This window comes from Aotus nancymaae, unplaced genomic scaffold (genome assembly GCF_030222135.1).
Source record: "Aotus nancymaae isolate 86718 unplaced genomic scaffold, 86718_ANA_hifiasm-v0.15.2.pri h1tg000014l, whole genome shotgun sequence".
NCBI classification, from domain to species: domain Eukaryota; kingdom Metazoa; phylum Chordata; class Mammalia; order Primates; family Aotidae; genus Aotus; species Aotus nancymaae.
In genome coordinates, this window is record NW_026988425.1 from 41,942,353 (window position 1) to 42,011,003 (window position 68,651).

The following is a 68,651-nucleotide window of genomic DNA, read 5'->3' on the forward strand; positions in this document are numbered from 1 at the left end:
ATTCCTACTAGTAAGCCCTGTTTTAGCTGCGCAGATATTGAAGTCTTTTAGAAATCTGCGTACCAGTGAATGCGATTTATTTAGGTTTAGCCATGACCGGTTGAGCAGTATCAAGTGCCGCCTTAGCTATGCTGGTGGGGTTTTTTGTTTGTTTTTTTGAGACGGAGTCTCGCTCTATCGCCCAGGCTGGAGTGCAGTGGCCTGATCTCTGCTCACTGCAACCCGCCTCCCGGGTTCAAGCGATTCTCCTGCCTCAGCCTCATGAGTAGCTGGGACTACAGGCGCGCTCCACCACGCCCGGCTAATTTTTGTATTTTTAGTAGAGATGGGGTTTCACCATGTTGGTCAGGCTGGTCTCGAACTCCTAACTTTGGGGTCCGCCCGCCTCAGCCTCTCAAAGTGCTGGGATTACAGGCGTGAGCCAGCGAGCCAGGCCTATGCAGAAAATGCTGGCAAACGCGATTTCCGGTTAACCAAGCTCCGTTTGGCAATACCGAGTCCTACCGAAGGCAACTTTTTTCTCCTGTGGACCAAGTCGGTATATACCAGCTACTATGATGTTTTAGTCGTAAACAGGTTTAACCGTGACTGGGTTTTCGGGTGTTTTGTTGGTTTTTGCTGTTGTTTTTGTTTTTCTTTCGTTTTTGTTTTTGTCGTAGGAAATGTAGATTTCGGTGTAAGATGTACGGGTTTAGAACTGACAGATATCCTAATCATAGAATTGCATCATTTAGCAATATTTGTAATTTCTTCTTTGTAGGGTAGGTTCTCTGTAATTTTAGCTTATTTTCAAATTACCTTTTTTCGTTTGCTCTCAGAACGATGTTACTAGTGTTTTGCTTTGCCTTTTTACTTGCATTTTAGAATGTATTATTTTTAAATTTTATTTTAATTTAAATGTGTATTTTTTATACTAATTTTGAATGTCACAGCTTCGTGCTCCTTGACTTGAATTCTCTCAGGATCCGGGGAGCCGAGCTCGGTCCAGCCTTGCTGTTGTCAGGTCCCGCTCTCTGTCTAGTGGCTCCGCTTCTATGCGGAGCTGGCAGTTTTGCAGCAGCGCTTTTGTCAGTAGTGCCCACTCGGCGTTTTCTCAGTTGCTGCACGGTTCTTAGCGCCCAGCGTGACGTTTCCCGAACGCGGAGCCTCTAATAACCGAGCGAGTTAGAAGGAATGCGCCACGAACTGAGTTCCAAATTAAGAGTCATTTATTAATTAGCCGGAGACCGAGAGACGGCTAATGCTCAAAGTTTTCTCGGCCTCGAGGAAGGGGCTTGATTTCCCTTCATATCTTTTTTTTTCTTTTTTTTTTTTTTTTTGAGACGAAGTTTCACTCTTGTTACCCAGGCTGGAGTGCAATGGCACGATCTCGGCTCACCGCAACCTCCGCCTCCTGGGTTCAAGCAATTCTCCTGCCTCAGCCTCCCAAGTAGCTGGGACTACAGGCGTACGCCACCACGCCCAGCTAAATTTTTTTGTATTTTTAGTTGAGACAGGGTTTCACCATGTTGACCAGTGTGGTCTCGATCTCTTGACCTCGTGATCCACCCGCCTCGGCCTCCCAAAGTGCTGGGATTATAGACGTGAGCCACCGTGCCCGGCCCGTCCCTTCATATCTTGATTTAGGTAGGGGAGGGGGTACCTAGCTGAAGCGGAATTTTACAGAAGCAGAACAGGCAAGTTAGCTAGTAACCAGGGGGAAAGAGGTTCCCTGGATTGTTGGTTTCCAAGGGTATTCCAAACAATCACCAAGGGGAGGCGGGGTTCAAAGAGAGTTACACACAATAGCAGGTGTGCTTGCCAAGCGGGATGTAGTTACATTGGTTATTCGGTAAGATAAGCATAGAGTCATTGTGACATAAATACAACGTCAGTGTGGCCCAGTTATGCACCCAAAGGGGCTGTAGTAGGGAGGGGGAAAATACGTTGGAATTTACAGCTCAGACGGAGTCATGATGCTAGCCCAGGGTACGTTATTCCAAGCCAGTAAGTTCTCCATGCCGTCCTTTTCTTGGTCCTTGCACCGTTAGTATCGCTTAGGAACTTCCTAAACCCTGTTTTACGATGCAGAAGGGTGATTGCACTGAGCCTCTTTACCAACTATACTTCCATAATGCCGTTAACTCGCACCTTTTGTCATAACACATTAAAACGTGTTAAAATATATTAGACAGATTAAGCACATTAAAATGTCACAACACATTTAAACAGAGTCGGTTCATTCCTCCAGACAGGATGTTCGGGGTGGAAGCAACCCTCCTAAGAGCCCGCAGTTTGTTTCTAGCAGCACCATTATGGTGCCTAAACAGATAATTGGTTGGTAACACCACCGATGGCCGCTGGGTGCCAGCGCTTGCTGAGTCCCAGCGCCGCCAGATTCTTGTTAGCGAGGTCCAGAATTGTGCAGAGCCCTAGAGGACAGTTTTCCTGTGGCAGTAGTGCTCATTTTCCGGACACAGATTGTTCTTGGTCCCTGAAGGCTCTTTAATCCCTGCGTTCTGTAAGGTTTGCTTAGTGACCATTTCATTTTGGTTTCTTTCTTTCTTTCTCTTTTTTTAAGATGAGGTTTCACCATGTTGGTCAGGCTGGTCTTGAACCCCTGGCCTCAGGTGATCCACCCACCTCGGCCTCCCAAAGTGCTAGGATTACAGGCGTGAGCCACCGAGCCCAGCCAAAAGTTTTTTTGTCAGAGATTAAGTTGGTCAACACATATATTCTGCACTTTTAAGAATTTTTTATCCATTTTGTGTTTGTTTTTGTTTTTGTTTTTAGATGGAATCTTGCTTTGTCGCCCAGGCTGGAGTCCAGTAGCTCAATCTCAACTCACTGCAACCTCTACCTCCCTGGTTCAAGTGATTCTCCTACCTCAGCCTCCCAAGTAGCTGGTATAACAGCCTGCCACCACGCCCAGCTAATTTTTGTATTTTCAGTAGAGGCAGGGTTTCACCATGTTGGCCAGGCTGGTCTTGAACTCCTGACCTCAGGAGATCTACCCGCCTCAGCCTCCAAAAGTGCTGGGATTACAGGCGTGAGCCACCATTAAATTGTTCTATGAAACAAAAAAACTTCACTTATGACCCAGGGCACACTCTTCCTATGTCTAATTAATTCAAGCACCTTTTTCATTTGCAGGTTATATAAAGGGTCTCCCCATGGGGAAAAGCAATCACACATCCTTTTTTGTCTTTTGGTAACTGAGCTAAGATCTCACCACTGCAATGCCGCCTAGAAAACGGAGCAAGACCTTGTCTCAAAAAAAAAAAAAAAAGAATCTGAAGGTGGAATTACCATCAAGAGAGAAGATTCTAAGAATAGAACAGCTTTATTAGGGGCTAGGCATGGTGGCTTACATCTGTAATCCAAGCACTTTTAGAGGCTGAGGCAGGAGGATCACTTGAGTCCAGAAATTCAAGACCAGCCCAGTCAACATAGTGAAATACAATCTCTACCAAAAAAAGAAAACTTTTAATTATCGGGGTGTGGTGGTTCAGGCCTGTATCCCCAGCCACTCAGAAGGCTGAAGCAACAGGATTGCTTGAGCCTAGGAGTTCTAGGCTGAAGTGAGCTATGATGGTACCACAGCATTCTAGTCTGAGCTACATAGTGAGACCTTGGCTCGAAAATTAAAAAAAAAAAAAAAAAGTTTATTACAGCTATGGACAGAGAGAAAACAAATAACGGCTTTCAGTGACCCATGTGGGAGGTATCTAGATTACAACAATCTTCTAGTCTTCTGCCCAAGATGGCCTGCTGGCCTCCAGGTAAAGCTGAAATGACTAGATAAAGATGAAAGTTTTGATTTAGTTTTTATTTAATTATTTATGATACAGTGCCCACATATATGATATTGACTCCATAAATTATGAGGTTGGCCAAAGATGTAGTCAAAGCATTTTTAAGGGAGCTCTAACTGATTATGCTTGACCTTGACTGTGTGTTTCTACATTTTCTCCCTGAGTATATCAGATTAGTTGACCCCTATTTCAGCTAACCTCTTTATTCTCTAAGTCATGACACATGAATTCTTCCAAGATACAATAAAAAATAAAAATGTAAAAGCAAAATACTATAGGCAATTTTTTTTTTTTTTTGAGACGGAGCTTCGCTCTTGTTACCCAGGCTGGAGGGCAATGGCGCGATCTCGGCTCACCGCAACCTCCGCCTCCTGGGTTCAAGCAATTCTCCTGCCTCAGCCTCCCAAGTAGCTGGGACTACAGGCGCGCGCCACCATGTCCAGCTAATTTTTGTATTTTTAGTAGAGACGGGGTTTCACCTTGTTGACCAGGATGGTCTTGATCTCTTGACCTCGTGATCCACCCGCCTCGGCCTCCCAAAGTGCTGGGATTATAGGCGTGAGCCACCGCGCCCAGCCTATAGGCAATTTTTAAACCCATTTCCCCTGTACCCAAAGAATACTAGTGGGTGGCACATCCAGCTGCAGCATTTACCCCGAGATCATTTGAGGATTATTTGTTGTTGTTGTTGTTCAGATCATTTAGTATCTGTTTTCTGCTTTCTGTTTAACCAGACTGTCCCAACGCATCAGTCCTATTTTGATGTAATTCCCTGAAAAGCCTTTGAGGGTAAATTTAGGAATATAATCTGTTATCTCAGCTTAAAAAATACAGCTGCAAGCACCACCAGCTGTGGTTCAAGATGGTCAGGGGAGACCTATGTTAATTCTAGCTGAATAATTATAAGCTTGCTTGGCTCAGAGTACACTGAAGTTTATACACTGAACTAAACTGTATTATTGGTGCAGTTAATTAGCAATCAAGCGGGAACAGGAGGCCTAAGGTAAAGACCATCTGAGAGCGCAGTAACACCAGGGAACACCGAGGGGTGGTTGCAGAGCAGGCAATACTGCTCTGGTCCCACAAATGCCTTCTCAACGTGGAGACTGCGTGAGGGTCTCCTAAAGAAGGCCTGTGCAAAGATCTCTGAGAAGGGAGGTAACTCTGCTCTCAAGATCCAGGAGGGTCTTTGCAGATGGGAGCTGGCAAGGAGGAGAAAAGCCTTGCAGGGCAGAGATCATGGAATGACTCAGGCTCTGCCTAGGTTCTCGGAATTTGGAGTGATTTTAATTGCTCTGTGTCCTCAGTGCTTGGGAGATAAAAGCCCCTGGATGCACTGGGTGAGGTCAGACTGGGTGGTTCCTCATCCACTATACTTCTGATGCAGCCGCACCCTGATAACAATTGGTGATAAACTCAGGATACTAGTTTAGCACATCTTAGAAGGATCTCAAGTGCTGTTAAATGCTCAGAGCACTAGTTTAGCATGTCTTAGAAGGATCTCAAGTGCTCTCCCCCTCATCTTACCTACTCCTTCACCCTCCTCTTCCACGACTATAAGATCAATAAAAGTGTCTGGAGCCCAGAGCTTGGGGCCAATGCGGTTCCCATGCTTGCGCTGGTCCCCTGGACCCAGGCTGTAAATTCTGTTCTTGTGTCTCTGTCTTTATTTCCTTTTCTCAATCCCTTGTCACTGCTGGGACTAACGTCACCCACGTACAGGGTTGGGGCTGGTATCCAACAGCATCCTAAGCAAACAAAACCACAAAAAGCACAAGGCATCACATAACCCAACTTCAAACCATTCTGTAAGGATGCCATTATCCTAAGCAAATTAATGCAGAAACAAATGTTGCATGTTCTCACTTAAAAGTGGGAGCTAAACCTGGTGCACAGGAACATAAAGATGACAACAATAAATCACTGGGGACTTCAAAAGGAAGGAGGGAGGGAGATAAGGGGGTAGAGGCTGAAAACTTCCTCCTGGGGACTTAGTTCACTCTCTGGGTGAGAGGATCAACAGAAGCCTCAGTATCACACAGTATACCCTTGTTACAAACATACACGTGTAGCCCCGACTCTCAAATTGAAATGTTAACATGAGTCAGCATAACACAGAATAATAATATAATAAAATACCAAAAAAATGATCTTTTGGTTAAAAAAAGGTTGGCAACTACCCTGGCCTGCTCCTCAGTAACACCGTGATCCTTTAGGCATCTGACAAGCATTGCTCTGGGGCAGAAAGGGATCCAGTCTGCCCTAGTACTAGCAACACATTTGGGGGCAATAATGAACTTTCTAACTAGGGTCCCCCCAAAAGCTTTCTCTCCACAAGAAACGTACTATTTTTTTTCTTTTCAATTGCTAAAGCAAACTATTTAACGGGAAAACTTCATCACAGATGATAGCACTTTATGTTTAACTCAGTTCCAAATCTTGACGTAATTTGCTCCTAAGATTAAGGTTCCCACCCACCTCCCTCCAATCAAGTTTGAAGCACCTATGAGGCCAGAAAAGTATAAAAACGCAAAAGATGTTGACTTCTGAGTCCCAGATACCGGTATCAGCTGGTGAAAGGGCGCGATGGAGTTGCTGTCGTCCTTCGGAGTTTGGCAGGCCCAGGATTCCGCCAAGGAGGCGGCGGGCCCAGATGCCTCCAGCCCTGAACCCAGTACATTCGATGTCCTGGATGCTCCCTTCCTGTCCTTACCATTGAGAGCCCTCCTGGGAAGGCGTAGAGTTCCACTGCGCCCTGCTTTCCGCTCCTAGTGTGCTTCGCTGAAACTGCCGGCAAAAAGAAGTCTTTCCCAAGTCTCAGACCACCTTCAGGCGGGGCACAGGGTCGCCCGCTCTGAATTCGGCGCTGGCAACCCGCGAGGAACCACAGGCACGCTCGGGAGAGCGGGAGGATGCAGAGGGGCCCAACCGACGCCCGCCCCCGCAGCATCCTCCGCAACTCGCCACTCGCTCGGTGGACAGACTACTGGAGCCAGAGACGTCCGTCTGAGGAGACCTTTCAGAGTGTCAGCCTACTACTGTTCCCTGAAGCCACGAATAGAAGTTCCAAGACTGCTGGCTCCAGATTTGCTTGTGCTTGGGGACAGACGCCCTAAGACTGTGTCCACCGCCCGCCTTTGGAGTCCTGAGCCCCGAGATTTTCGCTGAGACTTTCCATTGGATGATCCTCTTGTGAAAAAACAAATTGTTACAGTAACACCCGAGTTATCTCAAATGCGATGGAAGAAGTTTTGCTTTGAGATCACTTTGTGCTTTTTTCTTTCCCCTTCTTAATAAAATTGTATACAAATGTGAAATTCCTGTTGCCTGTGTTCCTGCTGATGTTGGGTAAGGATGAGGCTCAGGGGCGGGGTGGCTGGGTGCTGGTGCCAGTGCTATCACGGGGACCCTTGGTCCCCTAGAATTGCTGGTTGCCGGACAAACGAAAAATACAAAAAGTAGTGTGTCTTATGCAGAGATTGGAGGGAACTGTCGGCCAGAGGTCCTGCATGGCAGGTGACTCACAGGCTGGGTCTACAGGAAATCAGGTGAACAGGCAGCAGACCTGAGAACTCCCTGCAGGAAATTCTGTTCCAAGGCCCTGGAATTTTTCCCTGTGAAGCTTTGCACCCTTCTATCTTGAGACCTTGCTAAACTCACTCCTGAGTTCTGAAAGTTTGCTTTTAGATTCTTCAAGATTTTCTACATAGGCTCATGTTCTGCGAGTATGGATAGTTTCATTTTTTCACCTCCAATGTATATGCATTTTAACTCCTTTTCTCACCTTATTGAACTGGCAAACAATTCAAGTACCTTGTTGAATAGAAATGGTTGGAGTGAATATCTTGGCCTTTTTCCTGATTTCATGGGGAAAGCATTGAGTCTGTCAGTATTACATAAAATTTAGCTATAAGTTTTTGTAGATATTCTTTGTTCAGTTGAGGAAATTCCCTCTATTCCCACATTGCTGACAGTTGGCTTTAAATTTTAAATCATGAATGGGTATACATTTTCTTAAATGCTTTTTGTGCATCATTTGATAGGATTATACAGTGTTTCTCATCTAGCCTATCAATAGGGTGAATTATATTGATTATTAAACCAGCCTTTCATGTGGCATAAACCTTACTTGGGCATGGTATTGCTTGTTTTGTTTTTTGTTTTTTGTCTTTTGAGACAGATTTTCGCTCTTATTACCCAGGCTGGAGTGCAATGCCGCGATCTCGGCTCACCGCAACCTCCGCCTCCTGGGTTCAGGCAATTCTCCCGCCTCAGCCTCCCGAGTAGGTGGGACTACAGGTGTGTGCCACCATGCCCAGCTAATTTTTGTATTTTTAGTAGAGAAGGGGTTTCACCATGTTGACCAGGATGGTCTTGATCTCTTGACCTCGTGATCCACCCGCCTTGGCCTCCCAAAGTACTGGGATTATAGGCATGAGCCACCACGCCCGGCCAGTATTGTTTTTTAACATACATTTCTGATTGCTATTTGTTAGTATTTTGGTGAGGATTTCTTCATCTATGTTTAGGTGCAATATTGGCCAGTTTTCTATTAGTGTACTGTGTTTGTCAGGAACATCCTGACCTCATAAAAGAAGTTGGGAAGTATTCCATATTCTTTTATCTTCTAGAATAAATTGTGTAGAATTCATCTTATTTATTCTTTGACTATTAGGTAAAATTAGTCAGTGAAATTGTATGGACCTCTTGGTTTGTTTTTTGGAAGACTTTTGGCCATGTATTCAATGTCTTTAATAATTTTGAAAATTCACAGATTTTTTTTATACGGGTTGGGTAGACTGTGGATCTTGCAGGATTGATCCATTTTATCTAATTTGTTACATTTATGCAAACAGAGTTGTTTTCAGACCATTTTAAAAAATTACCCTTGTGGGCCTGGCGGGGTTGCTCATACCTGTAATCCCAGCACTTTGAGAGGCTGAGGTGGGTGGATAACTTGAGGCCCAGAGTTTTGAGGCCCAGAGTTCAAGCCTGGCCAACATAGCAATAACCCATCTCTACTAAAAATACAAGAAAATTAGCCAGACATGGTGGTGCACACCTGTAATTCTAGCTACTCAAGAAGCTGAATCACAAGAATCACTGGAACCCGGGAGGTGGAGGTTGCAATGAGCCAAGATCATGCCACTGCACTCCAGCCTGGGTGACAGAGCAAGACCCTGTTCCAAAAAAAAAAAAAAAAGTTACCATCGTGAATACACTGATCAGCATAAAGACACAGCTAGCTAACTTGCCTCTCTAGATCTCTTCAGTCAGCTCTGTGGTACAACAAGTAGCTTAAATGGGCTGGGCACTGTGGCTCACGCCTGTAATCCTAGCACTTTGGGAGGCCAAGGTGGGTGGATCACCTGAGGTAAGGAGTTCAAGACCAGCCTGGCCATAATAGTGAAACCCCATCTTAAATTAAAAAAAAAAAAAAAAAAAAAAAAAAAAAAAAAAAAAAAGAAGTAACCTAAATGGGCTGCACTGGAGAGCTGCTTTCGCCCCCAGGTTTCCGATTGAGTTTATGCACTGAAAGACACCAGTTGTTCAGAGAAACGGAGTAGTAATATATTACCTTGTTTTGTTCCCCCTGTGCCTCAGGGTACTGAATTTTTTTTATCTAAAATCAAAAATAGGCTGGCTATGGTGGTTCATGCCAGAAATCACAGCACTTTGTGAGGCCAAGGCAAGAAGATCACTTGAGGCCAAGAGCTCAAAACCAGCTTGGTTAATAGAGTGAGATCCTGTCTCCACAAAAAATTTAAAAGTTAGCCAGGCATGGTTGTTCGTACCTGTGGTCCCAGGGCTTGGGAGGCTGAGGAGGGAAGATTGGGTGAGCCTGGTGGTTGAGGCTGCGGTGAACTATGCTTGTGCCACTGCACTCCAGCCTGGGTGACAGTGAGACCGTCTCTCAAAAAAAAAAAAAAAAAAAAAAAAAGCCAGAAATACTGAGGAGTGACCCTCTCCTTTCTTGCTTTCTCTAACACCACTCACTTTCTTGCCCCTACTGAGATAGAAATAGTAAAGCTTTCTCTGGTGCCAGGTCAGGCTCCCTACCTTTTGTTTCCTTTAACCTGTTTATATGTGCTCATTGTAAGTAGTCAGTTACTATATTAAACCCTTCTCAGCTAGCCCTTTAGAGTGTGCATCTGTTTTATGCAGCAATGTTAATGATACAGGTTCCACAGGAAAGTATAAAATTACTCCAAAATACATAGCAAAGCAAAATATTTCATTCTGGAGCATTTCAGAGGAGTTTGGACAAAGAAAGATGATACACCAGAGCAAACAGATTGGGTGTCTGCCAAAGCAAAAGAAAAGGACAGTGACATAATATGGAAGCTGAAGAAATATGTCTGCTCTACACAGCGCTAGTGAGAGGTTGAGGATTGTGTGAATAGGAAAATGAAAGTGTGGAATGAAAGTTTCATTGTGCAGGATTCACTGGAAAGTAAAAATTGGGGATAAAGAAGATACAGTTCTTACACTTTTATTTAACAATAATTTAAAATTTACAAGAAAAATGCAAGAATGAACCACACAAATTCAGCATACCTTTTATCTACAGTCCCCATTTTTAATAATATACCACATTTGGCTATCCTCCTGTGTCTAAAGAATTTGGGAAAATATTATATAACCCATGTCCAGTATACTTTAAGATTTAGTGTATATTTCCTAAGAACAGGGATATTTTCTTTTTGTTTTTTTTTTTTTTAAGACAGGGTTTCACCATGTTGGTCAGGCTGGTCTTGAACTCCCAACCTCAGATGATCCACCCGCCTTGGCCTCCAAAGTGCTTGGATTACAGGCGTGAGCCACCACACCCGGCCACAACAGGGATATTTTCTTACATAAGTACAGTAATCAAATTTAGGAAATTTAACTTTACTATGATACATGTACATAATTTAAAGTCTATACTCCATTTTTGCCAGTCTTCCTAATAATGCAATTTACAGCATGTATACTACTCCAGTTCATGTCCCAGTCCAGATTCAAGTATTACCTTTAGTTATCATATACTTTTATTTTCCTTTAATATGGAGATCGCTCCACCAGCGTAGAGACCCCTCCGTGTCTCTGCCATGACGGAGTTAGAGCCCGGACATATTCTCCCCACGCTGAGGGCAGTCGAGCTGAGGAAAAAAGAAGGAAGCGATAGAGGCCTGAGTTTGCAGAAGCCTATTCTTGATCCACTGAGCTAATGGCATGTCTGGGTGAGGCCTGCGTGACTATCTATGAGACTATTGTCTCTTGAAGTTCCCATTCTGGGCTGGTTTTATGACTCTGTCTACCTGCATTCACTAAATCCCATGATCACTCACATGTTACTAGAAAAATGCTACCCCCTCAAATTGTCACTCGCCTTGATGTTATTTACTGTAACTGTAGTCATTGATAAGAGGATAAGAATCTTAATAGGATTAGAATCTTTTGTTTGTTTTGGGTTTAGTGATCTTTAGGTTAACCTGTGTGCTACCCCCATACTTACTTTGTAATTTTCTGTTCCCTCCTGATAAAACTTTTGTAATGGGACCTACGTCAGTCACTGTATGAAAAAACGTATATAAGCTCCTGTGCACAAAGAATAAATCGCTGATCTGAGCACAGCTCTTATCAGACCTCCAGATCCATTTTTCTATCTCTCTTTTCTTCCGCGCACTCTCTCTTCCAGGTATTAGGACCCTCTTGCTGGTCAAGAGATCCCTGGCAGATGTGCCGATCTCACGGACCCCAACACTTTAACATATGGAACAGTTCCTTACTCTTTCATGGCTTTCCATTTTGAAGAAAACTGGCAAATTATTTCATTAAATAGCCCTCAATTTGGGTTTTTCTAATTCAGCCTCATGATCAGACTCAGATAATGCATCACCTGTTGTAGATTGCCACAGAAGTTATGTTGTGTAATTTCAAGGCATCACATTCACAAGTATGACATTATCTTGCTGCTCACTGGTGATGTTAACTTTGATCATCCCAGAAAGATTTTTGATGTCTCCACTAAAAAGCTACTATTTCCTCCCTCTCAACTAATAAGCAATCCAAGAAAAGTTAATTTGAGATCCTGCCACAGTGGTCAGGTGGGACCACGGAGCCCCAGGCTTCAGGCTTGTATGACTGATTCCGTCTTCCATGTACACGACCACTGGACCTACATCAGCAGCCCTGGGCAGGGCTCAGTCAGCGATCTTGCGTTTCTTGTGTGTGCCAATGCTTCGCTAACCACAGCAGCCCCAGCACCAGCATGACTGAGACCCAACACAAGTCAGGAAGCATGAAGTTGCACTCAAAAATCAGTAGAGGAAACAGATAACATTTAAAACAAAATAAAGTAAATGCATAACTAAACTTCTAAAATGCTAATAGAAAACAATGCAAACTGAATACATTGCTCCACAGCAAAATGCACCAAAAGAACATTTAAAATGCAAAGCATACAGAGAATTAACCATAAAATAGAAACGTTACATACGGAGAATTAACCATAAAACAGAAGGGCAAACACTACTAAACCGTGCAGTCTTACGATTATCGCTGGCAAGCCTAAACCAGTACCATTGTGCCTCTACGATGACTTCCTACAACTTCCTAAGAAATCTAGGTCACCGGTAAAACGGAAATTGTATACCTAAAATCTCATTTCTTCTTATACCCTGACATGTAAGGCAGGTAAAAATCACAAGCGTAGCGAAAGCGGGTGTCACATTTCCGACTTGGGGAAGGCAGCAGGGCTGCTACAGAGAAACATCCGGCTCCGTGCCTCCACTTAGAAACCGCCAGCTCCGCTCTAGTAGAAACTGCGACCGAGAAAACACCGACCTGGTGCACCGATCTCAAAACGCTGTTTCAAAACTCCCACACGAGTCCCTAACGGTGCTAGCACGGAATAAACAGCGGTGCAGGAACCTAGAAGCAAGAGGGACTCGGAAACAAACAGCGGCTCGGTGCAATCACCGTCTGCGACGTAAAACAAGGTTCAGGAAGCTCCTACGAGATACCAGCGGTGCTAGGACCCAGTAAGTGACGGCACAAAGAACTTGCGGTCCTGGTAAACGGAGAACGTTACTTTAAGTGCTAAGAATGGTTCTGCAATTGAGAAAACGCCAAGTAAGCACTATTGGCAAAATTGCTGATGCTAATCCGTCAGCCTCGCGTAAGCAGAGACACCAGACAGAACACAGAACTTGACACCAGCGAGGCTGAGACCCGGCTGGGCTCTCCGGCTCCTGAGAGAATGGAAGTCAAGGAACACGAAGCTGAGACACTCTTAAAATTAGTTTAAAAAAATTTTTTTAAATAAAATAATTTTAGGCGGGGCGCGGTGTCTTATGCTTGCAATCCCAGCACTTTGGGAGGCCGAGGCGGGCGGATCACCTGAGGTCAGGAGTTCGAGACCAGTCTGGCCAACATGGTGAAACCCCGTCTCTACCAAAAATACAAAAAACTTAGCCGGGCGTGGTGGCGCGCGCCTGTTGTCCCAGCTACTCGGGAGGCTGAGTCAGGGGAAATGCTTGAACCAAGGAGGTGGAGGTTGCAGTGAGCGGAGATCGCGCCACTCTACTCCAGCCTGGGCAACAGAGCGAAACTCTGTCAGAAAGAAAGAAAAAGACGGAGAGAGAGAGAAATCCGAGCCTACAGGAAACCCGGAGCTGCTGAAAAATGGGTCACAGTTTACAGGGTAACTCTGTCTTTCCAGGACGAAACAGTGACTTCCTACGACCTAGAAATCGCAGCCAGGGCTAGACCGGTGTTTGTCCTAAGTCTGGACTTCCTTGGCCTGAGAAATCACATTTTGACTATTCTACGACTTGACAGGGGTAGAAACGGCAGGCACCGTGAAATCGAAACCTGCTAGGACCAAGAAGCCAACCACGCGCGAAACCGCGGGGTCCTGCCACGGAGGCTTGAGCGGCGCAGGCACGACTGGGTTCTGGAGGAAGAGCCGGAGCCCGAGCGGCGGCGCTGGGAAGAGACGGCACCGGCACAGCTCCCCTGTCACCCGCCGGGAGGAGCGGCGGGCTCCCCCAAACCCCGCCAGCGGCCGCCGCCATGAGGAACGCCAGGCTCGGCGGTACTGCCGCAGCTTCGACCCTGAATCCCTCAGATCCGCAAACTGATCGCTGCCGCCATCGAGAAAATGGAGGCACCAAAAAACGAGTTGTGCTGCGACCAAGAGACCTTGGCTTGGCGAAATGGCGGTGCCAGGAGCCTGCGAGTGACGCAGCCGGCGGGGTTGTGAAGGACAACATTCGTTTTGACGCCACCAACGGTGCTGTCACCAGGAAACCATCGACTATGAGAAAAAAGACAGGTTCAGCCACCAAGAAACTCCTCACGGAAAGTGCTGTGACAGAAAAACCGCCGGCTCCGCGCCGCTGGCGAAAGAGTCAACGGGAACGCCGGGTGCTGCGACCCTGACGCCGGCGCTAGAGGGACTCGGATGGAGAAAGCGACGCGCGGAGACCAGGAAGCTGCCCAGCACAGCTAGCAGCTGACACAAGCAGAAAAGCGTCCGGTCGGCTCTCTCAGGGAGAAAGCGCGGATCAGAAAATGGAGACTCGGTGCCGGGACCAGCGCAGCCACTGAAGGTAGTGACCCACGTGGCGGTGGTGCCAGCGAAACACACACCGCGGTTTGGACGACACCCATGGGGATGGCACAGAGAAACACGCGCTGCCACTGAAGTACATCCAGCTCCGCGCAACCAGTGGTTCTGCGATCGAGATACCGCCATTTGGGCTCTACTAGAAATTTCTGAAAAACAGTCCTTCCATAGCAGCTATCCAACCCACGACAGACAAACGCCTTTAGAGAGCGCCCAACGGTGCTGAGTCCGGCCTGGGCCAGCACAAAGCACAGAGCAGTTCGGGTACCAAGAAACACCACACTCGGTGAAACCAACGTCGCCGCCACCAGATCCAGGTTGCTACTGGCGAAGGTGCTGCAGGCTCAGTTCGCGGATTCAGGATGCCTGGCGGGGCGGGGGAGGTTGGGAGGGAGAAGTCCGCGAAGTTGTGAAACCAGCGGTGCTTCGACCCAACGAGCACCTGCCCGTAGCAAATGCTAGTGCTGTTGCAAAAGACAACTTTTGGCGCGAAGAATGGGAGCCCAGGAGCATTTGATAACGCAAAGGAGTGAGAAACTGCCAGTGCCAGAAAAGGAGCGGTGCAGCAACCAACTGCGCACTCGGTGCCACCAAAGTACTGCTGGCCCTACCCACTCTTGATTCCCGTGTCAGTCCTCTCAAGCCTAGAGAAGTCTGTTTTTGTTTTTTACACCCCCCCCCCCCCTTAATTCATTCCTTGACCGTGACATGCTGTTATTTTCTTATGGCCTTGGGTAAATTTTGGAGAACGGGCTTAGTCCCAAGAGATATTATATTTCCGTTCTTAGAATAAAGATTTAGAGTTACCACGTTGAAGATAATATCACTGTTTTATTTCTTTCATAGTTTTTAGGAACAGAAACAACACATTCAGACATGAAAAACTGGCCTGGCCAAAAGGGTTCCTTTTTTTACAGGTGAGTAAGAAATGTCGCTTCTGGCAGCTCTGGGAACATCAGGATATTTGGAGGACATTGACAAAAGGAGAATTCACACCAGTCTATAGGTATTGCAGGCAAAGTATAATAGCAAGATCTTGGTTTGGTTTCCTAGCCACGAGAGGGTTTTAAAAGTCTAATTTAAGATTCCTTATGAAAAGATCCAGAAACTTAAAGAGAGCCTATGTGGTAAACCATTATTCCTGCTGCACTTGTGTAAATAATTAAGCCAATTTAAATGACACTAAACTTATTTTGTAAATAAATTACTTGACGGGGGAGGGGGATCAAACCTGTAATCCCAGCACTTTGGGAGGCCAAGGTGGGCAGATCACCTGAGGTCAGGAGACCAGCCTGGCCAACATGCTGAAACCCTATCTCTACTAAAAATACAAAAAGTAATACTTACCTGGCAGGGGAGATACCATGATCACAAAGATGGTTTTCCCAGGGCGAGGCTTATCCATTGCACTCCAGACGTGCTGACCCCTGCGATTTCCCCAAATGTGGGAAATTCGACTGCACAATTTGTGGTAGTGGGGAACTGCGTTTGAGCTTTCCCCTGTTTTTTAAATATATAAAAAAAAAATTAAAAAATTAAAAAAAAATACAAAAAGTAGCCGGGTGTGGTGGCGGGCACCTGTAATCACAGCTACTCTGGAGGCTGAGGCAGGAGAATTGCTTGAACCTGGGAGGCAGAGGTTGCAGTGAGCCAAGATCACATCATTGCACTCCATCCTGGGTGACAAGAGTGAAACTTCATCTCAAAAATAAAAGAAATTTACTCTTATTAATACTTTGATGGCTGGGCAAGGTGGCTAAAGCCTGTAATCCCAGCCCTTTGGGAGGCCAAGGTGGGCAGATCACCTGAGATCAGGAGTCAGAGACCAGCCTGGCCAACATGCTGAAACCCTGTCTCTACTGAAAATACAAAAATTAGCCGGGCGTGGTGGCGGGCACCTGTAATCCCAGCTACTTGGGAGGTTGAGGCAGGAGAATCACTTGAACCCGGGAGACAGAGGTTTCAGTGAGCTAAGATCGTGCCACTGCACTCCAGCCTGGGAAACAGAGAGACTCCATCTCAAAACAAAAACAACAACAACAAAAATAATTTAATGATGTTTGATAGAAATGGGGGTAATCGGCTGGGTGCGGTGGCTCACGCCTGTAATCCCAGCACTTTGGGAGGCTGAGGTGGGTGGATCACGAGGTCAGGAGATAAAGACCATCCTGGCCAACAAAGTGAAACCCCATCTCTATTAAATAAAAATAAAAATAAATAAATAGGGGTAATCATTAAAAAAAATTTAGAATTAAAACCTATAGGCTGGGTGCGGTGGCTCACGCCTGTAATCTCAGCACTTTGGGAGGCCGAGGCAGGCAGATCATGAAGTCAAGAAATAGAGACCATCCTAGCCAACATGGTGAAAACCCGTCTCTACTAAAAATACAAAAATTAGCCAGATGTCATGGCACGCACCTGTAGTCCCAGCTACTCAGGAGGCTGAGGCAGGAGAATCGCTTGAACCCAGGAGGCAGAGGTTGTGGTGAGCCGAGATCGTTCCACCGCACTCCAGCCTGGGTAGCAGAGCAAGACTCTGCCTCAAAAAAAAAAAAAAAAAAAAAAAAATACAAAAATTAGCCAGTTGTGGTGGCCTGTGCCTGTAATTCCAGCTACTCAGGAGACTAAGCAGGAGAATTGCTTGAATCTGGGAGATGGAGGGTGCAGTGAGCCGAGATCATGCCACTGCACTCCAGCCTGGGCGACAGAGCAAGACTCTTTCTTCAAAAAAAAAAAAAAAAAAAAAAAAAAAAAAGAAAAGAAATTAGACTGTGTCAATTTTGTGTTTAATGCAGTGTTTTTTTTTTCTTTTTCTTTTTCTTTTTTTAAGACGAGGTTTCACCATGTTGGTCAGGCTGGTCTTGAACTCCCAACCTCAGGTGATCTGCCCGCCTTGGCCTCCAATGTGCTTGGATTACAGGCGTGTGCCACTGCGCCCGGCCCAATGCAGTGTTATAAATAAGTGGATAAACAAATATAAGTGCATGTACCACTTATGAAAACATGTCTTAAAATAGGGACATTAGGCCGAGGCGGGTGGATCACGAGGTCAAGAGATCGAGACCATCTTGGTCAACATTGTGAAACCCCGTCTCTACTAATACAAAAAAATTAGCTGGGCATGGTGGCGCGTGCCTGTAATCCCAGCTACTCAGGAGGCTGAGGCAGGAGAATTGCCTGAACCCAGGAGGCGGAGGTTGCGGTGAGCCGAGATCGTGCCATTGCACTCCAGCCTGGGTAACGAGAGGGAAACTCCGTCTCAAAAAAAAAAAAAAAAAAAAAAAAAAAAGAATAAATAATAATTAAAGCTTACTTGTTTTTATCATTCAGGTCTTATATAAACAGATATTTTAAAAACTTAAATAACTTGAAATTTTTATTTAATTTTTTTAAAAAAAGAGTTTCACCATGATGGCCAGGCTGGTCTTGAATGCCTGACCTCAGGTGATCCACCCACCTTGGCCTCCCAAAGTGCTAGGATTACAGGTGTGAGCCACCACTCCCGGCTGTAACTTGAAATTTTTATTTTTTTTATTTTTTATTTTTTTGAGACGGAGTTTCACTCTTGTTACCCAGGATGGAGTGCAATGGTGCTATCTCGGCTCACCGCAACCTCCGCCTCCTGGGTTCAGGCAATTCTCCTGCCTCAGCCTCCTGAGTAGCTGGGATTACAGGCACGCGCCACCACACCCAGCTAATTTTTGTATTTTTAGTAGAGACAGGGTTTCACCATGTTGACCAGGATGGTCTCGATCTCATGACCTCGTGATCCACCCGCCTCGGCCTCCCAAAGTGCTGGGATTACAGGCATGAGCAACCACGCCCGGCCTTAGAAAATGTTTTACATAAAAACACACAAAGCATTTACCAACACTCCACAACCAGTCTTCGGCAAAGATTTGGCTAAAGATAACTTCCTACAAAACACTCCCAGACCAAATAGAATGTAGTATTTCACATACTTTAGCTTATTGTTGCAATTAAGTTACCCCTTGTTTGATGGCTTCTGCATAGATCTATAAAGCAGAAGTCTTTAACTGGTGACTTGTTAAATTTATCTGAGTGACCTTGTCCCCAACCCAGAACCAAAGTAGTCATAATGAAATCAAATAACTGACATATGTGGGGCTTTTTCACCCTAAGAATAATTTAATGTCTATCAATAAAATATTTTAATATCTTGTGTTAAATAACTACCACCTGGAGTGCTATAATCTAGTATAATCAGTTGGCATCAAAATATAAAGTAAAAAAATATATATTTTAATATACCAATTCTTACCTGAATAATCTCAGATCTCCAGAGAATGTTCCACAAAGTGGAATTTCTTCCTAAAGTTATGCTGAATGTGGTACAATGTGTACAACTTGGTTAACAAGTGTCTGCTTTTCATTTCCAAGATTTTCCTTATCTTGAATCAAATGCACAATCTTACAACTGTATCATAATGCACTGGCTTACAGTGTTTTACATAAAGTCTAACTCAAGCTTATTTTGGTTTATTGTACATGATTTATTAAAATGGTACTTGTATTTACATTATCTGCAGAAAGAGTCCCTTCCAAGGCGCCCTCACACACATTCAGACACACCCACACAGACATCCATTCCACAGCCCCATGCACCCACACCAGTGAGATATGGAGGGTCAGACTCCTAAAATTAGGCAGCTGTAGGGGTAAGAACTGATTTGTTTTTCCATTTCTTTGAAAAGAGAAAAGCACGGGGCGGTGGGAATACATTTGGCAATTACAATGCTAATTAAGTTTGTGTATATTACATATATGGCAGTTAACACTGAATATTCCTTTTACATTCTATATATACAGAATGATATCAAGGTTTTGTGGTCAACAGAATACTCCAACTTCAGTCTTAATGCTGCTTGTAGTGACTTCTGAATTCATTATAGGGGCTTTCCCTAAAAATAATTCAAGTCTATGTTAAGTGAAATAAGGTACAATTAATATTGATTTGATTGAGGGGAAGGGAAGGAAAGAGAAGGGATAAAAACTGGTTTCACATGATCTTTCTATTGGGGAACTAGTTCTGACTTAAACCCACTTGAAATTCCTTCTCTTAATTTCCAAAGATTTCTTAGAAATAAAGATATTTTTCTTTTCCCTGACAAAGCCAAAAAGAAAGCTTAGGAATTCACATTTTAGTGTTTCAGTAGCCTAAACTACTCAAATTGTTGTGCATCCCTGCCACCTCCCCTGCTCAGGTCTCCTCCCTCACCAATGGTAAAATAAAAACACAGTATGTGACATAGGAGTCCCTTGACGTTTCTTGAGGAGATTTGCACTCTTGAGTATCAAATACATATCTGGTTGTCTTCAATATATTTTAACAAGAAAGAAAGAGAAAGGAAGGAAAGAAGGAAAAAAGGAAGGAAAGAAAAAAAATAATCCTGTGACTTTCTTGCTCTTTAAAAAAAAATCCCTGTCTCTTTCTTTTCAGGATGATGAAGCCCCACTAGACAATACAAACAACTGCAACAAATGAATTGGCAGCATAAATAATGTCTAGTATTCAAATCTTCGTAGTGAGATTCATTTATCTTGTACACAATTTGTTGAATGTTTTTCGCAGCAGGTAAATCAAACCCAAAGATGCTGGACATTCTGTGAAAGGGAGTAAGAATTGCAGTTCTGAAGGCCCCTGACTTTGGCTGTTTACAAAGTGCAATCCTGTTTATTGTGATCCTTGGTATATTCTTCATCTGTATATTCTGATGGTTCTTCCCCTGGTTTTAGGAGTCTCCCTACATAATCATATTTTTCTTTAAACTGATTTCCCATTCTCGAACACTCTTCATTTGTACTGCATTCAAATCTGAGAGATCAACATATGCATCTCTAAGTGCATCTTTATCTAGGCAAAATGTTGCCAGTCCTCTGGAGGCATCCCTACCAGCAAATATTCCATATAGACCCGCCGGGCCTTAGAACTTGCTGCCTTTGGTCACGTGGAAGACTTTCCCATTGACCACGAGCAGCATGCGCGGGTGCGGGACCAGTCGTACTGGCGCAGCTGCTCGAAGCTGCAGTCCCGCTTCTTCATGCGAGGCAGATAGTCGGTGGGGGCTCTCCTCGCCAACCCCGGCCTCGGCACCCAGACCCCACCGCCCCCAGCGCACCCACAGCCGGCAGGCCCCCAGAAGAAACAGCACCACCAGCGCCACCAGCGCCACGTTCGGCAGCATCTGCCCGCCCCCACTCAGAAGAGCCAGAGCCGTCGCTGCCCAGCCGCCCCCTTCCGCTGACGCTCCTGTGCCACCCGGGCTCTAGCTGCTGCCATCGCTACTGCTCTCGCTGCCACTCCCCAGGGTGCCTAGCATCACATCCCCATCACCCGCCGCCATCACTGTCCGCCAGCCAACAGAAACCTTTTCACGTGAGTCCTTTTTTTTTTTTTTAAACAATTATTATTATTTTTTTTTAAAGACGAGGCTTCACCATGTTGGTCATGCTGGTCTTGAACTCCCGACCTCAGGTGATCCACCCGCCTTGGCCTCCAAAGTGCTTGGATTACAGGCATGAGCCACCACGCCTGGCCTTTGTAAGGCCAGTTGCTTCGCCAGGAGCACGGACGCACATTTCCTATTTTTTCCGAAAGCTCGGGCAAACTTGGACATGCTCAGACATGTTCCCTTCTCCCTCTCTCACACAGCCTTGCCTTCTCTTAAGGAGCTCAGTGTGCAAACAAGGTCTTGTAATTCTAACCAGTAATAGCTGAGTCTTTCTAGCCAATGGCAGTGAAGTTTTTCTAGCCAATAGCAGCCAAGTCTTTCCAGCGAATAGCATCCGAGTAATTCTAACCAACAACAAGTCAAGTCCTAAATGAAAACTTGTAACTCTACCCAATATCAGACCTGCTCTCCCACAAGCAGTCAAGCTCCTTCACTCCTTATAAAACCCCACGTCTGAGAGGAGTCCTTAGGACTTCTCCAGGTCTTCCTGTCGAACCGCAGGAGCCTGAATAAACCCCTCACATTGGATCTTCTTGTGCGGGCCTCAGTTTCTTCATTTTAAATTGGCGAGAACACACCTTACAGCCGTAAGTTCTAAAACTGTAAATCGGAACCCTTTCCTATGTGATTGCTGAAAGCATAAACAGAAAACATTTCACATGCGAGTCCCAACACTGTAAAACGGAACCCTTTCCTATGTGATTGCTGACAGCATAAACAGAAATCGTTTCACATGTGAATCCCAACGCTGTAAATCGGAACCCTTTCCTTTGTGATTGCTGAAAGCATAAACAGGAACCATTTCACATGTGAGCAACACTGTTACACCAGAGCCCTTTTTCTATGTGAGAGCTGAAACGGTAAACAGAAACCATTTCACATGTGAGCCCCACCACTGTTAAACCAGAGCCCTTTTTCTATGTGAGTACTGAAACGGTAAAAAGAAAACGTTTCACATGTGAGTCACAACACTGTTAAACCAAAGACCTTTTTCTATATGAATGCTGAAACTGTAAACAGAAACCGTTTCACATGCGAGCCCCACCACTGTTAAACCAGAGCCCTTTTTCTATGTGAGTGCTGAAACAGTAAACAGAAAGCGTTTGACATGCCAGCCCCACCACTATTAAACCGAACCCCTTTTTCTATGCGAGTGTTAAACTGTAAACAGAAACCACTTCACATGCGAGCCCCACCACTCTTAAACCAGACTCCTTTTTCTAATTGAGAGCTTATGGAGATCGCTCCACCAGCGTAGAGACCCCTTCGTGTCTCCGCCATGACGGAGTTAGAGCCCGGACATATTCTCCCCACGCTGAGGGCAGTCGAGCTGAGGAAAAAAGAAGGAAGTGATAGAGGCCTGAGTTTGCAGAAGCCTATTCTTGATCCACTGAGCTAATGGCATGTCTGGGTGAGGCCTGCGTGACTATCTATGAGACTATTGTCTCTTGAAGTTCCCATTCTGGGCTGGTTTTATGACTCTGTCTACCTGCATTCACTAAATCCCGTGATCGCTCACATGTTACTAGAAAAATGCTACCCCTCAAATTATCGCTCGCCTTGATGTTATTTACTGTAACTGTAGTCATTGATAAGAGGATAAGAATCTTAATAGGATTAGAATCTTTTGTTTGTTTTGGGTTCAGTGATCTTTAGCTTAACCTGTATGCTACCCCCTCCCATACTTACTTTGTAATTTTCTGTTCCCTCCTGATAAAACTTTTGTAATGGGACCTACGTCAGACACTGTATGAAAAAACATATATAAGCAACTGTGCACAAAGAATAAATCGCTGATCTGAGCATAGCTTTTATCAGACCTCCAGACCCATTTCTTTCTCTATCTCTCTTTTCTTCCATGCACTCTCTCTTCCAGGTATTAGGACCCTCTTGCTGGTCAAGAGATCCCTGGCAGACATGCCGATCTCACGGACCCCAACAAGAGCTACAACAGTTAACAGAAACCATTCCACATGCGAGCCCCACCACTCTTAAACCTGACCCCTTTTTCTATGTGAGTGCTAAAGGGTAAACAGAAACTGTTTCACATGCGAGCCCCACGACTGTTAAACCGGACCCCTTTTTCTATGTGAGTGATGAAACAGTAAACAGAAACCATTTCACATGCAAGCCCTAACACTGGTAAACTGGACCCCTTTTTCTATGTGCGTGCTGAAAGGGTAAACAGAAACCGTTTCACATGCGAGCCCCACCACTCTTAAACCGAACCACTTTTTCTATGTGAGTGCTGGAATGGTAAACAGCAACGGTAAACAGAAACCGTTTCACATGTGAGCCCCACCACTGTTAAACCGCACACCTTTTTCTACGTGAGTGTTAAATGGTAAACAGAAACCCTTTTGTAAGGTATATTGCCGAGTTAAAATGAGGAAACTGAGGCCAGTGTGAGAGAATGAGAATCCAATTTATTCAGCTCCTGGGCGAGGTTCTGTGGTCCGGGAAGGGGCCAGAGAAGTCGCACTGGACTTCTCAGCGTGTGGGGTTTTATAGGGAGTGGAGGTAATTGATTGGTCTTTAGGGAAACAAAGAGCAGACAGTTTCATTGGTGAGGAGGATTGATTGATTATTAAGGAAACAAAGAGAAGACAGTTTCATTGGTGAGTTTTATTGGTGAGGGGGTTTGATTGATTACTAGGGAAACAAAGAGCAGAGAGTTTCATTGGTGAGGGGAAGTCAAGGTGCTGATGGGGCGAGCTGCCATTGGTTGCCAGGCGGGACTACTGGTGGGCTGACCGGCTGGGGAGGTCAATGTTAAGCTGCCGTTGGACAAATCTTTGGTGGGCTTTTTAAATTTTGAAGGGGTCGAGTGAGGAATGCAGGAGTGGGTGTGGGGAGCCAGCATAGAGAGGCCAGCATGGGGAGAGATAAGTGTGTCAGTATGGAGAGGCCGGCACGGGGAGAGATAAGTGTGTCCATTTAACTCCCGGTGAGGCAGCCAGCCTTACATCTTTCATATGCAAGACCCAACACTGTTAAACCGGAGCCCTTTCTCTATGTGAGTGCTGAAACGGTAAACAGAAACTGTAAACAGAAACCATTTGACATGCGAGCCCCAACACTGTTAAACCGGAGCCCTTCACCTATGTGAGTGATGAAACAGTAAACAGAAACCATTTCACATGCGAGCCCCACCACTGTTAAACCACAGACCTTTTTGTATGCGAGTGCTGAAACGGTAAACAGAAACCCTAAACAGAAACCATTTCACGGGCAAGCCCAAACACTGTTAAACCAGAGCCCTTTTGCTATGTGAGTGCTGAAAGAGCAAACAGAAACCATAAAAAGAAACACTTTTGTGGGGATCCCCACCAGTGTAGAGACCCCTCCGAGTCTCCGCCATGACGGGGTTTGAGCCCAGACACGTTTCCCTCCACTGGGTGCAGTCGAGTGAGGTGGCTACAGGAGGACGTGGGAAATGTTAAGCTTGCAGAGAGTCACTCTCAGTTCACTGCTTCTAAGGCATGACTGAGGTAATGCCAGATTATTGTTTTTCTCTTGAAGTCCCTGTTCTGGGCTAGTTCTATGACTCTATTTACCCGTAGTCACAGAAGCATTGAGATCATTCACTGTATCACTAGAAAATTGCTCCCCTCCTGATTTATTGCTTGCCCACCTGTCTTGACATTATTTTCTGTAACAATGGATAAGAGGATAAGAATCTTTTGTGACCTTTAGGTAAACCCGTGTGTTGCCCCCTCCCTTGGTTACTTTGTACTTTCCTTGGTTACTTTGTAACTTTCTGTTTTCTCCCTGATAATGATTCTGTTTTGCCCCAGTTAATGATTCCATAAGAAGACTGACGTCAGTCACTGTATGTAAAACCATATATAAGACCCTGTGCACAAAGAATAAATCGCTGATCTGAACATAGCTGATTTCAGACCTCCAGACCCATTTCTCTATCTCTTTTCTTCTGTGCACTCTCTCTTCCAGGTATTAAGACCCTCTTGCTAGTCAAGAGATCCTTGGCAGAAGTGCTGATCTCACGGCCAATGACACGCTTTCAATTGGGAGCCCCAACACTGTTAAACCGGAGCCCTTTTTCTATGTGAGTGTTGAAATGGTAAACAGAAAGCACAAACAGAAACGGTTTCACATGTGAGCCCCACCACTGTTAAACCGGACCCCTTTTTCTATGTGGGTGCTGAAACGGTAAACAGAAACCACTTCACATGCGAGCGCCACCACTGTTAAACTGGACCCCATTTTCTATGTGAGTGCTGAAATGGTAAACAAAACCTTAAACAGAAACCGTTTCACATGCGAGACCCACCAGTCTTAAACAGGACCCCTTTTTCTACTTGAGAGCTAAAACGGTTAACAGAAACCGTTTCAAATGCGAGCCCCACCACTCTTAAACTGGAGCCCTTTTTCTATGTGAGGGGTGAAAGGGTAAACAGAAACCATTTCCCATGCGAGCCCCACCACTGTTAAACCAGACCCCTTTTATTATGTGAGTGCTGAAATGGTAAACAGAAACCATTTCACCTGCAAGCCCCACCACTCTCAAACTGGAGCCCTTTTCCTATGTGAGTCTAAGGTTTGTTCTGAGGTCCTTGCCGAGTTTAAAAAAAGGAAACCGAGGCCAACACAAGAAAACCCAATGTAAAAGGTTTATTCAGGCTCCCGGGCGAGATTCTGCAGTCCAACAGGATGGGCCGGAGAAGTCACATGGACTCCTCTCAGACATGGGTTTTTATAAGGTGTGAAGGAGCTCGATTGGTTGTGGAAGAGCAGGGTGTAGGTAAAGCAGGACTACCATTGGGTAAGGCCACAAGCCCCTGTCTGCATACAGGACTTGGCTGCTATTGGCCAGAATTACTTGGCTGCCATTGGCCAGAAAGACTAAGCTGTGATTAGCCACAAAGACTCGGCTGCCATTGGCTAAAAAGACTCTGCTGCCAATGGCTTAAAAGACTTGGCTACCATTGGCTAAAAAGTCTCCACTGCCATTGGTTAAAAAGACTAGCCTGCCATTGGCTAGAATCACAAGACCTCACCTGCATGCTGCGTTTTTTAAGGGAAGGCCAGGCTGTGCGAGAAGGGGAGAAGGGAACATGCCTGAGTCCGAGTTTTGTGGGGGGGAATAAAAAGGGGCGAGTGTGCGTTCGAGCTCCCGGCGAGGCAACGGGCCTCACAGTGAGTGCTGAAACGGTAAACAGAAACCCTTTCATATGCAAGCCCCACCACTGTTAAACTGGAGCCCTTTTTCTATGTGAGTGCTGAAACGGTAAACAGAAACCTTTTCACATGTGAGCCCCACCACTGTTAAACTGCACACCTTTTTCTATGCGAGTGTTAAATGGTAAACAGAAACCCTTTCATATGCAAGACCCAACACTGTTAAACCGGAGCCCTTTCTCTACCTGAGTGCTGAAATGGTAAACAGAAACCCTTTGACATGCCAGCCCCAACATTGTTAAACCGGAGTCCTTCACCTATGTGAGTGTGAAACAGTAAACAGAAACCATTTCACAGTGGAGCCCAAACACTGTTAACGGGAGTCCTTTTGCTCTGTGAGTGCTGAAACGGTAAACAGAAACTATAAACAGAAACGGTTTTACATGCGAGCCCCACCACAGTTACCGTAGCCCTTTTTCTATGTGAGTGCTGAAACAGTTAAAAGAAACCGTAAACAGAAACCGTTTCACATGCGAGCCACCGTTAAACCGCAGCCCTTTTTCTATGTGAGTATTAAAACGGTAAACAGAAACCATAAACAGAAACCGTTTCACATGTGAGCCCCACCATTGTTAAACCAGAGCCCTTTTTCTATGTGAGTGCTGAAACAGTAAACAGAAACCGTTTCACATGCGAGCCACTGTTAAACCGGAGCCCTTTTTCTATGTGAGTACTGAAACGGTAAACAGAAATCGTAAACAGAAACTGTTTCACATCCGAGCCCCACCACTGTTAAACCAGACCCCTTTTTCTATGTTAGTGCTGAAACAGTAAACAGAAAGCCTTGGACATGCCAGCCCCACCACTATTAAACCGAACCCCTTTTTCTATGCGAGTGTTAAACTGTAAACAGAAACCCTTTCACATGAGAGCCCCACCACTGTTAAGCCGGACCCCTTTTTCTACTTGAGAGCTAAAACGGTTAACAGAAACGGTTTCACATGCGAGACCCACCACTCCTAAACCGGAGACCTTTTTCTATGTGAGGGCTTAAATGGTAAACAGAAATCTTTTCACATAGGAGCCCCAACACTGTTAAACTGGAGCCCTTTTTCTATGTGAGTGCTGAAAGGGTAAACAGAAACCATTTCATCTGCAAGCCCCACCACTCTTAAACTGGACCCCTTTTTCTATGAGTCTAAGGTTTGTTCTGAGGTCCTTGCCGAGATTAAAAAGAAACTGAGGTCAACGCAAGAAAACCCAATGTAAAGGGTTTATTCAGGCTCCCAAGCGAGATTCCACAGTCCCACAGGATGGGCCAGAGAAATCACACGGACTCCTCTCTGACATGGGTTTTTATAAGGTGTGAAGGAGCTCGATTGGTTGTGAGAGAGCAGGGTGTAGGTAAAGCAGGACTACCATTGGGTAAGGCCACAAGCCCCTGTCTGCATACAGGACTTGGCTGCTATTGGCCAGAAAGACTCAGCTGCCATTGGCCAGAAAGACTCGGCTGCCATTGGCCAGAAAGACTCGGCTGCCATCAGCCACAAAGACTCGGCTGCCATTGGTTAAAAAGACTCTGCTGACAATAGCTAAAAAGACTTGGCTGCCATTCGCTAAAAAGACTCGGCTGCCATTGGTTAGAAAGATTAGGCTGTCATTGGCTACAATCACAAGACCTTGCCTACATACTGCGTTTTTTAAGGGAAGGCCAGGCTGTGCGAGAACGGGAGAAGGGAACATGCCTGAGTCTGAGGTTTGGCATGGGCGGGAATAAAAAGGGGGGGGTGTGCATCCCAGCTCCCGGTGAGGCAACCGGCCTCACAGTGAGTGCTGAAATGGTAAACAGAAACCGTTTGACATGGAGCCACAACACCGTTAAACCGGAGCCCTTTACATATGTGAGTGATGAAACGGTAAACAGAAACCGTTTCACATGTGAGCCCCAACACTCTTAAACCCAACCACTTTTTCTATGTGAGTGCTGAAACGGTAAACATATACCGTTTCACATGCGAGCCCCACCACTCTTAAACCGAACCCTTTTTTCTATGTGAGTGCTGAAAGGGTAAACAAACTATTTCACATGCGAGCCCCAACATTGTTAAACCAGACCCCTTTTTCTATGTGAGTGCTGAAAGGGTAAACAGAAACCGTTTCACATGTGAGTCCCACCACTGTTAAACCACAGACTTTTTTCTATGTGAGTGCTGAAACGGTAAACAGAAACCGTAAACAGAAACCCTTTGACATGAGAGCCCCAACACTCTTAAACCGGAGCCCTTCACCTATGTGAGTGCTGAAACGGTAAAGAGAAACCGTTTCACAAGAGAGCCCTAACACTGTTAAACCAGACACCTTTTTCTATGTGAGTGCTGAAAGGGTAAACAGAAACCATTTCACATGCGAGCCCCACCACTCTTAAACCGAACCACTTTTTCTATGTGAGTGCTGAAACAGTAAACAGAAAGCATTTGACATCCAAGCCCCATCACCATTAAACCAGACCCCTTTTTCTATGTGAGTCCTGAAACAGTAAACATAAAGCATTTGACATATCAGCCCCACCACTATTAAACCGAACCCCTTTTCCTATGTGAGTGTTAAACTGTAAAAAGAAACACTTTCACAAGCGAGCCCCACCACTGTTAAACCGGACGCCTTTTATTATGTGAGTGCTGAAACGGTAAACAGAAACCGTTTCACTTGCAAGCCCCATCACCCTTAAACCGGACCCCTTTTTCTATGTGAGTCTAAGGTTTCTTCTGAGGTCCTTGCCGAGTTTAAAAAGAAACTGAGGCCAACATAACAAAACCCAACGTAAAGGGTTTATTCAGGCTCCCGAGTAAGATTCTGCAGTCCAACAGGATGGGCCAGAGAAGTCCCAGGGACTCCTCTCAGCCATGGGTTATTATGAGGTGTGAAGGAGCTCGATTGGTTGTGGAAGAGCAGGGTGTAGGCAAAGCAGGACTACCATTGGGTAAGGCCACAAGCCCCTGTCTGCATACAGGACTTGGCTGCTATTGGCCAGAATTACTCAGCTGACATTGGCCACAAAGACTCGGCTGCCATTGGCTAAAAAGACTCGGCTGCTATTGGTTAGAAAGACTAGGCTGCTATTGGCTAGAATCACAAGACATCACCTGCATACTGCGTTTTTTAAGGGAAGGCCAGGCTGTGAGAGAAGGGGAGAAGGGAACAAGCCCGAGTCCGAGCTTAAGGGGGGGGGAATAGAAAGGGGGTGGTGTGGGTCCGAGCTCCAGGCCAGGCAAGCGGCCTCGCAGTGAGTGCTGAAACGGTAAACAGAAACCGTTGCTCATGCCAGCCCCACCACTGTTAAATCGGAGCCCATTTTCTATATGAGTGCTGAAACGGTAACCAGAAACCATTTCACGTGGAGCCACAACACTGTTAAACCGGAGCCCTTTACCTATGTGAGTGATGAAACAGTAAACAGAAACTGTTTCACATGGGAGCCCTAACACTGGTAAACCAGACCCGTTTTTCTAAGTGAGTGCTGAAAGGGTAAACAGAAACCGTTTCACGTGCGAGGCCCACCGCTGTTAAACCGGACCGTCTTTTCTACGTGAGTGCTGAACCCGTAAACAGAAACCGTTTCACGTGCCAGCTCCAGGGCTCTTAAACCGGACCGCCTGTTCTACGTGAGTGCTGAACCGGTAAACAGCAACGGTTTCACGTGCCAGCCCGAGGGCTCTTAAACTGGACCGCCTGTTCTACGTGAGTGCTGAACCGGTAAACAGAAACCGTTACACGTGCCAGCTCCAGGGCTCTTAAACCGGACCGCCTGTTCTACGTGAGTGCTGAAACGGTAAACAGAAACCCCGTTTCACGTGCCTGCACGCCTCACCGCTCCTAAACCAAACCGCTTTTTCCTACGTGAGTGCCAAAACGGTAAACGGAAACCCCGTTTCACGTGCCTGCACGTAAACCGAACCACTTTTTTCTACGAGTGCCGAAACGGTAAACGGAAACCCCGTTTCACGTGCGTGCGCGCCCCACCGCTCCTAAACGAAACCGCTTTTTCCTACCTGAGTGCCGAAACGGTAAACAGAAACCCGTTTCACGTGCCTGCGCGCCCAATCGCTGGTAAAGCGAACCGCTTTTTTCTACATGAGTGCCAAAACCGTAAACGGAAACCCCGTTTCACGTGCCTGCACATAAAACGAACCGCTTTTTCCTACGTGAGTGCCAAAACGGTAAACGGAAACCCCGTTTCCCGTGCCTGCGCGCCCCACGGCTCCTAAACCGAACCGCTTTTTCCCACTTGAGTGTTGAAACGGTAAACAGAAACCCCTTTCACGTGACTGCGCGCCCCACCGCTCCTAAACCGAACCGCTTTTTCCTACGTGAGTGCCAAAACCGTAAACGGAAACCCCGTTTCACGTGCCTGCACATAATCTGAACCGCTTTTTCCTACGTGAGTGCCAAAACGGTAAACAGAAACCCCGTTTCACGGGCCTGCGCGTAAACCGAACCGCTTTTTCCTACGTGAGTGCCGAAACGGTAAACGGAAACCCCGTTTCCCGTGCCTGCGCGCCCCACCGCTCCTAAACCGAACCGCTTTTTCCCACGTGAGTGCTGAAACGGTAAACAGAAACCCCGTTTGACATGCCTGCGCGCCCCACCGCTGTTATACCGAACCGCTTTTTCCTACGTGAGTGCCGAAACGGTAAACAGAAACCCCGTTTCATGTGCGTGCGAGCCCCACCGCTCTTAAACCGAACCGCTTTTTCCTACGTGAGTGCTGAAATGGTAAACAGAAACCCCGTTTCACTTGCGAGCCCCACCACTGTTAAACCGGAGCCCTTTTTCTATGCGAGTCCTGAAAGAGGAAACAGCGTTTGACATGCCAGCCCCACCACTATTAAATGGAACCCCTTTTTCTATGCGAGTGTTAACCTGTAAACAGAAACCCTTTCACATGGGCGTCCCACCACTTTTAAACCGGACCTCTTTTTCTGTTTGAGAGCTAAAACGGTTAACAGAAACTGTTTCACATGCGAGCCCCACCACTGTTAAACTGGACCCCTTTTATTATGTGAGTGCTGAAATGGTAAACAAACCGTTTCACCTGCAAGCCCCACCACTCTTAAACCAGACCCCTTTTTCTATGTGAGTCTAAGGTTTCTTCTGAGGTCCTTGCCGAGTTTAAAAAGAAGAAACCGAGGCCAACACAAGAAAACTCACCAAGAAAACTCAATGTAAAGGGTTGATTCAGGCTCCCGAGCAAGATTCTGCAGTCCAACGGGATGGGCCAGAGAAGTCCCAGGGACTCCTCTCAGCCATGGGTTATTATAAGGTGTGAAGGAGCTCGATTGGTTGTGGAAGAGCAGGGTATAGGTAAAGCAGGACTACCATTGGGTAAGGCCACAAGCCCCTGTCTGCATACAGGACTTGGCTGCTATTGGCCAGAATTACTCGGCTGCCATTGGCCACAAAGACTCGGCTGCCATTGGCCACAAAGACCCGGCTGCCATTGGCTAAAAAGACTCGGCTGCCATTGGCTAAAAAGACTCGGCTGCTATTGGTTAGAAAGACTAGGCTGCCATTGGCTAGAATCACAAGACCTCGCCTGCGTTTTTTAAGGGAAGGCCAGGCTGTGCGAGAAGGGGAAAAGGGAACAAGCCCGAGTCCGAGCTTTAGAGGGGGGGAATAAAAAGAGGGTGGTGTGCGTCCGAGCTCCCGGCCAGGCAAGCGGCCTCACAGCGAGTGCTGAAACGGTACACAGAAACAGTTTCACATACGAGCCCTAACACTGGTAAACCGGACCCCCTTTTCTCAATGAGTGCTGAAACGGTAAACAACCCGTTTCACATGGGAGCCCCACCACTGCTAAACGGAACCACTTTTTCTATGTGAGTGCTGAAACGGTAAACAGAAACCGTTTCATATGGGAGCCCCACCACTGTTAAACCAGACTATTTTTTCTATGTGAGTGCTGAAATGGTAAACAGAATCTGTAAACAAAAACCGTTTCACATGCGAGCCCGACCACTGTTAAACCGAACCCCTTTTTCTATGTGAGTGCTGAATCGATAAGCAGAAACCGTTTCACATGTGAGTCCCGGCACTGTAAATCGGAAACCCTTCCTATGTGATTGCTGAAACCGTAAGCAGAAACCGTTTCACATGTGAGTCCCCAAACTGTAAACCGGAACGCTTTCTTATGTGATTGTTGAAACTGTAAGCAGAAACGGTTTCATCTGTGCAGTTATGTAAATGGTTGCATGGTCCTTCCATAAGAAATAGCAAAGATTGATAAACCCCTCAGTCTTATGGCCACGAATAAAATTCCTGAGTGTAAAACATCATGAATTGCTATACTAAAAAAAAAAAACCACACACACACAAAAGAGCTGTTAAAACAAAAAAATTTATCTATTGAAATTTTAAAAACATTATAATAACCTAAAATATGTGAAATAAAATTAAATGAAAACAAAGACAATACATCTAGGAAGCAGTAACTAGAAAAATAGTATGAATAAAACAAAAATAAAATGAAAAATATAAATTTTAAATTTGTCAAAACTCTTAGAATTCTACAATCACAAAATTTCTCAAAGTTGAAACATAAAAATAAAATATATAATAAAATAAATATAAATGTTTAAAATATAAAGAAATTGCAAGCAATAAGCGACCTGACACAAGGGAGATTCATCAGCAAAAGAGAATTTAAAAATTGACAACCAGCAATGAAGGCACATCTTAATGTATTTTTATTTTCTGTGTGGAGACATTTGGTAACTGAGAATCTTTTCAAAGAGGAGTATCCAAAAAGGCTTCTGCCGCTATCTAAGGCTGCTTAGCTCCACAGATCCGTGGGCAACACGCCCAGGGTACAGAGAACGCGGCACAACCAAAGCGACAAATCCACTCCAGGCAGTCTGAGAAACCCGGGAGGTGGCGCCACCAATCCAGGGCAGGAAGATGGCTGCATTCCAAAACGCGCCCCCTGTCACAGGACTCGGTGTCCTCCAATCTGTCCCAGGGCTGGGGAGGACTGCTTAAGGGAAGTTGCCCGAGTGCGAGTCTCTCGGATTGCTCTTCCTGGTCCACCTCTTCTACAGGTGCCTCTTGCTGCTTCTGTGTCCCGGGCCAATTGAATTCAGCGGGCTGGGCTGTACTGGGTTCCAAGATGCTCTGGACTCCGGGAAAGAGTCCATTTTGTAGGTAGATCCAGTGTAGCCGCCAGCAAGGACTGGAAAGCAGCCCCAAATCACAGCTGGCCGGTGAGTACTCTCCCAGTACTGGATAGAAAGGAAGAGGCCACGGCCCACAATCTTCTGAACTCACAATAGGCGGAGGCTGGGGCTCTGGCGCCACCTCCGCGGAATCCCAAACACGCTTCACACCGCCAAGAAAATGTTGCTCCATCTCTTAAGCTTCAGACCAGGAGAAAACAGGTGTTTCCGCTGATCAAGGAGCGAGAGCCTTCTGCACTCCATCAGCCTGGGTATTTATGCTCTCCGGAGCCTGTGGGCGGAGTCCAGCCAGACACTAAGAAACTCAATAGTAGCACGCCTGTTCTACATGAGTGCCGAAACGGTAAAGAGAAACCCCGTTACACGTGCGTGCGCGCCCCACCGCTCGTAAACCGAACCGCTGTTTCCGACGTGAGTGCCGAAACGGTAAACGGAAACCACGTTTCACGTGCCTGCACATAAACCGAACCGCGTTTTCCTATGTGAGTGCCGAAACGGTAAACGGAAACCCCTTTCACGTGCCTGCGCGAAAACCGAACAACTTTTTCCACCGTGAGTGCCGAAACGGTAAACGGAAACCCCGTTTCACGTGCCTGCGCGCCCCACCGCTCTTATACGGAACCGCTTTTTCCTACGTCAGTGCCGAAACGGTAAACAGAAACCCCGTTTCACGTGCCTGCGCGCCACACAGCTGGTAAAGCGAACCGCTTTTTCCTACGTGAGCGCCAAAACGGTAAACGGAAACCACGTTTCACGTGCCTGCAGGTAAACCGAACCGCGTTTTCCTACGTAAGTGACGAAACGGTAAACAGAAACCCCTTTCACGTACCTGCGCGTAAACTGAACGGCTTTTTCCTACGTGAGTGCCGAAACGGTAAACGCAAACCCCGTTTCACGTGCCTGCACGTAAACTGAACGGCTTTTTCCTACGTGAGTGCCGAAACGGTAAACGGAAACCCCGTTTGACGTGCCTGCGCGCCCCACCGCTGGTAAACTGAACCGCTATTTCCTACGTAAGTGCCAAAACGGTAAACGGAAACCCCGTTTCACGTGCCTGCACGTAAACTGAACCACTTCTTCCTACCTACGTGAGTGCCGAAATGGTAAACAGAAAACCCTTTCACGTGCCTGCGCGCACCACCGCTCCTAAACCGAACCGCTTTTTCCTACTTGAGTGCGAAAACGGTGAGTGCCAAAACGGTAAACAGAAACCCCGTTTCACGTGCCTGCCCGTAAACCGAACCGCTTATTCCTACGTGAGTGCCGAAACGGTAAACGGAAACCCCGTTTCACGTGCCTGCGCGCCCCACCGCTCCTAAACGGAACCGCTTTTTCCTACGTGAGTGCCAAAACGGTAAACAGAAACCCCGTTTCACGTGCCCGCGCGCCCCACCGCTGGAAAAGCGAACCGCTATTTCCTACGTGAGTGCCGAAACGGTAAACAGAAACCCCGTTTCACGTGCCTGCACGTAAACCGAACTGCTTTTTCCTACGTGAGTGCCAATACGGTAAACGGAAACCCCGTTTCACGTGCCTGCGCGCCCCACCGTTGGTAAACCGAACCACTATTTCCTATGTAAGCGCCAAAACGGTAAACGGAAACCCCGTTTCACGTGCCTACACATAAACTGAACCGCTTTTTCCTACGTGAGTGCCGAAACGGTAAACGCAAACCCCGTTTCACGTGCCTGCCCGCCCCACCGCTCCTAAACCGAACCGCTTTTTCCCACGTGACTGCCAAAACGGTAAACGGAAACCCCGTTTCACGTGCCTGCATATAAACTGAACGGCTTTTTCCTACGTGAGTGCCGAAACGGTAAACAGAAAACCCTTTCACGTGCCTGCACGCCCCACCGCTCCTAAACCGAACCGCTTTTTCCTACGTGAGTGCCAAAACGGTGAGTGCCAAAACGGTAAACAGAAACCCCGTTTCACGTTCCTGCGCGTAAACCGAACCGCTTTTTCCTACGTGAGTGCCAAAACGGTAAACAGAAACCCGTTTCACGTGCCTGCACGTAAACTGAACGGCTTTTTCCTACGTGAGTGCCGAAACGGTAAACGGAAACCCCGTTTCACCTGCCTGCGCGCCCCACCGCTCCTAAACCGAACCACTTTTTCCTACGTGAGTGCCAAAACGGTAAACAGAAACCCCGTTTCACGTGTCTGCACGTAAACCGAACTGCTTTTTCCTACGTGAGTGCCAAAACGGTAAACGGAAACCCCGTTTGACGTGCCTGCGCGCCCCACCGCTGGTAAACCAAACCGCTATTTCTAAGTGCCAAAACGGTAAACGGAAACCCCGTTTCACGTGCCTGCATATAAACTGAACCGCTTTTTCCTACGTGAGTGCCGAAACGGTAAACAGAAAACCCTTTCACGTGCCTGCACGCCCCACCGCTCCTAAACCGAACCGCTTTTTCCTACGTGAGTGCCAAAACGGTGAGTGCCAAAATACCCGGTAAACAGAAACCCCGTTTCACGTTCCTGCGCGTAAACCGAACCGCTTTTTTCCTACGTGAGTGCCGAAACGGTAAACGGAAACCCCGTTTCACGTGCCTGCGCGCCCCACGGCTCCTAAACCGAACCGCTTTTTCCCACGTGAGTGTTGAAACGGTAAACAGAAACCCCTTTCACGTGACTGCGCGCCCCACCGCTCCTAAACCGAACCGCTTTTTCCTACGTGAGTGCCGAAACGGTAAACAGAAACCCCGTTTCACGTGCCTGCGTGCCCCACCGCTGGTAAAGCGAACCGCTTTTTCCTACGTGAGTGCCAAAACCGTAAACGGAAACCCCGTTTCACGTGCCTGCACATAATCTGAACCGCTTTTTCCTACGTGAGTGCCAAAACGGTAAACAGAAACCCCGTTTCATGGGCCTGCGCGTAAACTGAACCGCTTTTTCCTACGTGAGTGCCGAAACGGTAAACGGAAACCCCGTTTCCCGTGCCTGCGCGCCCCACCGCTCCTAAACCGAACCGCTTTTTCCCACGTGAGTGCTGAAACGGTAAACAGAAACCCCGTTTGACGTGCCTGCGCGCCCCACCGCTCTTATACCGAACCGCTTTTTCCTACGTGAGTGCCGAAACGGTAAACAGAAACCCCGTTTCATGTGCGTGCGAGCCCCACCGCTCTTAAACCGAACCGCTTTTTCCCACGTGAGTGCCAAAACGGTAAACAGAAACCTCGTTTAACGTGCCTGCGCGCCCCACCGCTGGTAAACCGAACCGCTATTTCCTACGTAAGTGCCAAAACGGTAAACGGAAACCCCGTTTCACGTGCCTGCACGTAAACTGAACCACTTTTTCCTACGTGAGTGCCGAAACGGTAAACAGAAAACCCTTTCACGTGCCTGCGCGCACCACCGCTCCTAAACCGAACCGCTTTTTCCTACTTGAGTGCGAAAACGGTGAGTGCCAAAACGGTAAACAGAAACCCCGTTTCACGTGCCTGCCCGTAAACCGAACCGCTTTTTCCTATGTGAGTGCCGAAACGGTAAACGGAAACCCCTTTCACGTGACTGCGCGTAAACCGAACCGCTTTTTCCTACGTGAGTGCCGAAACGGTAAACGCAAACCCCGTTTCACGTGCCTTCCCCCCCCCACCGCTCCTAAGCCAAACTGCTTTTTCCTACATGAGTGCCAAAACCGCAAACAGAAACCCCGTTTCACGTGCCTGCGCGCACCACCGCTCCTAAACCGAACCGCTTTTTCCCACGTGAGTGCCAAAACGGTAAACGGAAACCCCGTTTCACGTGCCCGCGCGCCCCACCGCTGGAAAAGCGAACCGCTATTTCCTACGTGAGTGCCGAAACGGTAAACAGAAACCCCGTTTCACGTGCCTGCGCGTAAACCGAACTGCTTTTTCCTACGTGAGTGCCAAAACGGTAAACGCAAACCCCGTTTGACGTGCCTGCGCGCCCCACCGTTGGTAAACCGAACCACTATTTCCTATGTAAGCGCCAAAACGGTAAATGGAAACCCCGTTTCACGTGCCTACACATAAACTGAACCGCTTTTTCCTACGTGAGTGCCGAAACAGTAAACAGAAAACCCTTTCACGTGCCTGTACGTAAACTGAACGGCTTTTTCCTACGTGAGTGCCGAAACGGTAAACAGAAAACCCTTTCACGTGCCTGCACGCCCCACCGCTCCTAAACCGAACCGCTTTTTCCTACGTGAGTGCCAAAACGGTGAGTGCCAAAACGGTAAACAGAAACCCCGTTTCACGTTCCTGCGCGTAAACCGAACCGCTTTTTCCTACGTGAGTGCCGAAACGGTAAACGCAAACCCCGTTGCACGTGCCTGCGCGCCCCACCGCTCCTAAACCAAACTGCTTTTTTCTACGTGAGTGCCAAAACGGTAAACAGAAACCCCGTTTCACGTGCCTGCATGTAAACTGAACGGCTTTTACCTACGTGAGTGCCGAAACGGTAAACGGAAACCCCGTTTCACCTGCCTGCGCGCCCCACCGCTCCAAAACCGAACCACTTTTTCCTACGTGAGTGCCAAAACGGTAAACGGAAACCCCGTTTGACGTGCCTGCGCGCCCCACCGCTGGTAAACCAAACCGCTATTTCCTACGTAAGTGCCAAAACGGTAAACGGAAACCCCGTTTCACGTGCCTGCACATAAACTGAACTGCTTTTTCCTACGTGAGTGCCGAAACGGTAAACAGAAACCCCGTTTCACGTGCCTGCGTGCCCCACCGCTGGTAAAGCGAACCGCTTTTTCCTACGTGAGTGCCAAAACCGTAAACGGAAACCCCGTTTCACGTGCCTGCACATAATCTGAACCGCTTTTTCCTACGTGAGTGCCAAAACGGTAAACAGAAACCCCGTTTCACGGGCCTGCGCATAAACTGAACCGCTTTTTCCTACGTGAGTGCCGAAACGGTAAACGGAAACCCCGTTTCCCGTGCCTGCGCGCCCCACCGCTCCTAAACCGAACCGCTTTTTCCCACGTGAGTGCTGAAACGGTAAACAGAAACCCCGTTTGACGTGCCTGCGCGCCCCACCGCTCTTATACCGAACCGCTTTTTCCTAAGTGAGTGCCGAAACGGTAAACAGAAACCCCGTTTCATGTGCGTGCGAGCCCCACCGCTCTTAAACCGAACCGCTTTTTCCTACGTGAGTGCTGAAATGGTAAACAGAAACCCCGTTTCACTTGCGAGCCCCACCACTGTTAAACCGGAGCCCTTTTTCTATGCGAGTCCTGAAAGAGGAAACAGCGTTTGACATGCCAGCCCCACCACTATTAAATGGAACCCCTTTTTCTATGCGAGTGTTAACCTGTAAACAGAAACCCTTTCACATGGGCGTCCCACCACTTTTAAACCGGACCTCTTTTTCTGTTTGAGAGCTAAAACGGTTAACAGAAACTGTTTCACATGCGAGCCCCACCACTGTTAAACTGGACCCCTTTTATTATGTGAGTGCTGAAATGGTAAACAAACCGTTTCACCTGCAAGCCCCACCACTCTTAAACCAGACCCCTTTTTCTATGTGAGTCTAAGGTTTCTTCTGAGGTCCTTGCCGAGTTTAAAAAGAAGAAACCGAGGCCAACACAAGAAAACTCACCAAGAAAACTCAATGTAAAGGGTTGATTCAGGCTCCCGAGCAAGATTCTGCAGTCCAACGGGATGGGCCAGAGAAGTCCCAGGGACTCCTCTCAGCCATGGGTTATTATAAGGTGTGAAGGAGCTCGATTGGTTGTGGAAGAGCAGGGTATAGGTAAAGCAGGACTACCATTGGGTAAGGCCACAAGCCCCTGTCTGCATACAGGACTTGGCTGCTATTGGCCAGAATTACTCGGCTGCCATTGGCCACAAAGACTCGGCTGCCATTGGCCACAAAGACCCGGCTGCCATTGGCTAAAAAGACTCGGCTGCCATTGGCTAAAAAGACTCGGCTGCTATTGGTTAGAAAGACTAGGCTGCCATTGGCTAGAATCACAAGACCTCGCCTGCGTTTTTTAAGGGAAGGCCAGGCTGTGCGAGAAGGGGAAAAGGGAACAAGCCCGAGTCCGAGCTTTAGAGGGGGGGAATAAAAAGAGGGTGGTGTGCGTCCGAGCTCCCGGCCAGGCAAGCGGCCTCACAGCGAGTGCTGAAACGGTACACAGAAACAGTTTCACATACGAGCCCTAACACTGGTAAACCGGACCCCCTTTTCTCAATGAGTGCTGAAACGGTAAACAACCCGTTTCACATGGGAGCCCCACCACTGCTAAACGGAACCACTTTTTCTATGTGAGTGCTGAAACGGTAAACAGAAACCGTTTCATATGGGAGCCCCACCACTGTTAAACCAGACTATTTTTTCTATGTGAGTGCTGAAATGGTAAACAGAATCTGTAAACAAAAACCGTTTCACATGCGAGCCCGACCACTGTTAAACCGAACCCCTTTTTCTATGTGAGTGCTGAATCGATAAGCAGAAACCGCTTCACATGTGAGTCCCGGCACTGTAAATCGGAAACCCTTCCTATGTGATTGCTGAAACCGTAAGCAGAAACCGTTTCACATGTGAGTCCCCAAACTGTAAACCGGAACGCTTTCTTATGTGATTGTTGAAACTGTAAGCAGAAACGGTTTCATCTGTGCAGTTATGTAAATGGTTGCATGGTCCTTCCATAAGAAATAGCAAAGATTGATAAACCCCTCAGTCTTATGGCCACGAATAAAATTCCTGAGTGTAAAACATCATGAATTGCTATACTAAAAAAAAAAAACCACACACACACAAAAGAGCTGTTAAAACAAAAAAATTTATCTATTGAAATTTTAAAAACATTATAATAACCTAAAATATGTGAAATAAAATTAAATGAAAACAAAGACAATACATCTAGGAAGCAGTAACTAGAAAAATAGTATGAATAAAACAAAAATAAAATGAAAAATATAAATTTTAAATTTGTCAAAACTCTTAGAATTCTACAATCACAAAATTTCTCAAAGTTGAAACATAAAAATAAAATATATAATAAAATAAATATAAATGTTTAAAATATAAAGAAATTGCAAGCAATAAGCGACCTGACACAAGGGAGATTCATCAGCAAAAGAGAATTTAAAAATTGACAACCAGCAATGAAGGCACATCTTAATGTATTTTTATTTTCTGTGTGGAGACATTTGGTAACTGAGAATCTTTTCAAAGAGGAGTATCCAAAAAGGCTTCTGCCGCTATCTAAGGCTGCTTAGCTCCACAGATCCGTGGGCAACACGCCCAGGGTACAGAGAACGCGGCACAACCAAAGCGACAAATCCACTCCAGGCAGTCTGAGAAACCCGGGAGGTGGCGCCACCAATCCAGGGCAGGAAGATGGCTGCATTCCAAAACGCGCCCCCTGTCACAGGACTCGGTGTCCTCCAATCTGTCCCAGGGCTGGGGAGGACTGCTTAAGGGAAGTTGCCCGAGTGCGAGTCTCTCGGATTGCTCTTCCTGGTCCACCTCTTCTACAGGTGCCTCTTGCTGCTTCTGTGTCCCGGGCCAATTGAATTCAGCGGGCTGGGCTGTACTGGGTTCCAAGATGCTCTGGACTCCGGGAAAGAGTCCGTTTTGTAGGTAGATCCAGTGTAGCCGCCAGCAAGGACTGGAAAGCAGCCCCAAATCACAGCTGGCCGGTGAGTACTCTCCCAGTACTGGATAGAAAGGAAGAGGCCACGGCCCACAATCTTCTGAACTCACAATAGGCGGAGGCTGGGGCTCTGGCGCCACCTCCGCGGAATCCCAAACACGCTTCACACCGCCAAGAAAATGTTGCTCCATCTCTTAAGCTTCAGACCAGGAGAAAACAGGTGTTTCCGCTGATCAAGGAGCGAGAGCCTTCTGCACTCCATCAGCCTGGGTATTTATGCTCTCCGGAGCCTGTGGGCGGAGTCCAGCCAGACACTAAGAAACTCAATAGTAGCACGCCTGTTCTACATGAGTGCCGAAACGGTAAAGAGAAACCCCGTTACACGTGCGTGCGCGCCCCACCGCTCGTAAACCGAACCGCTGTTTCCGACGTGAGTGCCGAAACGGTAAACGGAAACCACGTTTCACGTGCCTGCACATAAACCGAACCGCGTTTTCCTATGTGAGTGCCGAAACGGTAAACGGAAACCCCTTTCACGTGCCTGCGCGAAAACCGAACAACTTTTTCCACCGTGAGTGCCGAAACGGTAAACGGAAACCCCGTTTCACGTGCCTGCGCGCCCCACCGCTCTTATACGGAACCGCTTTTTCCTACGTCAGTGCCGAAACGGTAAACAGAAACCCCGTTTCACGTGCCTGCGCGCCACACAGCTGGTAAAGCGAACCGCTTTTTCCTACGTGAGCGCCAAAACGGTAAACGGAAACCACGTTTCACGTGCCTGCAGGTAAACCGAACCGCGTTTTCCTACGTAAGTGACGAAACGGTAAACAGAAACCCCTTTCACGTACCTGCGCGTAAACTGAACGGCTTTTTCCTACGTGAGTGCCGAAACGGTAAACGCAAACCCCGTTTCACGTGCCTGCACGTAAACTGAACGGCTTTTTCCTACGTGAGTGCCGAAACGGTAAACGGAAACCCCGTTTGACGTGCCTGCGCGCCCCACCGCTGGTAAACTGAACCGCTATTTCCTACGTAAGTGCCAAAACGGTAAACGGAAACCCCGTTTCACGTGCCTGCACGTAAACTGAACCACTTCTTCCTACCTACGTGAGTGCCGAAATGGTAAACAGAAAACCCTTTCACGTGCCTGCGCGCACCACCGCTCCTAAACCGAACCGCTTTTTCCTACTTGAGTGCGAAAACGGTGAGTGCCAAAACGGTAAACAGAAACCCCGTTTCACGTGCCTGCCCGTAAACCGAACCGCTTATTCCTACGTGAGTGCCGAAACGGTAAACGGAAACCCCGTTTCACGTGCCTGCGCGCCCCACCGCTCCTAAACGGAACCGCTTTTTCCTACGTGAGTGCCAAAACGGTAAACAGAAACCCCGTTTCACGTGCCCGCGCGCCCCACCGCTGGAAAAGCGAACCGCTATTTCCTACGTGAGTGCCGAAACGGTAAACAGAAACCCCGTTTCACGTGCCTGCACGTAAACCGAACTGCTTTTTCCTACGTGAGTGCCAATACGGTAAACGGAAACCCCGTTTCACGTGCCTGCGCGCCCCACCGTTGGTAAACCGAACCACTATTTCCTATGTAAGCGCCAAAACGGTAAACGGAAACCCCGTTTCACGTGCCTACACATAAACTGAACCGCTTTTTCCTACGTGAGTGCCGAAACGGTAAACGCAAACCCCGTTTCACGTGCCTGCCCGCCCCACCGCTCCTAAACCGAACCGCTTTTTCCCACGTGACTGCCAAAACGGTAAACGGAAACCCCGTTTCACGTGCCTGCATATAAACTGAACGGCTTTTTCCTACGTGAGTGCCGAAACGGTAAACAGAAAACCCTTTCACGTGCCTGCACGCCCCACCGCTCCTAAACCGAACCGCTTTTTCCTACGTGAGTGCCAAAACGGTGAGTGCCAAAACGGTAAACAGAAACCCCGTTTCACGTTCCTGCGCGTAAACCGAACCGCTTTTTCCTACGTGAGTGCCAAAACGGTAAACAGAAACCCGTTTCACGTGCCTGCACGTAAACTGAACGGCTTTTTCCTACGTGAGTGCCGAAACGGTAAACGGAAACCCCGTTTCACCTGCCTGCGCGCCCCACCGCTCCTAAACCGAACCACTTTTTCCTACGTGAGTGCCAAAACGGTAAACAGAAACCCCGTTTCACGTGTCTGCACGTAAACCGAACTGCTTTTTCCTACGTGAGTGCCAAAACGGTAAACGGAAACCCCGTTTGACGTGCCTGCGCGCCCCACCGCTGGTAAACCAAACCGCTATTTCCTACGTAAGTGCCAAAACGGTAAACGGAAACCCCGTTTCACGTGCCTGCATATAAACTGAACCGCTTTTTCCTACGTGAGTGCCGAAACGGTAAACAGAAAACCCTTTCACGTGCCTGCACGCCCCACCGCTCCTAAACCGAACCGCTTTTTCCTACGTGAGTGCCAAAACGGTGAGTGCCAAAACGGTAAACAGAAACCCCGTTTCACGTTCCTGCGCGTAAACCGAACCGCTTTTTCCTACGTGAGTGCCGAAACGGTAAACGGAAACCCCGTTTCACGTGCCTGCGCGCCCCACGGCTCCTAAACCGAACCGCTTTTTCCCACGTGAGTGTTGAAACGGTAAACAGAAACCCCTTTCACGTGACTGCGCGCCCCACCGCTCCTAAACCGAACCGCTTTTTCCTACGTGAGTGCCGAAACGGTAAACAGAAACCCCGTTTCACGTGCCTGCGTGCCCCACCGCTGGTAAAGCGAACCGCTTTTTCCTACGTGAGTGCCAAAACCGTAAACGGAAACCCCGTTTCACGTGCCTGCACATAATCTGAACCGCTTTTTCCTACGTGAGTGCCAAAACGGTAAACAGAAACCCCGTTTCATGGGCCTGCGCGTAAACTGAACCGCTTTTTCCTACGTGAGTGCCGAAACGGTAAACGGAAACCCCGTTTCCCGTGCCTGCGCGCCCCACCGCTCCTAAACCGAACCGCTTTTTCCCACGTGAGTGCTGAAACGGTAAACAGAAACCCCGTTTGACGTGCCTGCGCGCCCCACCGCTCTTATACCGAACCGCTTTTTCCTACGTGAGTGCCGAAACGGTAAACAGAAACCCCGTTTCATGTGCGTGCGAGCCCCACCGCTCTTAAACCGAACCGCTTTTTCCCACGTGAGTGCCAAAACGGTAAACAGAAACCTCGTTTAACGTGCCTGCGCGCCCCACCGCTGGTAAACCGAACCGCTATTTCCTACGTAAGTGCCAAAACGGTAAACGGAAACCCCGTTTCACGTGCCTGCACGTAAACTGAACCACTTTTTCCTACGTGAGTGCCGAAACGGTAAACAGAAAACCCTTTCACGTGCCTGCGCGCACCACCGCTCCTAAACCGAACCGCTTTTTCCTACTTGAGTGCGAAAACGGTGAGTGCCAAAACGGTAAACAGAAACCCCGTTTCACGTGCCTGCCCGTAAACCGAACCGCTTTTTCCTATGTGAGTGCCGAAACGGTAAACGGAAACCCCTTTCACGTGACTGCGCGTAAACCGAACCGCTTTTTCCTACGTGAGTGCCGAAACGGTAAACGCAAACCCCGTTTCACGTGCCTTCCCCCCCCCACCGCTCCTAAGCCAAACTGCTTTTTCCTACATGAGTGCCAAAACCGCAAACAGAAACCCCGTTTCACGTGCCTGCGCGCACCACCGCTCCTAAACCGAACCGCTTTTTCCCACGTGAGTGCCAAAACGGTAAACGGAAACCCCGTTTCACGTGCCCGCGCGCCCCACCGCTGGAAAAGCGAACCGCTATTTCCTACGTGAGTGCCGAAACGGTAAACAGAAACCCCGTTTCACGTGCCTGCGCGTAAACCGAACTGCTTTTTCCTACGTGAGTGCCAAAACGGTAAACGCAAACCCCGTTTGACGTGCCTGCGCGCCCCACCGTTGGTAAACCGAACCACTATTTCCTATGTAAGCGCCAAAACGGTAAATGGAAACCCCGTTTCACGTGCCTACACATAAACTGAACCGCTTTTTCCTACGTGAGTGCCGAAACAGTAAACAGAAAACCCTTTCACGTGCCTGTACGTAAACTGAACGGCTTTTTCCTACGTGAGTGCCGAAACGGTAAACAGAAAACCCTTTCACGTGCCTGCACGCCCCACCGCTCCTAAACCGAACCGCTTTTTCCTACGTGAGTGCCAAAACGGTGAGTGCCAAAACGGTAAACAGAAACCCCGTTTCACGTTCCTGCGCGTAAACCGAACCGCTTTTTCCTACGTGAGTGCCGAAACGGTAAACGCAAACCCCGTTGCACGTGCCTGCGCGCCCCACCGCTCCTAAACCAAACTGCTTTTTTCTACGTGAGTGCCAAAACGGTAAACAGAAACCCCGTTTCACGTGCCTGCATGTAAACTGAACGGCTTTTACCTACGTGAGTGCCGAAACGGTAAACGGAAACCCCGTTTCACCTGCCTGCGCGCCCCACCGCTCCAAAACCGAACCACTTTTTCCTACGTGAGTGCCAAAACGGTAAACGGAAACCCCGTTTGACGTGCCTGCGCGCCCCACCGCTGGTAAACCAAACCGCTATTTCCTACGTAAGTGCCAAAACGGTAAACGGAAACCCCGTTTCACGTGCCTGCACATAAACTGAACTGCTTTTTCCTACGTGAGTGCCGAAACGGTAAACAGAAACCCCGTTTCACGTGCCTGCGTGCCCCACCGCTGGTAAAGCGAACCGCTTTTTCCTACGTGAGTGCCAAAACCGTAAACGGAAACCCCGTTTCACGTGCCTGCACATAATCTGAACCGCTTTTTCCTACGTGAGTGCCAAAACGGTAAACAGAAACCCCGTTTCACGGGCCTGCGCGTAAACTGAACCGCTTTTTCCTACGTGAGTGCCGAAACGGTAAACGGAAACCCCGTTTCCCGTGCCTGCGCGCCCCACCGCTCCTAAACCGAACCGCTTTTTCCCACGTGAGTGCTGAAACGGTAAACAGAAACCCCGTTTGACGTGCCTGCGCGCCCCACCGCTCTTATACCGAACCGCTTTTTCCTAAGTGAGTGCCGAAACGGTAAACAGAAACCCCGTTTCATGTGCGTGCGAGCCCCACCGCTCTTAAACCGAACCGCTTTTTCCTACGTGAGTGCTGAAATGGTAAACAGAAACCCCGTTTCACTTGCGAGCCCCACCACTGTTAAACCGGAGCCCTTTTTCTATGCGAGTCCTGAAAGAGGAAACAGCGTTTGACATGCCAGCCCCACCACTATTAAATGGAACCCCTTTTTCTATGCGAGTGTTAACCTGTAAACAGAAACCCTTTCACATGGGCGTCCCACCACTTTTAAACCGGACCTCTTTTTCTGTTTGAGAGCTAAAACGGTTAACAGAAACTGTTTCACATGCGAGCCCCACCACTGTTAAACTGGACCCCTTTTATTATGTGAGTGCTGAAATGGTAAACAAACCGTTTCACCTGCAAGCCCCACCACTCTTAAACCAGACCCCTTTTTCTATGTGAGTCTAAGGTTTCTTCTGAGGTCCTTGCCGAGTTTAAAAAGAAGAAACCGAGGCCAACACAAGAAAACTCACCAAGAAAACTCAATGTAAAGGGTTGATTCAGGCTCCCGAGCAAGATTCTGCAGTCCAACGGGATGGGCCAGAGAAGTCCCAGGGACTCCTCTCAGCCATGGGTTATTATAAGGTGTGAAGGAGCTCGATTGGTTGTGGAAGAGCAGGGTATAGGTAAAGCAGGACTACCATTGGGTAAGGCCACAAGCCCCTGTCTGCATACAGGACTTGGCTGCTATTGGCCAGAATTACTCGGCTGCCATTGGCCACAAAGACTCGGCTGCCATTGGCCACAAAGACCCGGCTGCCATTGGCTAAAAAGACTCGGCTGCCATTGGCTAAAAAGACTCGGCTGCTATTGGTTAGAAAGACTAGGCTGCCATTGGCTAGAATCACAAGACCTCGCCTGCGTTTTTTAAGGGAAGGCCAGGCTGTGCGAGAAGGGGAAAAGGGAACAAGCCCGAGTCCGAGCTTTAGAGGGGGGGAATAAAAAGAGGGTGGTGTGCGTCCGAGCTCCCGGCCAGGCAAGCGGCCTCACAGCGAGTGCTGAAACGGTACACAGAAACAGTTTCACATACGAGCCCTAACACTGGTAAACCGGACCCCCTTTTCTCAATGAGTGCTGAAACGGTAAACAACCCGTTTCACATGGGAGCCCCACCACTGCTAAACGGAACCACTTTTTCTATGTGAGTGCTGAAACGGTAAACAGAAACCGTTTCATATGGGAGCCCCACCACTGTTAAACCAGACTATTTTTTCTATGTGAGTGCTGAAATGGTAAACAGAATCTGTAAACAAAAACCGTTTCACATGCGAGCCCGACCACTGTTAAACCGAACCCCTTTTTCTATGTGAGTGCTGAATCGATAAGCAGAAACCGTTTCACATGTGAGTCCCGGCACTGTAAATCGGAAACCCTTCCTATGTGATTGCTGAAACCGTAAGCAGAAACCGTTTCACATGTGAGTCCCCAAACTGTAAACCGGAACGCTTTCTTATGTGATTGTTGAAACTGTAAGCAGAAACGGTTTCATCTGTGCAGTTATGTAAATGGTTGCATGGTCCTTCCATAAGAAATAGCAAAGATTGATAAACCCCTCAGTCTTATGGCCACGAATAAAATTCCTGAGTGTAAAACATCATGAATTGCTATACTAAAAAAAAAAAACCACACACACACAAAAGAGCTGTTAAAACAAAAAAATTTATCTATTGAAATTTTAAAAACATTATAATAACCTAAAATATGTGAAATAAAATTAAATGAAAACAAAGACAATACATCTAGGAAGCAGTAACTAGAAAAATAGTATGAATAAAACAAAAATAAAATGAAAAATATAAATTTTAAATTTGTCAAAACTCTTAGAATTCTACAATCACAAAATTTCTCAAAGTTGAAACATAAAAATAAAATATATAATAAAATAAATATAAATGTTTAAAATATAAAGAAATTGCAAGCAATAAGCGACCTGACACAAGGGAGATTCATCAGCAAAAGAGAATTTAAAAATTGACAACCAGCAATGAAGGCACATCTTAATGTATTTTTATTTTCTGTGTGGAGACATTTGGTAACTGAGAATCTTTTCAAAGAGGAGTATCCAAAAAGGCTTCTGCCGCTATCTAAGGCTGCTTAGCTCCACAGATCCGTGGGCAACACGCCCAGGGTACAGAGAACGCGGCACAACCAAAGCGACAAATCCACTCCAGGCAGTCTGAGAAACCCGGGAGGTGGCGCCACCAATCCAGGGCAGGAAGATGGCTGCATTCCAAAACGCGCCCCCTGTCACAGGACTCGGTGTCCTCCAATCTGTCCCAGGGCTGGGGAGGACTGCTTAAGGGAAGTTGCCCGAGTGCGAGTCTCTCGGATTGCTCTTCCTGGTCCACCTCTTCTACAGGTGCCTCTTGCTGCTTCTGTGTCCCGGGCCAATTGAATTCAGCGGGCTGGGCTGTACTGGGTTCCAAGATGCTCTGGACTCCGGGAAAGAGTCCGTTTTGTAGGTAGATCCAGTGTAGCCGCCAGCAAGGACTGGAAAGCAGCCCCAAATCACAGCTGGCCGGTGAGTACTCTCCCAGTACTGGATAGAAAGGAAGAGGCCACGGCCCACAATCTTCTGAACTCACAATAGGCGGAGGCTGGGGCTCTGGCGCCACCTCCGCGGAATCCCAAACACGCTTCACACCGCCAAGAAAATGTTGCTCCATCTCTTAAGCTTCAGACCAGGAGAAAACAGGTGTTTCCGCTGATCAAGGAGCGAGAGCCTTCTGCACTCCATCAGCCTGGGTATTTATGCTCTCCGGAGCCTGTGGGCGGAGTCCAGCCAGACACTAAGAAACTCAATAGTAGCACGCCTGTTCTACATGAGTGCCGAAACGGTAAAGAGAAACCCCGTTACACGTGCGTGCGCGCCCCACCGCTCGTAAACCGAACCGCTGTTTCCGACGTGAGTGCCGAAACGGTAAACGGAAACCACGTTTCACGTGCCTGCACATAAACCGAACCGCGTTTTCCTATGTGAGTGCCGAAACGGTAAACGGAAACCCCTTTCACGTGCCTGCGCGAAAACCGAACAACTTTTTCCACCGTGAGTGCCGAAACGGTAAACGGAAACCCCGTTTCACGTGCCTGCGCGCCCCACCGCTCTTATACGGAACCGCTTTTTCCTACGTCAGTGCCGAAACGGTAAACAGAAACCCCGTTTCACGTGCCTGCGCGCCACACAGCTGGTAAAGCGAACCGCTTTTTCCTACGTGAGCGCCAAAACGGTAAACGGAAACCACGTTTCACGTGCCTGCAGGTAAACCGAACCGCGTTTTCCTACGTAAGTGACGAAACGGTAAACAGAAACCCCTTTCACGTACCTGCGCGTAAACTGAACGGCTTTTTCCTACGTGAGTGCCGAAACGGTAAACGCAAACCCCGTTTCACGTGCCTGCACGTAAACTGAACGGCTTTTTCCTACGTGAGTGCCGAAACGGTAAACGGAAACCCCGTTTGACGTGCCTGCGCGCCCCACCGCTGGTAAACTGAACCGCTATTTCCTACGTAAGTGCCAAAACGGTAAACGGAAACCCCGTTTCACGTGCCTGCACGTAAACTGAACCACTTCTTCCTACCTACGTGAGTGCCGAAATGGTAAACAGAAAACCCTTTCACGTGCCTGCGCGCACCACCGCTCCTAAACCGAACCGCTTTTTCCTACTTGAGTGCGAAAACGGTGAGTGCCAAAACGGTAAACAGAAACCCCGTTTCACGTGCCTGCCCGTAAACCGAACCGCTTATTCCTACGTGAGTGCCGAAACGGTAAACGGAAACCCCGTTTCACGTGCCTGCGCGCCCCACCGCTCCTAAACGGAACCGCTTTTTCCTACGTGAGTGCCAAAACGGTAAACAGAAACCCCGTTTCACGTGCCCGCGCGCCCCACCGCTGGAAAAGCGAACCGCTATTTCCTACGTGAGTGCCGAAACGGTAAACAGAAACCCCGTTTCACGTGCCTGCACGTAAACCGAACTGCTTTTTCCTACGTGAGTGCCAATACGGTAAACGGAAACCCCGTTTCACGTGCCTGCGCGCCCCACCGTTGGTAAACCGAACCACTATTTCCTATGTAAGCGCCAAAACGGTAAACGGAAACCCCGTTTCACGTGCCTACACATAAACTGAACCGCTTTTTCCTACGTGAGTGCCGAAACGGTAAACGCAAACCCCGTTTCACGTGCCTGCCCGCCCCACCGCTCCTAAACCGAACCGCTTTTTCCCACGTGACTGCCAAAACGGTAAACGGAAACCCCGTTTCACGTGCCTGCATATAAACTGAACGGCTTTTTCCTACGTGAGTGCCGAAACGGTAAACAGAAAACCCTTTCACGTGCCTGCACGCCCCACCGCTCCTAAACCGAACCGCTTTTTCCTACGTGAGTGCCAAAACGGTGAGTGCCAAAACGGTAAACAGAAACCCCGTTTCACGTTCCTGCGCGTAAACCGAACCGCTTTTTCCTACGTGAGTGCCAAAACGGTAAACAGAAACCCGTTTCACGTGCCTGCACGTAAACTGAACGGCTTTTTCCTACGTGAGTGCCGAAACGGTAAACGGAAACCCCGTTTCACCTGCCTGCGCGCCCCACCGCTCCTAAACCGAACCACTTTTTCCTACGTGAGTGCCAAAACGGTAAACAGAAACCCCGTTTCACGTGTCTGCACGTAAACCGAACTGCTTTTTCCTACGTGAGTGCCAAAACGGTAAACGGAAACCCCGTTTGACGTGCCTGCGCGCCCCACCGCTGGTAAACCAAACCGCTATTTCCTACGTAAGTGCCAAAACGGTAAACGGAAACCCCGTTTCACGTGCCTGCATATAAACTGAACCGCTTTTTCCTACGTGAGTGCCGAAACGGTAAACAGAAAACCCTTTCACGTGCCTGCACGCCCCACCGCTCCTAAACCGAACCGCTTTTTCCTACGTGAGTGCCAAAACGGTGAGTGCCAAAACGGTAAACAGAAACCCGTTTCACGTTCCTGCGCGTAAACCGAACCGCTTTTTCCTACGTGAGTGCCGAAACGGTAAACGGAAACCCCGTTTCACGTGCCTGCGCGCCCCACGGCTCCTAAACCGAACCGCTTTTTCCCACGTGAGTGTTGAAACGGTAAACAGAAACCCCTTTCACGTGACTGCGCGCCCCACCGCTCCTAAACCGAACCGCTTTTTCCTACGTGAGTGCCGAAACGGTAAACAGAAACCCCGTTTCACGTGCCTGCGTGCCCCACCGCTGGTAAAGCGAACCGCTTTTTCCTACGTGAGTGCCAAAACCGTAAACGGAAACCCCGTTTCACGTGCCTGCACATAATCTGAACCGCTTTTTCCTACGTGAGTGCCGAAACGGTAAACGGAAACCCCGTTTCCCGTGCCTGCGCGCCCCACCGCTCCTAAACCGAACCGCTTTTTCCCACGTGAGTGCTGAAACGGTAAACAGAAACCCCGTTTGACGTGCCTGCGCGCCCCACCGCTCTTATACCGAACCGCTTTTTCCTACGTGAGTGCCGAAACGGTAAACAGAAACCCCGTTTCATGTGCGTGCGAGCCCCACCGCTCTTAAACCGAACCGCTTTTTCCCACGTGAGTGCCAAAACGGTAAACAGAAACCTCGTTTAACGTGCCTGCGCGCCCCACCGCTGGTAAACCGAACCGCTATTTCCTACGTAAGTGCCAAAACGGTAAACGGAAACCCCGTTTCACGTGCCTGCACGTAAACTGAACCACTTTTTCCTACGTGAGTGCCGAAACGGTAAACAGAAAACCCTTTCACGTGCCTGCGCGCACCACCGCTCCTAAACCGAACCGCTTTTTCCTACTTGAGTGCGAAAACGGTGAGTGCCAAAACGGTAAACAGAAACCCCGTTTCACGTGCCTGCCCGTAAACCGAACCGCTTTTTCCTATGTGAGTGCCGAAACGGTAAACGGAAACCCCTTTCACGTGACTGCGCGTAAACCGAACCGCTTTTTCCTACGTGAGTGCCGAAACGGTAAACGCAAACCCCGTTTCACGTGCCTTCCCCCCCCCACCGCTCCTAAGCCAAACTGCTTTTTCCTACATGAGTGCCAAAACCGCAAACAGAAACCCCGTTTCACGTGCCTGCGCGCACCACCGCTCCTAAACCGAACCGCTTTTTCCCACGTGAGTGCCAAAACGGTAAACGGAAACCCCGTTTCACGTGCCCGCGCGCCCCACCGCTGGAAAAGCGAACCGCTATTTCCTACGTGAGTGCCGAAACGGTAAACAGAAACCCCGTTTCACGTGCCTGCGCGTAAACCGAACTGCTTTTTCCTACGTGAGTGCCAAAACGGTAAACGCAAACCCCGTTTGACGTGCCTGCGCGCCCCACCGTTGGTAAACCGAACCACTATTTCCTATGTAAGCGCCAAAACGGTAAATGGAAACCCCGTTTCACGTGCCTACACATAAACTGAACCGCTTTTTCCTACGTGAGTGCCGAAACAGTAAACAGAAAACCCTTTCACGTGCCTGTACGTAAACTGAACGGCTTTTTCCTACGTGAGTGCCGAAACGGTAAACAGAAAACCCTTTCACGTGCCTGCACGCCCCACCGCTCCTAAACCGAACCGCTTTTTCCTACGTGAGTGCCAAAACGGTGAGTGCCAAAACGGTAAACAGAAACCCCGTTTCACGTTCCTGCGCGTAAACCGAACCGCTTTTTCCTACGTGAGTGCCGAAACGGTAAACGCAAACCCCGTTGCACGTGCCTGCGCGCCCCACCGCTCCTAAACCAAACTGCTTTTTTCTACGTGAGTGCCAAAACGGTAAACAGAAACCCCGTTTCACGTGCCTGCACGTAAACTGAACGGCTTTTACCTACGTGAGTGCCGAAACGGTAAACGGAAACCCCGTTTCACCTGCCTGCGCGCCCCACCGCTCCAAAACCGAACCACTTTTTCCTACGTGAGTGCCAAAACGGTAAACGGAAACCCCGTTTGACGTGCCTGCGCGCCCCACCGCTGGTAAACCAAACCGCTATTTCCTACGTAAGTGCCAAAACGGTAAACGGAAACCCCGTTTCACGTGCCTGCACATAAACTGAACTGCTTTTTCCTACGTGAGTGCCGAAACGGTAAACAGAAACCCCGTTTCACGTGCCTGCGTGCCCCACCGCTGGTAAAGCGAACCGCTTTTTCCTACGTGAGTGCCAAAACCGTAAACGGAAACCCCGTTTCACGTGCCTGCACATAATCTGAACCGCTTTTTCCTACGTGAGTGCCAAAACGGTAAACAGAAACCCCGTTTCACGGGCCTGCGCGTAAACTGAACCGCTTTTTCCTACGTGAGTGCCGAAACGGTAAACGGAAACCCCGTTTCCCGTGCCTGCGCGCCCCACCGCTCCTAAACCGAACCGCTTTTTCCCACGTGAGTGCTGAAACGGTAAACAGAAACCCCGTTTGACGTGCCTGCGCGCCCCACCGCTCTTATACCGAACCGCTTTTTCCTAAGTGAGTGCCGAAACGGTAAACAGAAACCCCGTTTCATGTGCGTGCGAGCCCCACCGCTCTTAAACCGAACCGCTTTTTCCTACGTGAGTGCTGAAATGGTAAACAGAAACCCCGTTTCACTTGCGAGCCCCACCACTGTTAAACCGGAGCCCTTTTTCTATGCGAGTCCTGAAAGAGGAAACAGCGTTTGACATGCCAGCCCCACCACTATTAAATGGAACCCCTTTTTCTATGCGAGTGTTAACCTGTAAACAGAAACCCTTTCACATGGGCGTCCCACCACTTTTAAACCGGACCTCTTTTTCTGTTTGAGAGCTAAAACGGTTAACAGAAACTGTTTCACATGCGAGCCCCACCACTGTTAAACTGGACCCCTTTTATTATGTGAGTGCTGAAATGGTAAACAAACCGTTTCACCTGCAAGCCCCACCACTCTTAAACCAGACCCCTTTTTCTATGTGAGTCTAAGGTTTCTTCTGAGGTCCTTGCCGAGTTTAAAAAGAAGAAACCGAGGCCAACACAAGAAAACTCACCAAGAAAACTCAATGTAAAGGGTTGATTCAGGCTCCCGAGCAAGATTCTGCAGTCCAACGGGATGGGCCAGAGAAGTCCCAGGGACTCCTCTCAGCCATGGGTTATTATAAGGTGTGAAGGAGCTCGATTGGTTGTGGAAGAGCAGGGTATAGGTAAAGCAGGACTACCATTGGGTAAGGCCACAAGCCCCTGTCTGCATACAGGACTTGGCTGCTATTGGCCAGAATTACTCGGCTGCCATTGGCCACAAAGACTCGGCTGCCATTGGCCACAAAGACCCGGCTGCCATTGGCTAAAAAGACTCGGCTGCCATTGGCTAAAAAGACTCGGCTGCTATTGGTTAGAAAGACTAGGCTGCCATTGGCTAGAATCACAAGACCTCGCCTGCGTTTTTTAAGGGAAGGCCAGGCTGTGCGAGAAGGGGAAAAGGGAACAAGCCCGAGTCCGAGCTTTAGAGGGGGGGAATAAAAAGAGGGTGGTGTGCGTCCGAGCTCCCGGCCAGGCAAGCGGCCTCACAGCGAGTGCTGAAACGGTACACAGAAACAGTTTCACATACGAGCCCTAACACTGGTAAACCGGACCCCCTTTTCTCAATGAGTGCTGAAACGGTAAACAACCCGTTTCACATGGGAGCCCCACCACTGCTAAACGGAACCACTTTTTCTATGTGAGTGCTGAAACGGTAAACAGAAACCGTTTCATATGGGAGCCCCACCACTGTTAAACCAGACTATTTTTTCTATGTGAGTGCTGAAATGGTAAACAGAATCTGTAAACAAAAACCGTTTCACATGCGAGCCCGACCACTGTTAAACCGAACCCCTTTTTCTATGTGAGTGCTGAATCGATAAGCAGAAACCGCTTCACATGTGAGTCCCGGCACTGTAAATCGGAAACCCTTCCTATGTGATTGCTGAAACCGTAAGCAGAAACCGTTTCACATGTGAGTCCCCAAACTGTAAACCGGAACGCTTTCTTATGTGATTGTTGAAACTGTAAGCAGAAACCGTTTCATCTGTGCAGTTATGTAAATGGTTGCATGGTCCTTCCATAAGAAATAGCAAAGATTGATAAACCCCTCAGTCTTATGGCCACGAATAAAATTCCTGAGTGTAAAACATCATGAATTGCTATACTAAAAAAAAAAAACCACACACACACAAAAGAGCTGTTAAAACAAAAAAATTTATCTATTGAAATTTTAAAAACATTATAATAACCTAAAATATGTGAAATAAAATTAAATGAAAACAAAGACAATACATCTAGGAAGCAGTAACTAGAAAAATAGTATGAATAAAACAAAAATAAAATGAAAAATATAAATTTTAAATTTGTCAAAACTCTTAGAATTCTACAATCACAAAATTTCTCAAAGTTGAAACATAAAAATAAAATATATAATAAAATAAATATAAATGTTTAAAATATAAAGAAATTGCAAGCAATAAGCGACCTGACACAAGGGAGATTCATCAGCAAAAGAGAATTTAAAAATTGACAACCAGCAATGAAGGCACATCTTAATGTATTTTTATTTTCTGTGTGGAGACATTTGGTAACTGAGAATCTTTTCAAAGAGGAGTATCCAAAAAGGCTTCTGCCGCTATCTAAGGCTGCTTAGCTCCACAGATCCGTGGGCAACACGCCCAGGGTACAGAGAACGCGGCACAACCAAAGCGACAAATCCACTCCAGGCAGTCTGAGAAACCCGGGAGGTGGCGCCACCAATCCAGGGCAGGAAGATGGCTGCATTCCAAAACGCGCCCCCTGTCACAGGACTCGGTGTCCTCCAATCTGTCCCAGGGCTGGGGAGGACTGCTTAAGGGAAGTTGCCCGAGTGCGAGTCTCTCGGATTGCTCTTCCTGGTCCACCTCTTCTACAGGTGCCTCTTGCTGCTTCTGTGTCCCGGGCCAATTGAATTCAGCGGGCTGGGCTGTACTGGGTTCCAAGATGCTCTGGACTCCGGGAAAGAGTCCGTTTTGTAGGTAGATCCAGTGTAGCCGCCAGCAAGGACTGGAAAGCAGCCCCAAATCACAGCTGGCCGGTGAGTACTCTCCCAGTACTGGATAGAAAGGAAGAGGCCACGGCCCACAATCTTCTGAACTCACAATAGGCGGAGGCTGGGGCTCTGGCGCCACCTCCGCGGAATCCCAAACACGCTTCACACCGCCAAGAAAATGTTGCTCCATCTCTTAAGCTTCAGACCAGGAGAAAACAGGTGTTTCCGCTGATCAAGGAGCGAGAGCCTTCTGCACTCCATCAGCCTGGGTATTTATGCTCTCCGGAGCCTGTGGGCGGAGTCCAGCCAGACACTAAGAAACTCAATAGTAGCACGCCTGTTCTACATGAGTGCCGAAACGGTAAAGAGAAACCCCGTTACACGTGCGTGCGCGCCCCACCGCTCGTAAACCGAACCGCTGTTTCCGACGTGAGTGCCGAAACGGTAAACGGAAACCACGTTTCACGTGCCTGCACATAAACCGAACCGCGTTTTCCTATGTGAGTGCCGAAACGGTAAACGGAAACCCCTTTCACGTGCCTGCGCGAAAACCGAACAACTTTTTCCACCGTGAGTGCCGAAACGGTAAACGGAAACCCCGTTTCACGTGCCTGCGCGCCCCACCGCTCTTATACGGAACCGCTTTTTCCTACGTCAGTGCCGAAACGGTAAACAGAAACCCCGTTTCACGTGCCTGCGCGCCACACAGCTGGTAAAGCGAACCGCTTTTTCCTACGTGAGCGCCAAAACGGTAAACGGAAACCACGTTTCACGTGCCTGCAGGTAAACCGAACCGCGTTTTCCTACGTAAGTGACGAAACGGTAAACAGAAACCCCTTTCACGTACCTGCGCGTAAACTGAACGGCTTTTTCCTACGTGAGTGCCGAAACGGTAAACGCAAACCCCGTTTCACGTGCCTGCACGTAAACTGAACGGCTTTTTCCTACGTGAGTGCCGAAACGGTAAACGGAAACCCCGTTTGACGTGCCTGCGCGCCCCACCGCTGGTAAACTGAACCGCTATTTCCTACGTAAGTGCCAAAACGGTAAACGGAAACCCCGTTTCACGTGCCTGCACGTAAACTGAACCACTTCTTCCTACGTGAGTGCCGAAATGGTAAACAGAAAACCCTTTCACGTGCCTGCGCGCACCACCGCTCCTAAACCGAACCGCTTTTTCCTACTTGAGTGCGAAAACGGTGAGTGCCAAAACGGTAAACAGAAACCCCGTTTCACGTGCCTGCCCGTAAACCGAACCGCTTATTCCTACGTGAGTGCCGAAACGGTAAACGCAAACCCCGTTTCACGTGCCTGCCCGCCCCACCGCTCCTAAGCCAAACCGCTTTTTCCTACGTGAGTGCCAAAACCGCAAACAGAAACCCCGTTTCACGTGCCTGCGCGCCCCACCGCTCCTAAACCGAACCGCTTTTTCCCACGTGAGTGCCAAAACGGTAAACGGAAACCCCGTTTCACGTGCCTGCGCGCCCCACCGCTCCTAAACGGAACCGCTTTTTCCTACGTGAGTGCCAAAACGGTAAACAGAAACCCCGTTTCACGTGCCCGCGCGCCCCACCGCTGGAAAAGCGAACCGCTATTTCCTACGTGAGTGCCGAAACGGTAAACAGAAACCCCGTTTCACGTGCCTGCACGTAAACCGAACTGCTTTTTCCTACGTGAGTGCCAATACGGTAAACGGAAACCCCGTTTCACGTGCCTGCGCGCCCCACCGTTGGTAAACCGAACCACTATTTCCTATGTAAGCGCCAAAACGGTAAACGGAAACCCCGTTTCACGTGCCTATACATAAACTGAACCGCTTTTTCCTACGTGAGTGCCGAAACAGTAAACAGAAAACCCTTTCACGTGCCTGTACGTAAACTGAACGGCTTTTTCCTACGTGAGTGCCGAAACGGTAAACGCAAACCCCGTTTCACGTGCCTGCCCGCCCCACCGCTCCTAAACCGAACCGCTTTTTGCCACGTGACTGCCAAAACGGTAAACGGAAACCCCGTTTCACGTGCCTGCATATAAACTGAACGGCTTTTTCCTACGTGAGTGCCGAAACGGTAAACAGAAAACCCTTTCACGTGCCTGCACGCCCCACCGCTCCTAAACCGAACCGCTTTTTCCTACGTGAGTGCCAAAACGGTGAGTGCCAAAACGGTAAACAGAAACCCCGTTTCACGTTCCTGCGCGTAAACCGAACCGCTTTTTCCTACGTGAGTGCCGAAACGGTAAACGCAAACCCCGTTTCACGTGCCTGCGCGCCCCACCGCTCCTAAACCGAACCACTTTTTCCTACGTGAGTGCCAAAACGGTAAACAGAAACCCGTTTCACGTGCCTGCACGTAAACTGAACGGCTTTTTCCTACGTGAGTGCCGAAACGGTAAACGGAAACCCCGTTTCACCTGCCTGCGCGCCCCACCGCTCCTAAACCGAACCACTTTTTCCTACGTGAGTGCCAAAACGGTAAACAGAAACCCCGTTTCACGTGTCTGCACGTAAACCGAACTGCTTTTTCCTACGTGAGTGCCAAAACGGTAAACGGAAACCCCGTTTCACGTGCCTGCGCGCCCCACCGCTGGTAAACCAAACCGCTATTTCCTACGTAAGTGCCAAAACGGTAAACGGAAACCCCGTTTCACGTGCCTGCACGTAAACTGAACCGCTTTTTCCTACGTGAGTGCCGAAACGGTAAACAGAAAACCCTTTCACGTGCCTGCGCGCCCCACCGCTCCTAAACCGAACCGCTTTTTCCTACGTGAGTGCCAAAACGGTGAGTGCCAAAACGGTAAACAGAAACCCCGTTTCACGTGCCAACCCATAAACCGAACCGCTTTTTCCTATGTGAGTGCCGAAACGGTAAACGGAAACACCTTTCACGTGCCTGCGCGTAAACCGAACCGCTTTTTCCTACGTGAGTGCCGAAACGGTAAATGGAAACCCCGTTTCACGTGCCTGCGCGCCCCACGGCTCCTAAACCGAACCGCTTTTTCCCACGTGAGTGTTGAAACGGTAAACAGAAACCCCTTTCACGTGACTGCGCGCCCCACCGCTCCTAAACCGAACCGCTTTTTCCTACGTGAGTGCCGAAACGGTAAACAGAAACCCCGTTTCACGTGCCTGCGTGCCCCACCGCTGGTAAAGCGAACCGCTTTTTCCTACGTGAGTGCCAAAACCGTAAACGGAAACCCCGTTTCACGTGCCTGCACATAATCTGAACCGCTTTTTCCTACGTGAGTGCCAAAACGGTAAACAGAAACCCCGTTTCACGGGCCTGCGCGTAAACTGAACCGCTTTTTCCTACGTGAGTGCCGAAACGGTAAACGGAAACCCCGTTTCCCGTGCCTGCGCGCCCCAACGCTCCTAAACCGAACCGCTTTTTCCCACGTGAGTGCTGAAACGGTAAACAGAAACCCCGTTTGACGTGCCTGCGCGCCCCACCGCTCTTATACCGAACCGCTTTTTCCTACGTGAGTGCCGAAACGGTAAACAGAAACCCCGTTTCATGTGCGTGCGAGCCCCACCGCTCTTAAACCGAACCGCTTTTTCCCACGTGAGTGCCAAAACGGTAAACGCAAACCCCGTTTCACGTGCCTGCACGCCCCACCGCTCCTAAACCGAACCGCTTTTTCCCACGTGAGTGCCAAAACGGTAAACGGAAACCCCGTTTCACGTGCCTGCGCGCCCCACCGCTCCTAAACGGAACCGCTTTTTCCTACGTGAGTGCCAAAACGGTAAACAGAAACCCCGTTTCACGTGCCCGCGCGCCCCACCGCTGGAAAAGCGAACCGCTATTTCCTACGTGAGTGCCGAAACGGTAAACAGAAACCCCGTTTCACGTGCCTGCGCGTAAACCGAACTGCTTTTTCCTACGTGAGTGCCAAAACGGTAAACGGAAACCCCGTTTGACGTGCCTGCGCGCCCCACCGCTGGTAAACTGAACCGCTATTTCCTACGTAAGTGCCAAAACGGTAAACGGAAACCCCGTTTCACGTGCCTGCACATAAACTGAACCGCTTTTTCCTACGTGAGTGCCGAAACGGTAAACAGAAAACCCTTTCACGTGCCTGCACGCCCCACCGCTCCTAAACCGAATCGCTTTTTCCTACGTGAGTGCCAAAACGGTGAGTGCCAAAACGGTAAACAGAAACCCGTTTCACGTTCCTGCGCGTAAGCCGAACCGCTTTTTCCTATGTGAGTGCCGAAACGGTAAACGCAAACCCCGTTTCACCTGCCTGCGCGCCCCACCGCTCCTAAACCGAACCGCTTTTTCCTACGTGAGTGCCAAAACGGTAAACGGAAACACCTTTCACGTGCCTGCGCGTAAACCGAACCGCTTTTTCCTACGTGAGTGCCGAAACGGTAAACGCAAACCCCGTTTCACGTGCCTGCCCGCCCCACCGCTCCTAAACCAAACCGCTTTTTCCTACGTGAGTGCCAAAACCGTAAACAGAAACCCCGTTTCACGTGCCTGCACGTAAACTGAACGGCTTTTTCCTACGTGAGTGCCGAAACGGTAAACGGAAACCCCGTTTCACCTGCCTGCGCGCCCCACCGCTCCTAAACCGAACCGCTTTTTCCTACGTGAGTGCCAAAACGGTGAGTGCCAAAACGGTAAACAGAAACCCCGTTTCACGTGCCTGCCCGTAAACCGAACCGCTTTTTCCTATGTGATTGCCGAAACGGTAAACGGAAACACCTTTCACGTGCCTGCGCGTAAACCAAACCGCTTTTTCCTACGTGAGTGCCCAAACCGTAAACGCAAACCCCGTTTCACGTGCCTGCCCGCCCCACCGCTCCTAAACCAAACCGCTTTTTCCTACGTGAGTGCCAAAACCGTAAACAGAAACCCCGTTTCGCTTGCCTGCGCGCCACACCGCTCCTAAACCGAACCGCTTTTTCCCACGTGAGTGCCAAAACGGTAAACGGAAACCCCGTTTCACGTGCCTGCGCGCCCCACCGCTCCTAAACCGAACGGCTTTTTCCTACGTGAGTGCCAAAACGGTAAACGGAAACCCCGTTTCACGTGCCTGCACGCCCCACCGCTCCTAAACCGAACCGCTTTTTCCCACGTGAGTGCCAAAACGGTAAACGGAAACCCCGTTTCACGTGCCTGCGCGCCCCACCGCTCTTATACCGAACTGCTTTTTCCTACGTGAGTGCTGAAACGGTAAACAGAAACCGTTTCATATGGGAGCCCCACCACTGTTAAACCAGACTATTTTTTCTATGTGAGTGCTGAAATGGTAAACAGAATCCGTAAACAAAAACCGTTTCACATGCGAGCCCGACCACTGTTAAACCGAACCCCTTTTTCTATGTGAGTGCTGAATCGATAAGCAGAAACCGTTTCACATGTGAGTCCCAATATTGTAAACCGGAACCCTTTCTTATGTGATTGCTGAAACGGTAAACAAAAACCATTTCATAGATGAGTCCCAAAACTGTAAACCGGAACCCTTTTCTAAGTGATTGCTGAAAAGGTAGGCAGAAACCGTTTCACATGTCAGTCATCAAACGGTAAATCGGAACCCTTTCCTATGTGATTACTGAAAGAGTAAGCAGAAACCGTTTCACAGGTGAGTCCTAGAACTGTAAACCAGAAACCTTTCCTATGTGATTGCTCAAACGGTAAACACAAACCCTTACAGATGTGAGTCCCAAAATCGGAACACTTTCCTATGTGATTGCTGAAACCGTAAGCAGAAACCGTTTCACATGTGAGTCCCAAAAGTGTAAACCGGAACCCTTGCCTATGTGATTTAAGAAACGCTAAGCAGAAACCGTTTCACATGTGAGTCCCGGAACTGTAAATCGGAAACCCTTCCTATGTGATTGCTGAAACCGTAAGCAGAAACCGTTTCACATGTGAGTCCCCAAACTGTAAACCGGAACGCTTTCTTATGTGATTGTTGAAACTGTAAGCAGAAACCGTTTCATCTGTGCAGTTATGTAAATGGTTGCATGGTCCTTCCATAAGAAATAGCAAAGATTGATAAACCCCTCAGTCTTATGGCCACGAATAAAATTCCTGAGTGTAAAACATCATGAATTGCTATACTAAAAAAAAAAAAACCACACACACAAAAGAGCTGTTAAAACAAAAAAATTTATCTATTGAAATTTTAAAAACATTATAATAACCTAAAATATGTGAAATAAAATTAAATGAAAACAAAGACAATACATCTAGGAAGCAATAACTAGAAAAATAGTATGAATAAAACAAAAATAAAATGAAAAATATAAATTTTAAATTTGTCAAAACTCTTAGAATTCTACAATCACAAAATTTCTCAAAGTTGAAACATAAAAATAAAATATATAATAAAATAAATATAAATGTTTAAAATATAAAGAAATTGCAAGCAATAAGCGACCTGACACAAGGGAGATTCATCAGCAAAAGAGAATTTAAAAATTGACAACCAGCAATGAAGGCACATCTTAATGTATTTTTATTTTCTGTGTGGAGACATTGGTAACTGAGAATCTTTTCAAGGAGGAGTATCCAAAAAGGCTTCTGCCGCTATCTAAGGCTGCTTAGCTCCACAGATCCGTGGGCAACACGCCCAGGGTACAGAGAACGCGGCACAACCAAAGCGACAAATCCACTCCAGGCAGTCTGAGAAACCCGGGAGGTGGCGCCACCAATCCAGGGCAGGAGGATGGCTGCATTCCAAAACGCGCCCCCTGTCACAGGACTCGGTGTCCTCCAATCTGTCCCAGGGCTGGGGAGGACTGCTTAAGGGAAGTTGCCCGAGTGTGAGTCTCTCGGATTGCTCTTCCTGGTCCACCTCTTCTACAGGTGCCTCTTGCTGCTTCTGTGTCCCGGGCCAATTGAATTCAGCGGGCTGAGCTGTACTTGGTTCCAAGATGCTCTGGACTCCGGGAAAGAGTCCGTTTTGTAGGTAGATCCAGTTTAGCCGCCGGCAAGGACTGGAAAGCAGCCCCAAATCACAGCTGGCCGGTGAGTCCTCTCCCAGTACTGGATAGAAAGGAAGAGGCCACAGCCCACAATCTTCTGAACTCACAATAGGCGGAGGCTGGGGCTCTGGCGCCACCTCCGCGGAATCCCAAGCACGCTTCACACAGCCAAGAAAATGTTGCTCCATCTCTTAAGCTTCAGACCAGGAGAAAATAGGTGTTTCCGCTGATCAAGGAGCGAGAGCCTTCTGTACTCCATCAGCCTGGGTATTTATGCTCTCCGGAGCCTATGGGCGGAGGCCAGCCAGATACTAAGAAACGCAATAGTAACAAATGCACGAAAATTAGTAGACAATTGAAAAACGGTAACATTTTAGAGAGTACATCGAACCAAAACGAACCGTAATTCCGACAGAAAAACATATCAAGAAAAGAAACCTAAATGAAACGGACACTAAGCAAATCTTGCAGATAACTAGCGCTACAGAACGCAGGTATTAAAGAGCGCTTCAAGGGCCAAGAACCATCTGTTTCCGGGAAATGAACATTGCTGCGATCGGAAAACTGTCCGCTAGAGCTCTGAGCTACTAAGGATCTCGCTAAGTAGAAACGCGCCTTGAACTTAGCAAGCGCCGGCACCTAGTGGATAGCGGGTGTACTGCCAAATAAACATTGGTTTAGACGCCGCAAACGGTGCTGCTAGAGAGAAACAGCGTGCTCTTAGAAAGGAGCGGTGCTTCCAGGTCTGAACATCCAGTTTGGAGAAATGAACCGACTCTGTTTAAATGTGTTATGACAGAAAAATGTGTTGTGGCATTTCAATGTGTTTTAATCCGTTTTATGTGTTTAATCGGTTTAACGTGTTTTAATCCGTTTTATGTGTTTAATCGGTTAAACGTGTTTTAATCCGTTTTATGTGTTTAATCGGTTTAACGTGTTTTAATCCGTTTTATGTGTTTAATCGGTTTAACGTGTTTTAATCCGTTTTATGTGTTCAATCGGTTTAATGTGTTTTAACCCGTTTTAACGTGTTGTGACAGAAAAAACGCCGGCTAACGGTATCACGTTATTACTGGTGCGTCCAGAGGCTCGGTGCAATCACTGTTCTGCACGGCAAAACAGGGTTCAGGAAGTATCTAGGAGACACTAGCGTTTCTAGGACCGAGAAAGTGACAGCAGAAAGAAGTAAGGACCCCACGCGAAAGGGAAAGGTCAGGTTGGGTGCAACAACTGAGAAAACGCCCAGTGGGTGGTACTGGCAAACGTGCCGATACAAAACAGCCAGCTCCACAAAGGAAGGAGCCGCCAGACAGAACCTGGGTCCTGACAGCAGCAAGGCTGAGACGGAGCTCGGCTCCCCCGCCCCTGAAAGAAGGAAAGTCAAGGAGCACCAAGCTGAGACTCTGAAAATTACTAGAAAAATAAAACACATTACAGGCCGGGCGCGGTGGCTCACGCCTGTAATCCCAGCACTTTGGGAGGTCAAGGTGGGCGGATCATTTGAGGTTAAGAGTTCGAGACTAGCCTGGCTAACAAGGTGAAACCCTGTGTCTGCTAAAAATACAAAAAAAAAAAAAAAGAAGAAAAAAAAAAAAAAGAAAAAAGAAATTAGCCGGGCGTGGTGGCCGGGGTCTGTAGTCCCAGCTATTCGAGAGGCTGAGGCAGGAGAATCGCTTCAACCCGGGGGGCAGAAGTTGCAGTGAGACGAGATCGCGCCATTACACTCCAGCCTGGGGAACAGAGGGTGACTCCCTCTCAAACAAAAACAAAAACAAAACAAAAATTACATTCAAATAAAAATAACACTTTAAAATAATAAAAGTCTGAAGTGCAAGTAAAAATGAAAACAAACACATCGGTAACATCGTTCTCAAAGCAAAAGACACAAAACTAATTTTAAAATAAACAAAATTTACAGGGAACGAACCCTACAAAGAAGAAATTATAAATATTGCTAATGATGCAATCCTACGATTAGGGTATCTCTGTCAGATCTAAACCCCTACAGGTTTCAGCTCTCTAAATTTCCTACGACAAACAAACAAAAATAGTCACAGTTAAACGTGTTTGGCTACGACTGAAAAATCGTAGCAGCTGGTATATCTCGGTTTGGTACACAAGAGGAAAAAGTTGCGTCCGGCAGGACTTGCTATTGTCAAAGGGAGCTTGGTAAAACTGAGAACTCGAGTTCGCCGCCATTTTCTGACTTGCGTGGGTGTTTAAAAAACAGACAAGCATAGCTAAGACGGGATTCGATATTGTGAAACCAAACTTGGTATAAGAGCTCCCGGGCACTGCTAAACTGGTCATCACTAAACAAACAAACAAAAAAACAAAAAAACTGCATTCGCTGGTACCCAGATTTCTACAAGACTGAAACATCTCTTCTGCAGTGAAAGCAAGTCTTACTAGTAGGAAACCAGAACTTGCCAGGATTAAGAAACTTGAGGCTGGGTTGTCTCCCTAGTTGTTATGATTAGAAATTCGAGGCTACAGGAAACCCAGAACTGCTGAGAAATGAGTCACAGAGTAACTTCGCCTTGCTACGGCGAAACAGTGACTTTCTACGACCTAGAAATCGCAGGCGGGGCTAGACCGGTGTTTGTCCTAAGTCGGGGCTTCCTTGGTCTGAGAAATTATATTGTGGCTATTCCCCTACTTGGACAGGGGGTAGAAATCGCAGGCACCGCGAAATCGAAACTTGGTAAGACCAAGAAGCCAAGGACGCGCGAAACCGCGGGCTCCTGCTACAGAGACGGCAGCGGCGCCGCCACAGGACTGTCACTGGCTCCGACGAGCTGCGAGATCAGCCCGCCCGGCGCCGAGGCCGCTCGGGAACTCCAGGCTCGGAGCAACTGGGGAAGCTGCGACTTTGAATCTCTCAGATCTGCAGCCAAAGGGAAATGGAAGCGCCGAGCAGCTAAAGAGAGACCTCGGCTGGGTACCTGGAGCCTGTGAGTGACGGCAGCTGGCGGGGTTGTCAAGGACAACACTCGCTTTGGCCCAACCAGCTGTGCTGTCATCAAGAAACCGTCGACTCTGAGGAAAAAAACAGAGGTTCGGCCTTCGAGAAACTCCGTGCAACGAGTGCTGTGACAGCGAAACCGCCGGCTCCGCGCCGCTGGCGAAAGAGTCAACGGGAACGCCGGGTGCTGCGACCCTGACGCCGGCGCTAGAGGGCCTCGGATGGAGACAGCGACGCGCGGAGACCAGGAAACTGTGCAGAGCACAACTAGCAGCTGACACAAGCACAAAAGTGTCTGATCGGCTCTCCGGGAGAAAGCGCGGATCAAAACCAGCAACTCGGTGCAGGAAACCGCGCAGCCACTGAAGAACGTTATCCACGTCGCGGTGGTGCCAGAGAAACACCGCGATTTCTACGACAACCGTGGGGAAACCACAGAGAAACACGCGCTGCCACTGAAGTACATCCAGCTCCGCGCAACCAGTGGTTCTGCGATCCACAAACCGCCAGTTGGGTTCTACTAGAAACTTCTGAAAAACTGTCATCCCACAGCAGCTATCGAACCCACGACAGACAAACGACGCCTTTATGAAGCAGCTAACGGTGCTGGGAGCCAGAGGTTGCAGTGAGCCCAGATGGCACCACTGCACTCCAGTCTCAAAAAAAGAAAAGAAAAAGAAAAGGATGAAACATGATTCATACCATAAAGTGCCAGAAAGTACACCAGAGTTGATATGCCAGCACTAGTCACACAAATTCTTTTCTCCCATCAGTCAACATTTTAGACATGAAAAATAAAGAGAGTGAATTTTTACTGTCTGCTTGACCTACGGGACTGGATTCCACAAAGCGGGGCTTGGAATCTGGCTGGTCACAAATTCTTATCTTTCTGCTGGCTGATCAGCTCCTGGTTTCCCTTAACTGTGGGCTTCCAAAAGAGCCAAACTTTGGCTTCCTGCTCACAGCACCAAATTTGCAGGGGCCAAGGGAAATCTTTCTTAGCACTCTGAAAATTTGCTCAAAAATCGACTCACAGAGGCAGATTAATAGGAGAAAATACATACAAAACGTATGATTGCCCAGCCCCTCAGTGAGGTGCAGGAACTTATACACCATCTTGAGGTTACAGAAAAAAGTGGATCATGGCAAAACAGGTTATAGGAGGGAGAAAACCTTTAAAGGTTCCAGACTCTCTGGTAATCCTTCTTAGATCTGGATAAGAGGTCTGTATGTATCACTGCAGATTTTCTACAGATGCAAATTTTTCCCACAAACCACAGCATGCAGGGCTACTTCTTTTGCTGGTTCTCTGATGGCCATCTGAAAATATGTCAGAGAAATACATTTTGGGGTTAAACATTTTTATTTCCTTCAAGGCGGAATATTAACCATATGTCTCTTTTTTTTTTGTTTTTTTTTGTTTGTTTTTTGTTTTTGTTTTTGTTTTTGTTTTTTTGAGACGGAGTTTCGTTCTTGTTACCCAGGTTGGAGTGCAATGGCGTGATCTCGGCTCACCGCAATCTCCACGTCCTGGGTTCACGCAATTCTCCTGTCTCAGCCTCCTGAGTAGCTGGGATTACAGGCACGCGCCACCATGCCCAGCTAATTTTTTGTATTTTTAGTAGAGACGGGGTTTCACCATGTTGACCAGGATGGTCTCGATCTCTTGACCTTGTGATCCACCCGCCTCGGCCTCCCAAAGTGCTGGGATTACAGGCATGAGCCACCGCGCCCGGCGTATGTCTCTTATAGTTTAAAATAAATAAGGGAATCCACGTTTTCTAATTTAAGATATGTTTTGCTTTAATAATAACAAGGGGTTAAATTTTTAAAAGGTTTTCTGCATCTACTGATATTATCACATGGCTTAATTCCCTTTTAATGTGAATGTGGTGAATAATATTAACTGATTTTGAAGTGCTAAACCAATACTGAGTTCGTGGAATAAATCCCATTAGATCATGATGTATTTTTAAAAATATATATTGTTGGATTCAGTATGCCAATATATTATTTATAATTTTTAAAACCTGTGATCATGAGAGCTATTGGTTAACCAACAAACTGGGGGATTGACAAGAGGGTTGTATAAAATGGGCATATAAATTTCATACCTGCTTGATACTTAAGGTCTTTTTATTTTTCTGCCCCACTCAGGCAGACTTATTAAATACTGGCATCATGTCTCATTTGGGGCCATTTGAAGGTCAATAGTGGCCTGAATCATTCTAGTTTTGTAGGCACCCCCATAATCTTTTCAATACAGATTGAATATTGAGGATTCAAACAGCAGAAGAAAAGAGTCAAAGCATATCAATAAGGTAAACAGAGATGCATATTTTATTGGCCTGACTTCCCCAGGAAGCATTAACTAAGGTGAAAACTTATGTGGCACTTTTATTTATTTTTTGTGACTTTTTTAAGATGGGGTTTCACCATGTTGCTCAGGCTGGTTTTTTTTTTCTTAAAAATGTGTTAATTTTATTGTATGTAAATAATAAAATACAAATTTCAGGCAAAAGAGACCTCCACATCTAGATATACCATGTGCAAACTTCTGGCAAATCAATAATACAAATAAAATCTTGAAGGCAGCCAGAAACACAATAGACAGAACACAGAATTACAGAAGACTTTTTTCTTTGAGATGGAGTTTCACTCTTGTTGCCCAGGCTAGAGTGTAACAGTGATCTCGGCAACCTCCGTCTCCCAGGTTCAAGTGATTCTCCTGCCTCAGCCTCCTGAGTAGCTGGGACTGCAGGCATGCGCCACCATGCCCAGCTAATTTTGTATTTTTAGTACAGACG

At 47.9% G+C, this 68,651-nt stretch overlaps 5 protein-coding genes, 1 non-coding gene and 1 pseudogene across 6 annotated transcripts; 1 reads left to right on the forward strand and 6 right to left on the reverse strand.

Annotated features, from left to right (window-relative positions):
• The first annotated feature begins 15,748 nt into the window (after positions 1-15,748).
• LOC135275060 (U1 spliceosomal RNA) lies at positions 15,749-15,912 on the forward strand. Its single transcript, XR_010342774.1, has one exon. It is a non-coding gene; the product is annotated as a U1 spliceosomal RNA (small nuclear RNA).
• A 2,299-nt stretch (positions 15,913-18,211) lies between these two features.
• Positions 18,212-20,774, reverse strand: LOC105715247 (membrane-associated progesterone receptor component 2-like; annotated as a pseudogene).
• Positions 20,775-32,688: 11,914 nt separating this feature from the next.
• LOC135274778 (annexin-2 receptor-like) lies at positions 32,689-33,425 on the reverse strand. The gene has a single exon (XM_064375765.1). It carries the CDS (start codon positions 33,423-33,425, stop codon positions 32,844-32,846), a length of 582 nt encoding a protein of 193 aa, XP_064231835.1. The 3' UTR covers positions 32,689-32,843.
• A 6,858-nt stretch (positions 33,426-40,283) lies between these two features.
• On the reverse strand, positions 40,284-41,157 carry LOC135274779 (annexin-2 receptor-like). The gene has a single exon (XM_064375766.1). The coding sequence runs from the start codon at positions 41,018-41,020 to the stop codon at positions 40,439-40,441; it is 582 nt and encodes a 193-aa protein (XP_064231836.1). The 5' UTR covers positions 41,021-41,157; the 3' UTR covers positions 40,284-40,438.
• Positions 41,158-47,878: 6,721 nt separating this feature from the next.
• Positions 47,879-48,752, reverse strand: LOC135274780 (annexin-2 receptor-like). Its single transcript, XM_064375767.1, has one exon. The coding sequence runs from the start codon at positions 48,613-48,615 to the stop codon at positions 48,034-48,036; it is 582 nt and encodes a 193-aa protein (XP_064231837.1). The 5' UTR covers positions 48,616-48,752; the 3' UTR covers positions 47,879-48,033.
• A 6,649-nt stretch (positions 48,753-55,401) lies between these two features.
• On the reverse strand, positions 55,402-56,276 carry LOC135274781 (annexin-2 receptor-like). Its single transcript, XM_064375768.1, has one exon. The coding sequence runs from the start codon at positions 56,136-56,138 to the stop codon at positions 55,557-55,559; it is 582 nt and encodes a 193-aa protein (XP_064231838.1). The 5' UTR covers positions 56,139-56,276; the 3' UTR covers positions 55,402-55,556.
• A 5,970-nt stretch (positions 56,277-62,246) lies between these two features.
• On the reverse strand, positions 62,247-64,360 carry LOC105715292 (annexin-2 receptor-like). Its single transcript, XM_012449577.3, has one exon. It carries the CDS (start codon positions 63,065-63,067, stop codon positions 62,486-62,488), a length of 582 nt encoding a protein of 193 aa, XP_012305000.2. The 5' UTR covers positions 63,068-64,360; the 3' UTR covers positions 62,247-62,485.
• Between the last annotated feature and the right edge of the window lie 4,291 nt (positions 64,361-68,651).

Excerpts from the sequence above, each read along its gene's own strand:
- LOC135274780 (XM_064375767.1), bottom strand. The coding sequence starts at position 48,615 with ATGGAGCAACATTTTCTTGGCGGTGTGAAGCGTGTTTGGGATTCCGCG.
- LOC135274779 (XM_064375766.1), bottom strand. The coding sequence starts at position 41,020 with ATGGAGCAACATTTTCTTGGCGGTGTGAAGCGTGTTTGGGATTCCGCG.
- LOC105715292 (XM_012449577.3), bottom strand. The coding sequence starts at position 63,067 with ATGGAGCAACATTTTCTTGGCTGTGTGAAGCGTGCTTGGGATTCCGCG.
- LOC135274781 (XM_064375768.1), bottom strand. The coding sequence starts at position 56,138 with ATGGAGCAACATTTTCTTGGCGGTGTGAAGCGTGTTTGGGATTCCGCG.
- LOC135274778 (XM_064375765.1), bottom strand. The coding sequence starts at position 33,425 with ATGGAGCAACATTTTCTTGGCGGTGTGAAGCGTGTTTGGGATTCCGCG.